Below are 72089 nucleotides of genomic sequence, written 5' to 3'. Positions count from 1 at the left end.
CCCAACTTAATGATACCAAAGAGAACACATATAATAATAAAAAAAGCACCTGTTGCAACAAATGAATAGTCGTTAAAAGCCTCACTTAAAAAAAAAAACAACAACACACATTTTTGGCGGAGCTTCTTCCACCCACCTAGGTGGGTGCTCACCTGGGGTCTTCAACGTTGCGTGCAATACACGCGCTGTTAGAATCTGTTAGGTCAAAAAACGTCTACGTCAGTAAAACTGATTTTTACTCCACTCACATGCCTTACACGCGATATCAGGAAGCTGTTTTTTCACTATTTCAAGTGGTTTCTTGGTGGCTGGAGTTTGAGAAATGAGGATGATGGCTTAAATGATTTGACTCATATGCATAATACAAGGGCGAGTATTTGAAGAAGATGGGCCAATGTTTAAGAGGTAAATATGATGGAATTGGTCTGTGATTCAATTGGTCTCTAAAAAGATGATGAGCGAATCAGAGATTTGGAGTAAGTTTTTGATGTGGGTTCTTCAGCAAATTGGGTTTTGGTTACTGGGTTTATTGTAGTTTATGGTTTTGTGTTATTTATGTTACTAAAGATGATGTCTTTAGTGTTTGCAGGGATTCTGGGAATCTGGTTTGGGTGAGGAGTAAGGAGGGAGATGGAACCTGGGTTTTGGTTCTGGGATTTTGTTGATTCTTCTTCGACTTCCTCAAGAAGTAGAACCTGGGTTTTCAATCTTAATTCAATCTGCCCGTCTACAACACAATTGCCAAACAAGGGAAAAACCCTGCCCTTTTTACCATCTGTTCACTTGTAAAATTTGATTGAACATGTAGCTCAATACAGAAATCCAACCGAACTCGACAACTCCAACTTCTCCGATCCTGGAGGAGATGACAATTGAGCTTTTGAGGACCTCTTCGTCTATTTCACTCAATCAACCTGATTTTTACCAGGTTGACTCGAGAGTTTTTTGGCCAATATTGTTCCAAGCGCTGACAGAAGCCGTCTTTCTTAACTAACGATCCATCGATGGCTCAGACTGTGTAGTCGCCTAAGGAAGGCAGATCTCTTGACAGCTCATCGGGGTGACCACCCACCTGGGTGGGTAGAAGAATTTTCGCATTTTTGGGCCCCAAAAGACATTTTTGTAAAAGTCTCCCATAAAAATGAAATAAAATGGACACACAAATGTCAATGAATTCTTTGTCACCAAAAGCCTCATAAAAAAAAAGTTTAAATCAACTCACTCTTGTCCAAAAATTTGACAGTGCACCTAATATACTTACTCTCTATATTAAAGGACATCATCTTAGCCATTTATGTCATTTAAGTTCTAATTTTTGAACCTATTATTTAGGCTCTAAATCTTTTTTTTTTTTTTTTGTGCCGAGCTTGGTCATGCGAGCTTATAACCTCAGTGGGGGTATCAAGGTGTTCCTTTGCAAAATATATATATATATATATATATTTTTTTTTTTGAAGAAGAGCGGTGCGGCTGCCCTTAAACCTTGATTAATGAAACAGAAAGATACATGGAGGGGGGGGGGGGGGGGGGGGGGACGTGGTGCCTTAACCCCAACTTACAATTAGCGTTAAGAGAATGTCCCGCAATAATAGCAGGAACCTCTACAAAAATAATGTATCCAAGGTGAGAAAGAAAAAAATTATAAATTATAAACTAATTACAATTTGTGTCCCAAACTTATGAAAATCTGGATTGGGCACCATAACTTCTAAAAAAACTACTTATTCAAGACCATGATTTTTACGCAAAACTGTAGGACATTTTGGCCAGAATTGCATTTTCTTATTTTCTCACCAAACATTTTTCACATTCAGATAATTATTTTTTAACACTTCTCAAACTAACAGACCTCAAAATATATGACGCATGATTTTTTAAAATTAGAAAACAATAAAATTTATAAAAAAAAAAAAATTCTTTTGAGGTTCTAGTGTTCTGTCAATTGGAATATGTTTTAAAAATCATGCTCTACGAATGGTGAACTTATGGTAGAGGAGAATTTCAAGAAAAAAAAAATGTTTAGCATGTTTCGACATGTCATTGAATTTTAAGGGTGTCCATGACACTGCTTCCTAGTGTGCCAAACCAGGCAAATTCTCAATTTTGTTCAATTCGTCATGTTTCTTAATTTTACCATTGATAAAACAGGATTCTTAAAGTGTGTTCCAACTGATGGATCTCTTAAGATTTGTTTTTCATAATTAAATTTCAAATTTCTTCATAAATAAATCTACTGTTATATGTATCTTATTATGAACGTGACTTTCTATATTGAATTTTGAACTTGGTTCTCAATTGCCCAAAAATAATTTTAATTGAAATACATTCGTCTACTGTGCTACACAATCTTTATTTTAAATTCATTTAGTAAATATTTTTTATATGATTAATAAAAAAAAAATTCAAACTTTAGATTCCGAATTATTAAAATATATTACAAAATCTCGTGCATCATAGATTAGCATCGCCTTCAATCTCCCATGGTTAATAAGTACATATATATACAATAACAAAGATTTTGAATCCAAGGGCTAATGGCTCCTAGTCATTTTAGGTTGCTCATTGACTTCTTGAACCATAAACAGTGGTAGCACGTAGCCAAAATTCCAGAGGTTTACCAAAGTTTTCTCCCAGGACTTTGAGTTGCACCCAAGACTTTCTCCACTGGAAAGCTGTAGTCTAGAGCAGAGAGACCTAGTTTGATTCCTTCCGGAATGACAAGACATTTCTGCTTTATTACCTAGTCTGGCCTGGAAAGCTGATTCTGCACCGAGAATCACTGAAACTATAATGTTCAAAATGAACTAGTCCCCTCAAATCTCAATGACTATGAAGTTCTCAACCCCTTTCTCAAGGGCTGTTTGAAATTTACAGCAACTGGAAGGCAATGTGAATGTGGAATGCCCTGCACTCCTAAAGTAAGTCGCACTTCAACATAAACACACTGCCACACTGCCACAGTAATTTGTATACATTTGCATGCTGTAAGGATATTGGGCTATTACCTTTCAACACATAACTTTCCCAAGATTGCTAAGAGAGCACAAGTCGCATAAAACTAGGAAAAAACTTCTCCAAGTTTCCCGGTGACTCAAGGAATCAAAGAGGTGTGCAAGACTTGAAGAAAAAATCCAGGAGAATCACTCTCACTGATCTTGAGTTTAAGGTGGTATTCATTCCATATCATTTTACATTTAGGATTGATTTGCATATCGTTTTTAATTGATTTGTTCTACGTATCTGCGTTAAAAGGTTTTTGAGATGTCTATCAAATAGAGATTGGATTTGTAAGAAATTAGGAAGTATTAATTGATTATCAAAATCAATTGTAAAAGCCTTCCTTGTTTATCTTATTTGATATGAAAAAGAGATTTGATTAAGGGGGAGTCTTGCTCCTCTATAAAAGGCTTTGAAACTGATTTCATGTGGTAGAGTTTTTGAATATCTAAACTTATCATAGTTGTGCTGCATATGTTTGCTTAAATCATTTTCTGAAAAACTCTCATTGCATGTTATATGTTTCTTTTCCTTGCATACTCTGTCACTCGTATACTTCATTCTCAAGATCAGTGAGACGTTGAGTGCAAGGAAGATTGGAAGATTGGCTTATTTGAATAGTGTGATGATTAGAACAGTTGAATAGGAGTTAGAACAGTTGTAAAACAAGTTAGCTGTTTGCTAAGTGAATGTGATTGTTGTGAACAACACTACTTGTATACTGTAAACTCATTTGATTTATAGTGGATTGATTTTCTCGTGTTGGCTACGTTACAAGCCACGCAATGAAGTTTCCTCAGTGGAGAGGTTTACACTGCGTTAGCAATCTTGGTGTTGACTTGAAAGTGCATATCACATTTTCAAAGCAGTTTTCTTAATCATTTTGTTTATCTGGTAATTACAATTGGCATCAGAGCGGGTTCTAGATTTGTCTAGTAGATCGCAGGGACGATGGAACAATCTCGAGATAGACCTGCTGGTGGATCTGTTAACAGTCCTCCATGGTTTGATGGAGGGTGTGAAAAGTAGACTCAATGGAAGATATATATGAAATCATATTTGTATGCCTAAGATGAACATGTATGGAATATTGTGGAAAATGGCTGGAAGACACCTATAGTTCCAGCTAAAGGTGAGGGTTCGTCTGCCTCCATTCCTAAACCTCAGAAGGATTGGACTGATGAGGAAGTACGTGATCTTCAAGCTGATTTCAAAGAAAAAAATAACATCTTTACTACTCTCTCTGAACGTGAAAAGCTGAGGATTAGTCATTGTGATACTGCAAAGCAAGCTTGGGATCTGCTATAGACTACATATGAAGGCAACAAATAGGTACGTGCACAAAAACTACAAGGTCTGATTTATGAATTTGAAACTATGACTATGGGAGATGATGAAACCGTGGATGATTTTCATGGTAGAATTTTAAAAATTACAGGTCAATGTCGTAGTCTAGGTGCCCCTTTTGATGAAGATAAGGTTGTTAAGAAAATTCTTAGGGCCTTGCTGACTTGGTTCATATACTCTCGCAAGCGTACGAATCGTTTTCAAGTAAGGGAAATATTAAAACCTTGATTATCGTACGTCGGGGATTAGGTGTTCACTATGCCAAAATCTTTATCAGACGACAGAAGAAAACTGCTGTCTGATTTGCAGTGCCACTGTTGTAGACCGAGCTGCTGTCTGTTGAAAATTCAGACAACGGTGGAATACAGTTGTCTGAGAAAAATACAGACAACGTGTATGTGTTAAATGTGTTGTGTGATACTCGGCAGATGGCTCAGTAGGTGGCTCGGCAATTGCTAGGCGCAGCTGCGCGGCAGTTGCGGCACTGCCTTCAGACAACAGTGCTAGTTTTGAAGCTGTTGTATGTTGAGCTTCTCAGACAACAGACTTTTATTTTGTGTGTTGTCTGACTGATATTCAAACTTTAGTTCTTGAACTATATCTGCTGTCTGATTAACTTTGGACCAACATAATTGAATTTCTTCTATTGTCTAATTAACTTTGCGACAACAATTGCTTCTGTTGTGTGAGTGTAGATTAGAAGACAATGATTTGTTAAAAACCGATTTGTGATATGAATGATTGTAGTGTAATTTGTCCTCATTTTTGGCCATCAAACAACGGGCAGTTATCATTGTATCTATTCTGTTGTCTGATTATTTGAACATATCCCATTCCTGAATTAAATTGTGCATTTGATCCATTTACATAGCAAATATAAACATTGCAAACCACTAATCATTGAACCCAACATTTTAAACAAGAAAAACATTCTAGTGCATGCCCATCCACTTAACACATCAAAAAGCTGATACATATATATCTATCGTTCCAAAACATGCAACACATGGTGCATGACAATGTACCAACAGAGAAGCACAAAAAGGGACCAGCAACAAGCCTATCTTTTGACAGTTCCATTCCCACAGTCCACAGCACCAATAAGTGAAGGGTCAACAAATGCAACCATGTCCACCATTTTATATGCCTTCAACTGATCATAGAGGTACCTAATAACAAAAATTTACAGCAAGTCATTGGGTTTCAGCAACTATACTTCTTATCGAAGCATTGGGGGGAGAGCACATATATATAAAGAACTGAATATATTTTCTATCTCTGGTACACGACAATGCAAGTTCCGGTGGTCAAAAACTCGCCCATATAATACCTGCAAATAAGAAAGAAAAAAACTATCAGATTGACAGGGCTTATACTCTTAAGGCATGGTAATGATCCTAATTAAAGAGACATGACCAAAACCGTCTGCGTTATATCTTTTAAAACACACATAACCTAGCTTTATTATATCATATTTAAAGTGTTATAAGAAGACATTCAACCCCATACTTAAAATTACAACCTAGCTCATACGTATAAGGAAACTGAAGAAACAATCATCATAGAAGCTTACTTGAGAAACACCATATGTGTACCAGTATGTGGTCAAACATGTTGGTGACCTGACCAAACAAAGGTGAGAAAGTTAAACAATGTCTAAATATCTATCATGACTTAAGAACATAGGAACACAAAAATGACAAACAAAAGAGAGCAATGAACAAATACTAGAAACAACATATAAATACATTAGTCTATAACGAAAATTATTATATTCATAGATTACCGTATATAGAACATGATCTCTTGCATCATATAACGGACTTGTGGTGCAGCTGTACATTCATACAAAAATAAGTATATGTGCTTTAAGCTTTTTGAGAAGTGGTATTACAATGGGAGAATTCAAAAACAGAGGTATGAAAAATGTACCATTAGGCTAGAAGATATATGCCACAACATTCTACCAAAACCAGAAACAAAAACAAACAGCGAATCATAAACAAAAACAAACAGCGAAAATAGTAAACATTGAATGTAAGAGGCAGATAAGAGCACAAGTATGCTAGTACTTTCATGAACGGAATGATACACACACTCAGAACCTTAACAAGATCTGTGTCAAGCCAAAGAAAAGTTAATTAGCAGGACATTCAAGATGCCCTACAACCCAAATATAGGCAACCAAACAAATATCGTGCTAATAAAAGAGAATTAAGTGGTAGGTTGGCTAATTAATAAGCACAAGTCTCCTACCATGAAACACTTTAGTGACTGACCAATAGCTTGAAATCCTTTATTGCCAAACAATCAAAATTAGCAAACTAGTACACAAATCATTGAAAGCATAACAAGACTAGTATGTTTAGGTCAGTAACAAGCTTCTATGTAAGGTACACACACACACACGTACTAATGGATGCAGTTCCTATATGATAGTAAAAGGCCAGCAAATATGCAGCACAAACTTTGCATATTTATCATCCACCGAAATTACACAAATCATTGAAAGCATAATAAGACTAGCATGTTTAGGTCAGTAAAAAGATTCTATGCAAGGTACACACACACACACGTATTAAAATGGATGCAGTTCCTATATGATAGAAAATAAGGCAAAAAACAAAGTCAAAACCAACCTTCAACTTATTTATCATCCCATTGTTTTGGTCTAGCTTCCATTCCTCCACTGGTACCTCCAGTCATTGTGCCAGATTTTCACAGCATAATTCCATCAATAGTTACAACTAATTTAAGAGGGGTAGACAAAAAAAGTTAGATATCCAGCTAAATATAAACATGTCCGACACATAATACTTATCAATAACAAAGTAGAACTCATTACCTTTGAACCTCTCACCACTCCAGCTTAGGCGCTTAGCCTCATCAAGTTCGTCACAAACAAGAGTATTGCCAACCGCAAAAAGAATACCCTTCTCTAAGGCATGATCAAATGTTTGGTTGTTAAGTAGACAAACTAATAGCACTATTTTGCATATTCTCATGAATAAACTTACAGTTTTCTTACAAATGAAAAACTTACAGAATATGCACTACACATGCAGACAAACACCAACAAGATTACACAAGATTGCGTATCTTCTCAACTACACACTTTGCGACAATAAAAGTTTGCACACTAAACCAATGTAGGCACTGGTAGAAGCAGAAAATAACACATCATACTTCAATCTCTACTGTACCATAAGATAAAAAAGGACAAGCGGTGGAATAAAGCAAGCAGACCAAGTGGTGGTGTTCCAAACTTGCAGCAACAAAGTCATCTCCTTGTGGTCATGTCTTTTGTTGACAAGTTTTGGCGGTGGAAAGTGATCAAGACACATGAAGACAAAACTTCATATATAATTAAGCCCTACTCTATAAACTACAGCATGTTGCAGCTTCATTTTGAAATGGGAATTAAATGGCAAAATGACAAGAGCCAATGTCCAGATCATTGGAAAAGAAACATAAAGCATACAATGGAGTTGGTGATGCAGTTAAATATGCTTAATTGAAGCGTGTTGTGTTTGGGCAATTTCAATTGGTGTCACAATAACAAATATAGAAAGGAAACATTATATTATATTAAGCTGTGTCTACCTTTTTGTGTTCTGTAAAGGGAAGAATTAACATCAAGAAGGGTTTTGTTAGAACTTAGATAGCAGAATTGCATACCCAGCTTCCCTTGGTGTTAAAGGTTTAATCTTTCCGTGACTAATTTATATCAAACAGCTAAAACTCCAAACTAACCACAATAATATCTCTAAATGCAACATAAAACATTATAATCTGTAAAGTAAAAGAGCAAGTCTCTCTCTTTCACTCTCAGTTCCATAGCAACATACCATTTTTTTTTTGCAGTAGCCATATCTCTCATTTGCTTCAACTCCAATTCTTCATTGTCAGCTTGCATTCTTGTAGCACTCCTACGATGAATTGGAAACAACCCAAGTTAGAAAATAGACAAGAAAACTTATATATATAAGAAGAGAAACCCAGTAACCAGAACATAAAAAAGGTTGAGAATTTACTTATAAAATGGTGGAATCTGTAAGAGGTCCTTTTGGTTTTGAAGAAGAGCTTGAAAAATGGTTTGTTTCATATGGTAATTTGGTGGGTTTTTGTTTTTGAAAACTAGAGCACGAAATGGTGTGAGTATTTAGAAACGGAAATCCCAAAGCTTCTATTGGAGTGAGAGAATGAGAGTAAGAGTGAGCAAATGCTGTAAGTATCAAGCATTTTTCATAAGATCAATCAAAGCAGCTGCAAGAAAAAGATGGTAACATGTAAAGATCAATCAAAATTACCTTCAGCGACTAAGCACCCAAATTTACCTCAACAACTCTTCAGATAATTCTCAGATTACTATACTGATACTGATAGTACACGAGTATAAATAACTAAGAACAATAGGTGAAAGTGTAATTCATCTAAACTACCACACACACAAAAGTTAACTGAGCCAACTACAACCATATATATACCTATGGACCGGGGCGTATTGTGAGAATTCCAACATATATGAGTTGGAATACCTGCATTGAAGAAGGTATGGCTCCAGTAGGCCTCTGAAATTTGCAACCATTGAAAATTTGAGTTTCTTCTTCATTCGTGTCGATCAGGAAAGTGAAATGAGTACTAAAATGTGCTACTGACCAACAAAGCATGTTATTTGTAATCTGCAGGTAATTAAAGACCAACAAAGAATCTATTCCTTTTGTCTTAATTGTATGTGAGCCTTGTAATAAACTACTAGAATGTTGTACATATCTGGAGAGATTCTGAGAATGTTTGATGACATGGAAAAGACCATCAAAATTAACTTACCATTCATGTAATTTTAAGGACCAAAGTAATCCAAGTCTCCTGTCAGAGTCTCCAATCCTAGCATTGAAGAAGGTATGGCTCCAATAGGCATATAAAATCTGCAACCACTTCAAAGAACAAACAAATAAGGACTCAAATGTCACTCTACTTTACGGAAAATAGTATTAATTGGCAGTACAATATCAAGGAATACAACTACAAAAAGTGGAATAATTACACCAGTACTTTACAAGAAAGTAATATACATACTCAACTTTTGTAACGAAAGATGCAAGCATTATAATATCTAGGCATAGAACTAAACCCATGGAACACTTTTTGTATTGCACAAAAACTCAATGAAATGTTTTCCAACTGTCCAACTAAAGACCATATATATAATAAAACTAATAGTTAAGCACACTGAATACATGAAAGCTCTTTCTCATATATATAAAACAAAGCATCTCAACTAATATGGAGTTGGTGGTTTCCTTGCGTAAAAGAAAGCAACCTCACATATTAAAGAAGTGATTTTCTGGGACTAGAAAATCACAATAAATTGATCTAGCCCATTTAAACCATATGCCATCAACCATTAATCACATAACTAGGTTTAATACACAACCGGGCTTAACAAAAAATACCCTAATGAATCAAAAAAAAAAACTAAATCGCCACAACAATCCAAAAGACTGGTCAAAATTTGTTTAAAAAAGAAAAAAGGACTCATACCATAAGCCAAGATTCTCCTTTCCATCTCCTCTTGCATCTTTTACGCCTGAAACCCAGCAAATAAACAAGCTTAAAATCCTAGAGAATCAACCACATATCTTCAATTTGAACAAACCCAAACACATAGAGAAAGAGAAGAGGAAACTAGTACCAATTGGTGAGCAAATTCGACTGGGTGAAAGCCAATGAGGTTGCTTTTGACGCTATTAAGACCATAACGGAGCGTATCATTCTGGGTCCCTTCAATTTGGTGCTCAATGTTCTTGGGTGCCTCCTCTGCTTTCAGTTTACCACTAGTCAAACCCCAAAATCTAATAACCCTAACTTTCAGTAGAACGAATGCTCTTCCAACCCAGACGGAGTAAAACCTAAGCACCAACAACAACAAGCAAGTGGTTATAAACTTGAGCCAATCGAATGCTCCTGAGCACCAAAAGAACAAAGACAATGAACTTCTCCTCAAAATTTAAAACCCGAAGTGGATTTGAGCACCAAAAGAACAAAGACAATGAATAAGTGCAGTGAAATCTCAAATTTAACTCACCAATCAAATGGATTTGAGCACCAATCCCTAAACCCGTGAAAACACCCTTTCCTCCTCCTTTAACTCAAACCTAACTCGATTGGTGATAACTCAATCCCTTTTCAGTAGAACAAAGAATCCCCAAATCAAACCCAACTCGAACCCTAATCGAGTTGAACCCAACTCGATTTGTGAGAACCCAACTCAATTTGAGAGAGCCCAATCCCCATTTTGAGCAGAACCCCCCCAAATCGAACTCTAATCGAGTAGAACCATAATCCAGACTTAAAAGATGGTGAGAAGATGGTGATTTGTGACCGCTAAATGTTTTGAGAAGATGGTGAGCAGAGCTCTAGGTTTTACTCGAAGTGAAGAAAAGCTTGGGGTTTTTCTCTCAGACATGAAAAACAACTAAGGCACTTGTCTAAGGCATTAACCAAGTTAGTAAGACAACGTATATATACATTTATGTTGTCTAAATTGCTACATATCTGAAGGAACAAAAGGTGAAAATTTCCCGCTTGTGCAATCAAAATGCCAGTTTTGGCGCTTAGGCTAGGTATTTCTCATTCACACAACAGAAATAGTTCATTATGTTGTAGGAACTTGCAAGCATAATAAACCATTGAAGCTAAATTTGCTCATTCGGGGGGGGGGGGGGGGGAATGAATGCCATTGGATGAGCCATTTCTCCCGCCTAGTGCAAATCACAAACTCATTTCTCCCACTTAGGTTTACCATTTCTCATTCAGACAACACAAATAATCATTCCATTGTAGGAGCTTAAATCGTGTACCAGCATTTCACTCAAATATTGGCCGTTTTGGGGCTACTCACTCACATTTTGGCGTACATGTGATTTTCTTCCAAACTTGCACAACGGAAACAAAAAAATGCGTTGTATGTTATTTTGCAACTTACTCTCATACAACATATACAACAATACTATTGTGCAAGGTGAGTCAAAATTTCGACCCAAATTTGAGCAAGGTGAGGGGGGATTTTTTTTTACATTCACACAACAGACAAATTCTTAAAACTGTTGTACAATAATCTTGGACCCAAAAAAATTGATGTACGACCTCCTTATACAATGCCAATCTCATTAAACCTGTTGTGTGAAGAAGTTTTAGTGATCACACAACGGAAATTTTTTTTTCGTTGTCTAAAAAGTGTAGTGTGATGCAGTTTTTGGCATGGTGGTTGGACTTAACCGAGATAACTGGCGCTAGAATAACTTAAAAGCATACAATAAAAAAAATAAAAAAATAAAGCAAAATAATATTCACAAGACACCAAGCCTCGGCAATGCTCGGCTTAGCTCACACTAAGACTAATCAAAGCCACTAACTTGTAGCCCAAATGAGTTATGCACAATGGAGGGTGAAATTTTGTTTGGGAGTTTTGAATTGAGAATTAACTAAATTAAATGCAAACTAAAATAAAAGCAAACAACTAATAATCAAACAAGAAATTAAATTCGGATTTCAAATTAATGGGAGCATGGGAGTGTCAGGTGATTCACACTAACTATCTTGTAAACATAGATGCCAATTTCACAAATGCATGCATTTCCTATATGTGTCGAGTCCCGTATCTAGTACCAGTTAAGGCTACTAAACCAATTATCCTTTCGGTGTATTGATTATGCCGGTTAAGGCCACAATCAACTCTCTAATTTGGGCATTATGCCGGTTAAGGCCGCAATATCCAAAATTAGAGGCTTAGAGAGCAAGATCATAGAGACTCAAGTAAGCTTAGCTATAATTAAGCTAGCTAATGGTTACCCCACTTAAATCCTAGATGCAACAAGACCAATAAGTTGTCAATTTATCAATCTACTCATCACAATTGCCCACAACATAATTTCAAAGGGGTCAAAAGCCTAGAAACATGCTTCTAAGGACCAATAAATTCATATTTAAAGCATACACAATGGAAATTGCATTTATTAAAATTAAAGCATAAATATTTATACAAGATGAGTTAGGGTTTCACAACCCTAACTCCCAAAATTGAACTACTCACTACCCATACTCAAATACATCATCAAATACATAAGAAATTAGGAGAAATGATAGAGGAGAGAGGGAATACAAGCTAGGCTCACAATTTGCTATAGGCAAACATGAACCCAACTTGAAATTAAGCCCCTACTCTTTACCAAAAGTAAAATCTCCTTGTGTTGATGAGCAATTGATGATGTGGGTAGTAAAAGCCCTTTGATTTTCTTTGGAAAATGATGGAGAATGATAAATTGGGTGAGGAGGTTCTTGGTGAGGTGATGGAATCTTGGTGAGGAAATCTTGGCGAGGTGATGAAATCTTGGTGAGGTGATGAAAATTGGTGTGGAAGAGGGAATAGGGTTTGCTGGTGTGTGTTGCGGCACTGTTGAGTGAGAAGAAAAAGAAAATGGATTTGGGGGTCTGCGGCTATAGAGAAGAAGGAAGAAGAGAGGATTAGATAAGATGTGGTAACGTGGCAGCATAAGAGAGGGAGAGAGGCAAAGGAAAGAATGGATTAAGTCGCGTGTGGCAGAAGAGAATGACTAAAAGATGGTGCGACTATGTAACTTAATTAAGCCACAAAGAAGTGATGCAGTTGGGCAACTTAATTAAGCCAAAAAGGAAAAGTAGAAAACAGTGCGCAACTCCCTTTTTGGTTAATTAAACCAAATTGGTTTAATTAATTGTTAAGCTGTCCCCATTCTCCAATTAAACTAAAATTAATTAGTTTAATTAATTCTGCTGTAACTCCTTTCAATGTACTTGACTCAAGCTTGACTTTCGTCCTTTTGTCGGAAACCCCATTTTGCTCAAATTTCGCACAACTTCTTCCGAAATTCACAACTCCGCTTATTTACTACAATATAAATAAAAGTGGATTAATTACAGAATAATTGATATGAGGATTAGCTTAATTATAGTGTTTCAGATATAATTACACGTATATAAATGTGTGTAATCACTTGCCCGAGAAGTTTCATTCTAAGGTCACTAGTATTGAGGATTCTTTTGATATTGATGACTATCCTTTGGATGAACTGATTGGACATGTCAAAACGTATGAACTAAGACTGAAATCTGAAAAGAAATCCAAAGGTGTAGCCTTCAAGGCTGTAAAAGGGACAGAAGAGGGAGATGAACCACTTGATCTTGCTCTTCTGACTAAAGAATTCAAAAAGTTCCTTAGAAATAAATCCTCTTATCAAAATTTCAATGCTCCCAGGAGAAACTTTGTCAGTAGTGGTAGCAGTGATAACAATGCTAAAAGTGGGAAAGGAAATTTTAAAGGAAATAATTTTGGAAAAATAAAATGCTATGAATGTGGTGGCTACGGCCATATTTCTACTGATTGTGGTAACATGAAGCATGGAATCAATAGCAATAACAAATCTCTTCTCTCGACATGGAGTGATGGGGAAACTCAAGAGGTTGAAAATCTAGCTTTCGTGTCATCTTTCTCACGTGAATCTGAGAGTGATGAAGGATTCTCAGATGACGAGACCACTGGCTGCTGTAAACAACTCTATAAAGCATCAAAAGCCACACTGCTCAAAAATGCAAGTTTGGAAGATAAGGTTGAGATATTGACGGCTGAGAAAGATAAGTTGGAGCTCATGTGGATAACTTCTCAAATCACATGGGAACAAGAAAAAATCAAGCTTGCAGATGAATTACGCAGCTCACAAAGCAACAACAATTCTCAGACTTGGAAGAATGAATGTGCAGAGCTCAAGAACAAAGTCAAGATACTTGAACTTGAGGTAAAAGGACAACATGCTTTAAACTTAAACCTATTAACTGAAAATGAATCATTGCAGGAAGAACTGAAGTCCACTCAAGAGAAGTTCACAAAGTTTGAGATAAGTTCTGACACTGCATCAAAGTTATTTAGTTCAGGAAAAGCCCATCATGATACATTTGGACTTGGATATTCTGGAGAAGGTTCCAAAAGTACACGCTTTGTGAGAGAAACGAATCCAGTAGTGGAGAAAGGTAATCCAATCACTATGGTCATCAAGGACACTACCACAAGACCCAGGACAAAAGTTGACAAGAAACCAAAATCTCTTCAGAATGTCACTCAGGTAAGGATGGACCAGGGAACTGTAACTGATCAGAACAGGTACTCAACTTTTAGGTCTTTTGTTCCTACATGTCACTACTGTGGTAAATTGGGACATATTAGACTTAGGTGTAATGAGAGACTTAGATTGCCCTCATCTGGAGAAGAAAAGCTATCAGTAGAGTCATTGCATTGTGAACTCAAAGAACAAAAAGTCCTTATTAATAAACTGACTGATTTGATTACCAAGGCAAACATGCACACTGTAAATAAACATGTCTGGATTAGAAAGGAATTGAATAATTGTTCTCCTAATCACATTGATTCATTTGACCCCATTAATGCTAACTGTCTTATGGCATGTGTAAGTACAAATATTTCTTCATCACATATTGAAGCAACTTGCCTGGTAGCACTTACTTCCTTGGCAGACAAGCAAAAGGATTTCTGGTATGTTGACAGTGGTTGTTCTAGACACATGATTGGGGATAAGGCTTGGTTTTCCTCATTTCAAGATGAATGCACTACTGGCTCAGTTACTTTCGGTGATGGGAGGAAAACTAAAATTCTTGCACGAGGAATTGTCAATACTCCTAGAATTCCTAATCTCAAAAATGTCCTGTATGTTGAAGGTCTAACTGTTAATCTAATAAGTGTCAGTCACTTGACTGATGATTATGAGGATGTTTGGTTCAACAAGCAAAGATGTGTGGTCCTCGATAAAAGGGGTGAAAATATTATGGGAGGTAAGAGATCATTAGATAATTGTTATCACATTCAAGCTAATGAATCTTTGAATGTACAGGCTTGCTTCTCTGTAAGATATGCTGAAGAGACCTGTGAAACATGGCACAGAAGATTGGGACATGTGAACTATTAGGATCTACTCAAACTATCCACCAAACAGTGTGTAAGGGGTCTACCAGCTCTAAGTGGTAAGACTGACAAGATATGCGGAGGATGCAATACTGGAAAGCAAACCAAGTCTCCCCATAAGGCAATAAACTCTGCAACTACCACAAGAGTGTTGGAGCTGCTTCATATGGATATTATGGGACCAGCTCAAACAGAGAGCATTGGAGGTAAGAAATACATGCTAGTTGTAGTCGATGATTTTTCCAGGTATACTTGGGTTAATTTCTTAAGAGACAAAGCTGAAACTTTTGAATCCTTCAAAGGGTTAAGTCAGAGAATGTTAATTGAAAAACAATCCACAAATATGTGCTTGATAAGAGTAAGGTTTGATAATGGCACTGAATTCAAAAATGCTGCTTTGCTAACTACTTCCATGAGTTAGGTGTTTCTCATGAGTTTTCAGCTCCTATCACTCCATAACAGAATGGAATAATTGAATGCAAGAATAGAGTGCTGCTGGACATGGCAAGAGTCACGATACATTCTGCAGGTCTAAGCACAAATTTCTGGGCTGAAGCAATTAGCACCGCATGTTACACTATCAACAAAGTCTTCTTGAGACCTGGTACTAAACAAACAGCATATGAGCTGTGGAAGGGTAAGAAACCGAAAATAGGGTACTGATAGGAGCATTTTAATGCAACGTTTTAATTGTTATTTCCTCATATTTACTTAGTTATTTCCTTAAATAAATCCTTCTTTTTTAGGAAGTTTCTATTTTTAGTAATTTTAGTAAAAGTTTCTATTTTTAGGTCCCAAAGAGCAAACAAGCAGAAATGAGCTGAAATGAAGAAATGGAGTTTTCCTGGTCCGACTAGGAATCCTAGTCAACTCAAGAACCCTGATGAGGGTAGGAAACCTGAAGGCATTAAGAGACCACATGGCTTGAAGATGACGTTGGAGATATTTTGGGAGATTAAATCTGATTTTTGCCATGGGAAATGATGGACATAATGTGAAAATCAAGGAGATTACGTTGAGAAAATCTTGGGAGAGTTTCAAGGGATTGTGCAACAAGAAAAGGCTAAAAACAAGTCCAGATTCGTTCCTCAATTCCCTCAAGATATGTTGGCTGAAATTAAGGAATTAAAATTCTGCAGTATTAATGTGAAAATCAAGAGAAAATCAAGGGGAGGACATTAAGGATAAAGCCATGGAGAGATTTAAGGGAGAAAAAGTCCAAAATGTGTCCAGATACATTGTCTAGGTTCATGCCTAGATATTTGGCCAAAATTTATGAATAAAATCAGAAATAATCCTTAAAAATTTGGCAACAATATATTAGGGATTGATTTTGGAGCTTTTTGATTGGTTGGATGACACAACAGAGCTGACGTGGCGCTATATGATTGGTCGAAGCTGTGTGGTATTGTCAGATTAATTCATTGGGAAATTAAAAGAAGGATCATGAAGCTTGGCCGTCCCCCTATATAAACCCCCCTATGCTAGATGTTTACACACACACTTTCAGAAAATCCTCCATAACGTTATAAGCTCTCCCTCCCTCTCCACTCTCTAGTTGCAAGTTCTGCGTCTTCAAGCAAGGAGAGGAAGAAGAAGAAGGAGCCATGAAGATCTACCTCCATCATCCACCTTGAAGACTTGTTTCCAAGATTCAAGATTCCAACGTTTCAAGCTCTTTATCTTCATCTCTAACTCACGGTGTAATTCATTCTTTTTCCTTGTAATCTTTTGATTTCCTTGTTTGATTTCGTATGAATTTGTTTCTAGTTAACAATAACGTTTAGAGCAAAATTTAAGCCCAATTTCTATGTTTAAATAAAGTTTTCGAATTCTATAATTGTGATTCTAAGTTGCTTATGTGAGTTTGTTCGATTGAATTTGCTTGACAGAAAACTTTTATATGTTTATCTTATTTGGGTCGACACTTATAGGATTTGCATGTAATTGGTGCTAGATTTAGGTAAACGATTCACCTAATAGTTTTGTGAACCTAAATCACAAGTAGTAAAGGCTTTGGACAAATGTCAAATTCAATTGAAGAGTATTGCAAATAGGTGAACTTATTCATACCAGGTTGTGCACTTAAGTTGATAACCTTTCTCTATGCTTCTTGCATTGAACATGTTTTGATTAGCTAGCTTTCTAGACTTTGATTGCATGTGGAATAGGATTGATCTAGGTGCTTTCACTTAGGTTAATTAGTAAAGGAAAGTAAAATATGGGAAATCGTTTGCGTCGAATGTTTCACATGATCAACTTCTTTCTCATGACTTAGATGATCAATTATAGGATTTGAATTGAGTTTAATCGTATGGAATTGGTTTTGATCTTTGTTTCTTACATTTCATTCTTGTACATGTGTTTTTGTATTTTCTTTCTTTTGTTATTTTAATTTTCAAACCCTAATTCTTAAACCCCCCTTTTATTTCGTGATTTGTATATATTCTTTTTGTAAATTTTTACTTTATACTTTTATTAATTCTTTATTTGTTTTTACAATTACAGGTGTACCCTCAATCCCCAGTTAGAACGATCCATATTTACCATATACTAATGATGATATTTTTCAGGGTTAAATTGTGCGCTAGTTTTTAGTGTATCAGACACTTCCGTGTTTTTGGAAGTCCATTCTATATCTTGCGAGATCGAGAGCAACTAGGTAAATTTGATGCAAGAAGTGATGATGGTATTTTCCTTAGGTATTTTGTCAGTAGTTGAGCATATAGAGTTTATAACAAACGAACTAGGATTGTTATGAAATTTATTAACGTGTCTATTGATGATTATTATATTAGACAGGAGGATGTCTATGCAGACACATCACTATCGTCAAGTTCAGGTTCATAAGACACATCATCTACTTATGAAAAAGAAGAAAATGTTGATAGCATCTTTGAGCCATATCCTCAAATGAAAAGGGGATTCAAACAAGTTCAGAAGGATCACTCTAGTCAAGATGTCATTGGAAAAATATCCGATGGCCTCAAAACTAGAAGCCAAACTACTCCACAGGTAAGTCTGAATGAGGTAAGTCGAGACAATGCATTGCTTTGTTTTATCACTGAAAATCTAATCACTATGAATATCATATCCCAGTGTGGTTTTGTTTCCCTAATTGAACCAAAGAATGTCAAAGAAGCCTTGTTGGATGATGACTGGATCAGTGCTATGCAGGAAGAGTTGAACCAATTTACTAGGAATGATATGTGGTACTTGGTACCAAGACCTGGAAATTGCAATGTCATAGGCACTAAGTGGGTTTTCGGAAACAAAAGTGATGAAAAAAGGAATGTCATTAGAAACAAAGCTAGGTTAGTGGCTCAGGGTTACTCATAGGTTGAAGGTCTTAATTTTGATGAAACTTTTGCTCTTGTTGCTAGATTAGAATCTGTGAGATTACTCTTGTCTGTAGCGTGTCATCTCAGGTTCAAACTGTTCCAAATGGATGTCAAAACTGCATTTCTAAATGGGATCTTGCAAGAAGAGGTTTATGTGGAACAACCTTCAGGTTTCAAAGATCCATATAACTTGGACCATATCTACCGACTTAAGAAAGCCTTGTATGGTCTGAAGCAAGCTCCTCGAGCCTGGGATGAGAAGCTTTCTACTCATCTTATGGGAAAAGGGTATACTAGAGGGTCAATTGATAAAATTTTATTTGTAAAACAAGTAAAAAATGACATTATCATTGCCCAAGTGTATGTTGATGACATTGTTTTTGGCTCTACATCTAAATCCCTTGTCAAAGAATTTCAATATGTTATGGAAAGTGAATTTGAAATGAGCATGTGTGGTGAACTAACATTTTTCCTTGGATTGCAAGTAAAGCAGCTTGATACAGGTCTATTTCTCTCTCAAACCAAATACACTGAGAATCTGATCAAGAAATTTGGTCTTGAATCAAAGAAGCTAGTGAACAATCCCATGAGCACCACTATCAAGTTGAGCGAAGACCAGGATGGAAAATCAGTGGATCCCACACTCTATCGAAGCATGATTGGAAGCTTACTCTATCTCACTGCTAGCAGACCTGACATCTCTTACAGTGTGGGAGTATGTGGTCGATTTCAAGCTAATCCCAAAGAATCACACCTGGAAGCTGTCAAAAGGATCATCCGATATGTTTCAGGTATGGTTAACTGTGGTATTTTTTAAATCTTCGACACTAACATGGAAGTTGCAAGATACTCAGATGCGGATTGAGGAGGAAATTTGAAGGACAGAAAAAGCACCTCTTGGGGCTGCTTCTTTGTTGGAAACAATCTTGTTGCTTGGCACAGCAAGAAACAAAACTGTATTTCCCTGTCTACTGCTCAAGCTGAATATGTTGCTGCTGGCAGCTGTTGTACTCAAATGCTTTGGATGAAGCAAATGCTCAAGGATTACAGAATTTCTCAAGGTAAGTTGGCTATCTTCTGTGATAATTCCAGTGCCATAAATATCATCAAGAATCATGTTCAACACTCTAGAACTAAGCACATTGATCTCAGATATCACTTCATTCGAGACTTAGTTGAACAAAAAATTCTTGAGTTAAGCTTTGACCCCACAGGAAGTCGACTTGCTGATCTATTCACAAAGCCACTTGACATAGCTAGGTTTGAGTTATTGAGGAATGCCATTGGCATATGTTCTAAGTATTAAGGTAGCCAAATATTTGTCTTCTATTAGTCAGGAAATCCTGAACTTAGAGTACTTTGCACACTTCTCTTCAAGGTTGCTTATATTTTTAGTGTTATGTCATTACCATGTCTTATTCTGGACATTGATTGTGTATTCACTCTTACTCTCTCAATCAATTACTCTCTGCACTCACTCATAGTTATAAGTGGTGGTATGTCATTTGTTTAGTGTGTTAAGGTTGTTGTTGACGTATGTGACCTGCTTCAAAATTCAGACAGGCTGCACAAAGTAAAGTATCCCTTCTCTCAAAGTAATTAGATCTTGATTGTGGTGAACTTTCCAAGGTTTGTAAGAAACGAGACTAGGGACTCAGTATATCACCTCTCAAAGTAATCAGGTCCTGGTTGTGGTGAACTTTCCAAGGTTTGCAAGAAACGAGATGGTCCGATCTTATACAGTGATATACACTGTCAATACAAGTAGTAACTCGAGGTTTGTCTTGTCAAGCATCCTTGTTATGCTCAGCACCCTGAGATCAACTGATCTGGGAGTTGTTGAGATGTACCTTGCTACATGAGTTCTACTTGCTCAAAATGAAATGTCAATGAATCAGTTCCTGTTATGCAAATCTTTAAGTGAAGCTCATTGTTCTCAGTTCATCTACGTCACTACACTTCTGCACTAAAGATATCTCCAGGCCCCATCTATTTTTATGTTCACATATTTCGCTAGTTACCTGCTTGAAAAGTCACCTTGAGTCTCACTCTTCTTTGTTAATGGAATACATCATGGGAGTGTTTTTTCGCTGAAATCTGAGTCTTTTGTTGAAGGTTATGTGTCTCTCTATACCTCATCTATGCTTGATTTTCTCATTCAAAGGTGTGACAATTATATGTTCCTTAATACTTAGCTACATGAATATACATGGTTTTTATAGTTCCTCCTTAAATAATCTTTGTCTTATGGTTATTTTCTTCTGACAAAGTAGGATTTTAGGGGGAGATTTCAATTTGCATGCGTATTTCTCGGAACTTTACAATGTCATAACTCTTCTCCTTCTTGGAGAAGCTATGTTTAACTGATTTGTCTCTTGGATTCTCTAACCCTAATATCTCTCTCTATAAAGCATCTGTTGTCTCTGTCAGTTTCTTTTAGGGTTGTTCTCTTAAAGTGTCGCTTCAAACCAACACTTTCCGCTTCTTTCATCCTCATCATGGTTTGAACCAAAGTCACCTGGGTGTTAATCAGCGCCGATCTCCTCTCTCTCTGGAGGAAGACAGCCGGCAGGCTGCTGCCCGCGCCAGCCTCACTTATACTGTGATCGGTGTCCAACTCATGAGCGTACCCGCAGTCCCCCTCCTCTGCCTTGTCGCTCTCCCAGGGTGTTTTCTGGCGACTCCTCTCCATCCCAGCCTGCTCGTGCCCCTCGACCTGTGGCCACCCTGGAAAGCCTCACCACCTCCATTGATGATCTGCGTTCCTCTCTTCGTGATGGCATTATGGTGACTGATTGGCGGGTCACCTGTATGATTGACTACATCTCTGATATGAACTTCTCCCTGATCCGCTACCACACTGCATTAAACAATCTTGCTATGGAGGTTCAGAACATTCAAAGTCATCCTCCTGGTTTTCCTAGGCGAGAGGCTGTGGCCCGTGCCGCATCTCCGGTTCCCAGTGCCTTTGCTGGCGGTGATCCTGGACCCTCTACCATGGCTGCACGTACGGTGGCTACTCTGTGTGACAGTGACGACAGCGATGACCTGCTTGCTGAGGAGACCTATGACCGGATCACCAAGCTTCGGGAGGACAAGTGAAGGGCCTTCCCATTCAAAGGGGGAGAGAAACAATTTTTTTTTCCTTCTTCTTCTTTATTTTATTTCTGCTTTTATTTTTCTTTGGACAATTTGTTTTTTTATTTTTATTTTGGTCTGTAAGTGCATAAGCACAAACTCTTTTGGATGCTTATTTTATTTTGGTGTACTTTAAATTTTACTTGGATCTGGAAAAGGATGGAAACTGATTCCTTGATCCAAGTAACACCTTTTGGTCTAACTCTTGGTTTCTAGTTATGTTCTAAGTTAATGTGTGAGCGTCGGTTGAAATCTTCCTGGCTAGTGTCTACCTGTGAAGTCTAATTTGCAGGATAAAAGATGAAACAGTTATGTGTTCACTACTAGAGAAAACCCATTTAGAGACAAAAAATTTTGGGACAGACCAATTTTTCGTCCCCCAAACACATAATTAGGGACAAATTTTTTGATTTTGTCCCTAAAAGTTTTGTTGTTCAGAATTGTCCATTCAACACTATTAGAGACAAATAAATTTCAATTAGGGATGGGATTTAATTTGGTCTCCTATGTTTTTCTAATTTGTTAATACTTGGTAAAAATTTGAGTGGGGAATTATGCTGAATTTCAAAATTTGGACGAAAAGAAATAGGGACGAAATTTTTTGCCTCTAAATATGTTGGTGATATTTTTGTTTTATTGAAGTTTATTTTTGGCGGGGTTTAGCAAAGTTAATAAATATTATGCTTTATTTACTTTTTTTTTTGGTGGGACGAAATGAATATAAGAAGGCACAATATGGTGGAGGTCGGTGGTCACAATCAAATAGTCGCCACAAAAATTTATTTTGCACATACTTGTGTGATGCATGAGCTACAAGACGCAGACCACATACATTAAGCAAATGAATAATGGATGAAAACCCAAAAACGTAGAGCGCCAGTGGGTGAGTATCAGGAAAGAAAAAAAAAATCCTTCAAAATGGTCAAGGGACGTTCTCAGAGCCATTTTCACAAACACCTTGCGTGCATTCAATTTTAGTTGAGAGCAGCCCGGTACGAGCCAATTAGCCTAGTGCAAAGGCTCGCTTCCCATCTGCCAATTTCTGTAGCGTAGGACCAAATCATGGTTTGGGGTTTCCTTATTACTTCTAATCTCCAATTTTACTTATTTACCCTTTTAAATTAATGTGGTTTTCATTGTGTATGTATAAGGGGTATTTAAATAAAAAAAAGGTTATGATCATCTGATGTATGGTTATATATTTATTATTTTTTCATAATTATATTTATCATATCTAATTTATCTTTAATTAAAATTTACTCGGACATTTAATTTAGCCAATGCGCAATGAAGATTTGAGTCTCTAGATTGTCCGACCTTAACAAGTGTGATCGAGTTCTTCAACTTTAGTGATATGAATGTCAACATATTAGATTTACATATAACAAAATATGAATGTTAACTTCATTTACGTCCAAAAAGATATTATAGGTGGTTCCATCAAGTTTTTAAATTACAATGAGTTACTTTTTGAGACATGACTTCATCAAGTTTATTTTTGTTTGCTAAAATTGCTTCATCATGAATTCTCCTCACCCAAATTCGTCTTGAGGGAATTTTTCCTCAACTGGATTCCACTCCTCACTCAGATTTCCCTTAAAAGGAATACTTCTCACCCAGATTCTCTTTTAGGATATTTCTCCTCACTTGGATTCCATTCCTCACTTGGATTTCCCTCAAAGGGAATACTCTTCACTCAGATTCTCTTTCAGAAGATTTCTCCTCACTTCGATTCCACTCTTTACTTGGATTTCCTTCAAAAGGAATACTTCTCACCTAGATTCTCTTTGAGGAGATGAGAGATTTCTCCTCACACAAATTTGTATTTGAAGAGTTACTTCTCACCAAATTTGAACTCTTTGACAAAATTTTTCCTCACATATACACTTAGAGGGGATTTCTTTTCAATTGGGAAAGCATTTTGTATTGAATATAATTTCAAATTTCTTATGAAACCAATTGAGGTGACTTGACTGGCCTAGATATTTGTTGCAATCTTTTCCATTCGATTTTCGACCACACGACTATGAGAGGGGCGTAAGGTTTAGAGGCCTAATGATGTTTGTGTTTTTCAATTCAGAAAGTATTTTATATTAAATATAATTTCTTATTGAAACCAATTACGTTGACTTGATTGACTTAGATATCTGTTGCAATCTATATCATTGGATTTTCAACCATACCACTATGAAAGGGACGTAAGGTACTTAATTTAATAATTCATTATATTTCTAAATTTTTTTAATTAAAAAATAAATAGTAAATAACTATATATGTTGTAAATTAATTGCCTCCAATTTGTTGAAATTTTTTTTTTAATACGAATCTATTTTTCTTTTCCTTTATTTTACACAGGTGTAGTCTTTTGCCGCAGTATAACTCTCCGCGACCCAACTCAAAAAAAAAAAAAAACTCTCCACGAGTCTAGTCTTCCTCTTTTGGTGGGTGTAGGGTGCGCAGCAGGTTGGCCTTCATCTCTGTTCGGGTTTTCTCCTCTCCCAACACAAAACAAAGTTGCAAACCCATTAATCCTCGCAAACCAGTCTCTCTTCCTCTCACTTTGAAGCTTCTTCTTCTCTGCTTCATGTTCGTTCTCTTCCTGAAAATTCTCCGATTCGTTTTTCGTTTCCGTCTTCAGGTTCGTTCTCTCTCTCTCTCTCTCTCTCTCTCTCTCTCTCTCTCTGCGCGATTCGTTTTTCATTGATTTAAAGCTTTGTTTCATTCAAGGTTTGATCTAATTTTCGATTAAAGCTCTGGGTCGTTGGTGTTCATGTTTCTGACCCAGTTTTGTTTTCCTATGTTTCTCCAATGTCTAGAAGTAGTTTATGGTTTTCTGAATTTGACAGTGAGTTCCCAGGTTAACCAATCACTAGAGGATCCACTATATAGTTGCATTTACATTATTAGTTTATGTAATCAATGACCATGATGCTACCAAGTCTGAGGCAGAAGGCCAGACCCATAAAATGCATTTACACTATCAGATTATATAATCATTCACTCTATTCTAGAGAATAAGGATTCTTCTTGAGAAATTTCTGATCAATCCATGTTCGTTTGCTTTTCCATTTTGGTGCAGTGTTGTTTCCGAAGTAAGTTCTGTATCAAGTTTTGTAATAGTAAGTAGTGCATGCCATTTTACATTTGGATTCATAAATCCTTCCGGAAGTTTTAGCGTATTAGATAAGTGGCTTGATTAATATGAACTAGTAGGAATTGTAGATAGTTTTTTTTCTAGCAATCGAATTGGGGATAGTTTAATCTTAAATTGCACTTAACTTTGTTTTGACATTTCATAGTTGGCTACTGAAAAAGCTATTGCAATTTTCAGGTGTCTGTCATTCAGTCATGCTCCCAAAGTACCAATAAGGTGTTACATGCTTTGCAACAGAACTTCCCAGCAGCGTCAAAAACTCAGTTAAGGAATAAAGTGCGAGAGATATTAGATTTTGTGGATACCCATTGGCAGGTTAGTAACTCATTTACAACTTTCATTCCCAAAAGTAGGCATTGGCATTCTTATCTGGTAATGATTCAAATCAAACAAGTACTAGGCCTATCATCTACATTAGACGTTGCAGCAAGGGCTTGTCCATGTCAAATTTTGAGTTTAAGTATTTAATTTACCCTATATTGAACACTTGTTGAAATAGTATAATAGACCTGGTTCTGAACCTAAGTGGTACTCTATTATCTCTTTATGCAAGATCTACTGGAGTAACGTGATAACAGAGCACAGCCAAGCCATTTTGAACTCTTTGTACTCATTTTACTGGAACTTGACTAGAAATTGGGAGCTGAGGTATGTGAATCTTTTTCACTACATATAAAATTCATATCAAATAATTATTGAACTTTGTTGATACCCTTGATGTTCTGCTTTAATAGTTGAGATGTTTGATTTACTTAATAAGACTACAACTAACCAAATATTACATGAATAAAACTAAAACAGACCAAGTCGTACTTTTCTTTGTTATTGTTATTTTTCAGTGCCCATTTATAGGGTAATGTTTGTTTGTAAATGTCAGGGGATCCAAAATGAATAGAGATGTGGATAGGGTAAATGTCAGGGGATCCAAAATGAATAGAGATGTCAAACCTGAAATTGTTGGTTTGAGTAGCAAAGATATTGAACAAAGCAACATAAGTGACGATGATTTTATCGATGATAATCCTCTAGATGAGGAATTACTATCAGGAGATGAAGATAACACTTGAGAAAGTGATGGATAGTTGGATACAGTGACTTGGATTAAGGTAAACGATTTTAAATGTACGTGGCTCGATAAGTGCATGCAAATCATCATTAGTTACTTTTCTCTATATGGTTATGCCTTCCTAATTCATAATTAAACATCTTTCAGTCGTTAGCATAATTACATATTACTGTTAACTTGGTGTTTTTGTCAGTATGGTTTGTTAGTTTCCATTTTTGTTTATTATTTACTTATGATGTTGACCATGTGTGCAGGGAGACTTTGCTTTCTTATCTTATCAAAATCACAACTGCTTATTGTCTCTGTTTCTTACTAAATATCCACTTTTATAGAACTGGATTAATCAATGTCGGATGCTCTGGGAATTCTCAACGTTGAATGAGAAGGCCCAAAGAGGGAGATTGTAAGGATATTGGGCTATTACCTTTCAACACATAACTTTCCCAAGATTACTAGGAGAGCACAAGTCGCATAAAACTAGGAAAAGACTTCTCCAAGTTTCCCAGTGACTCAAGGAATCAAAGAGGCGTGCAAGACTGGAAGAGAAATCCAGAAGAATCACTCTCACTGATATTGAGTTTAAGGTGGTATTCATTCCATATCATTTTACATTTAGGATTGATTTTGCATATCGGTTTTAATTGATTTGTTCTACGTATCTGCGTTAAAAGGTTTTTGAGATGTCTACCAAATAGAGATTGGATTTGTAAGAAATTAGGAAGTCGTAATTGATTATCGAAATCAGTTGTAAAAGCCTTCCTTGTTTATCTTATTTGATATGAAAAAGAGATTTGATTAAGGGGGAGTCTTGCTCCTTTATGAAAGGCTTTGAAACTGATTTCATGTGGTAGAGTTTTTGAATATCTAAACTTATCGTAGTTGAGCTGCATATGTTTACTTAAATCATTTTCTGAAAAACTCACGTTGCATGTTATATGTTTCTTTTCCATGCATAATTCATTCTCAAGATCAGTGAGACGTTGAGTGCAAGGAAGATTGGAAGATTGGCTTATTTGAATAGTGTGATGATTAGAACAGTTGAATAGGAGTTAGAACAGTTGTAAAACAAGTTAGCTGTTTGCTAAGTGAATGTGATTGTTGTGAACAACACTACTTGTATACTGTAAACTCATTTGATTTATAGTAGATTGATTTTCTCGTGTTGGCAACGTTACAAGCCATGCAGTGAAGTTTCCTCAGCGGAAAGGTCTACACTGCGTCAGCAATCTTGGAGCGGACTTCAAAGTGCATATCACATTTACAAAGCAGTTTTCTTAATCATTTTGTTCTATCTGGCAATTACACATGCTTACTAGTTACCACTTACTTTCTGTCAAAGAATATGATTTCTACCCCCTCAGGCCTTCTCTATGTTACTCTCGGCGTGTTAATCTGAACAAACGCATTGCAACGTACTTATTGTTTCAAAATTGATAGTTTTTCATCCAACATTTTCCTGATAGTATGTTTTGGCACCCATAACTTTTTCTTCTCAAATTCGTAGCAGCCCAAAACGAGGGCTCATGCGAGCCAAAGTAATAAAGTTAGTACACATGACTACAATGATATAAATACAGATTTTGTGTATTATGAAGTATGAATGTGTACCCCTTAGCAACCATTTACATATTCTCACTAGAATATTCTCAAAATTTGTTTCAACTTGAGATTGAAATGAATCCCCAAGTTTAACTCATTCACTAATATTTTGACCAAAAAAAACAAAGTTGCACTAATATGAATCATGGGGAGGACCAGAAGAGGTTAATAAAATTATATCTATTGTGCTGAAGAAAAGTGATGTAGAGAAATCATGAAGTTGTATTATTAGGACAAAGAGTATTATTTGGAAAACATAATTACAATGCAAACAAATCATGCTACATACTCTCAAGTTTGCTTGCCATTATATACATACATATATATATATATATATATATATATAGACACACACACATACGTGTACATACAAATCTAATCTAAAGCGAAGCTTCACTATGAAATTAAAGTGCGCATTTAGAGTTTAGGATCACTTTTCGGTCGCATATGCATATCTTGACCGTTAAGTTTTTAGGTACTAATGTATAGATCGTCTCTGTAAATTTTCAGTCAAATTGATGATCATTAAGACTTTGATAATTTGCTTAAACCAATGGACGGATTAATCTATCCAACTTGAACCGTACTACCTTTACGACCGTTACATACCCTTCCGCTGCAATATATGTTGAACACATATTGGTGAGGGATACAAAAATAAATCCTATAATAATTTATGATCGACCTGAACCTAAGTCTATCCATTTTATTTGCAAAAAAAAAAAAAAGAGTAGCAGTTAAACAATATAAATATTTTAATAATTAATCACGAGGTATAAAAAGTAGCGAAAATAAATAAACATTTGTTCAAGTAAATCCCTATTTGTGTGAATATTGAGGCAGTTAGCATTTCTCTTAGCTTCAGCTTGATAGCACCACTACTGTACACCAGCATCTTACCCATGAAGCCAGCTGGTAATCACCCAAAGAACAAGGCTTCTCAGTATTACGTGCACCTCCCCGTGCCCCTGAGTTATTGGCATTTTAATCTTCAGATCTACCAACCTTTAGATCAAGATCATCTGACGCTGGTGTTGCAATTTCAACATAAGTTGATTCCTCTGAACCATCCCCAAATTCTTGCTGGTTAAGAATTGCTGCACAATGTAGAACACTAAGTGCATTCATATGTAACAACGTAGAATATGAAAGATCATTTTCTTTTTCATATATAGGTTAGTTTTCAATTTTATACTACAACAGATTAGTTCCACGAACAATATATTGAGATCACAAACATCTTTGATAAAGTAATTGTGATATCTTGAACAATCATGCATGTAAAATAGTGAGGCATTCGCAAGTACTTAATTCCTCCCGAAGCTAGATAAAAGCAAATGCAAATTTTATTCCTTAGGCAATAAAACACACAAACAGAGGTGCGCGCGCACACGATAATCAAAGCAAAAAACTGGAAAAACAGAAAGCATAAATTCCACTTTCGCAGGATAGTCGATTGCATTGAGCATATGCAACAAGCCTTTCAACCCGTAGATATGTATGAGTCATTACAGGACGAGTCTGTCTCGTGAGGGTTTCTGGATGCTACCCCACAACCGTCACTCTTCTGCTAAATCAAGCTATGGTTTTGAACTTGTTTTGCACTCTGGTGGTTGATCCAGACGGCACGGGCTCAGGTATCATTTGTTCTATGGTGGGGTCGACCGATGGGTCCGGCAACATCTGCTCTGTGGTTGGGTCGGCCGACGGGTCCAGCAAATCAGCTATAGATACCGGCTCTTTCCGTGCTGTAGTCTCGTAGCGGAAATTGTATGAATTGACACCCGTGTACACCCCATCATCCTTCTTATAGATAACGGATTTACCGTTATAAAGCACGTCCTTCTGATAATACGAGTAAGGCACGTCACAACTTCCCTTGGTCGCCATCAGGCTCACAGTTATAGAAGTGTTTGCCGGCACTGTAGCCTTGTAGGTGGTCTCCAATGTGTTTTCAGATGTAATGGTCTCTCCCCACTCATAGGATCCGGAATACTCTGCTTGAGCAGTGACGTCAGTACCGCCGATGAATGGAATTTTGAAGCTGGCAGAGACACTCATGCCTATCATCCACGAGTGGCTGGCCTTCCACGTGCTGCTCTTACCATCCTTGTATGCAAACTTGAATTCCACAGTGTTTTCTGCTGAGGTATTGTTGCTCGCGTTTGCGGTGGCCATGGTGACCGGGGTCTCGCCGTAGATTATGGCATTCTTAAGGTCAAAGTCGGCATTATAGATTCTCCTAGAGAGAACAAGCTCTTCCAGCCCCCAGCGTGACAAGTTTGAAATGCTTGTACTAGTGTCAGGCGCGTTCAGACCGTCTGTATAATCATACTCATAGGTGTGTAGGGCGCAAAATTTGTCGTTGCCCAAGCATTTGAGAGCGGCCGCACTAGTGTCGACCTTGATTGGCAAAAACAAGGTGGGAGGTTTCGATGCGCTGCCTCCGTCAGCAAAAATCCAGTTGCTGTAGTCACTGCCGCCGAACCTCAGGTAGGAATTGTTCTTGTAGCATTTGATTTTCACCATTCCATCGCCATCTGTGGACACTTCGAACCACGAAGCAGGAATCCCCTTATCGGTGGACACGAACCTGAGCTGATTACTTTCCCCAAGCTGAAGGTAAAGGTTGTTGTTGGCTTTGAAGGCCACATGCTTTGGCAATATCACCAATGACTGCCAGTCAGTGATATCGAAGATACCCTGATCACTCTGACCGTCATCTAATTTGAAGAACCTTACTCCACCATCGTCCAATACCGTTGCATATCGCTTTGCTTGGACATGGAACAACCGGGCTTTGTCGGGGTTGCCATCTACAGCTGCTTGAGGCTCAAATAGTGTGCACGACCATTTGGATTGGTCCTCCTCTGGTTCATCAGCCTCCGGAGAAAGGTACACATCACCCTCAATTCTCGTTCGCAGGAACTTTCTATTCTGGGAGCACCTTATATGGACTAGTCCCATCCCAGTATTGGCCGTCACCACTTCGAACTTTGCTAACGAGCTGAAGACATTTGATCCGTTGACTTTGAGAAAGCCATGCGTTTCAGAATCAGAATCATTGCTGTAGTTCACGTACTGGTTGAAATAGGATGATTTCAGAGTAATAGTGGGTGGTAATAGGAACGACATTTTCTGAATGAAATATATAGATGATAGATCCCTCTAGTTCTGTGATCTTGTTTGTGTGGATAGACATCTTGCTCCATACATGCTATTTATAAGCATGGTAATTATGTGCAGTCCTATACGAAAGAAATTATTACTTACAAACTTAAAGCAGAAAAGTTCTCTTGTTATCGTAATTTACACTACACTAATAATCAAATTGTCTCCTATTTCTTCACCAAGAAGCTCCCTGGATGAAATAATAAGGCATGAATATGGCTATATTTTACAGATAGACAATGAAGAAACTTTTAGATCATGAAAATTTCAACTAAAAAATTGGTGTAAGACATGTCTTAGTCTACGTAATGATATATCCTAAAGCAAAGTTGCATGCCAAGAAAGAAAAATGTTGTGTTGTATAACTTTGATATAAACAATTACTAGATTATACATATATGTCAGGTCCGTCTGGATATAGAGAGAACATTCGTAAAAGAGAATACAAAAAGTTTTAATATTCAATTGACCAAAAAAAAAAAGGTTTTAATATTTAGTTTTGTCTTGAAGAATCATTACAACTCATTCTTGCAATAAATTTGTCTCATTTGATTTTAATTATTTTCATTCCAGTTTTATCCGAGAAGTTGCATTTATATCAATGACCAAGCTATTTTCATTTGGTTCACTCATAAAGTGATCATTGATAAAGTAATCTTGGGTTCGCATCCAAAACCAATTGGCATAGCCCCATTTTTCTCATGTGGGATTTATATTCTCAACACGTCCCCGCACGTGTGACGAATTTTCAAGTCATACACGTGAACACCTTATATTGGGTGACGTCAAGCACGTGTAGGCACAAGGCATGCACACGTGGGATAACCCGCTCTGGTACCATAATAAAGTAATCTGGGGTTCGCATCCAAAATCAATTGACAATGGATGGAGTGCCCCAAACTCTTAGAAACCTATAAGCAAGGTCCAATTTTTCCCATGTGGGATTTATACTCTCAACAATCATTTATGGTGAGGTATTGATCTATTATGTTTTTCGAACATTTTCGTAGAAGTTCGATGAGCCTACAGTATGGTAAAAATTTAATCAAAATGTTGTTGTATTTCAATAAACATGTTACACTCGACGTGTTAATCTTAACAAACGCATTGCAACGTACTTATTGTTTCAAAATTGATAGTTTTTCATCCAACATTTTGCTGCCAGTACGTTTTGGCACCCATAACTTTTTCTTCTCGAATTCGTAGCAGCCCAAAACGAGGGCTCATGCGAGCCAAAGTAATAAAGTTAGTACACATGACTACAATGATATAAATACAGATTTTTGTGTATTATGAAGTATGAATGTGTACCCCTTAGCAACCATTTACATATTCTCACTAGAATATTCTCAAAATTTGTTTCAACTTGAGATTGAAATGAATCCCCAAGTTTAACTGATTCACTAATATTTTGACCAAAAAAAACAAAGTTGCACTAATATGAATCATGGGGAGGACCAGAAGAGGTTAATAAAATTATATCTATTGTGCTGAAGAAAAGTGATGTAGAGAAATCATGAAGTTGTATTATTAGGACAAAGAGTATTATTTGGAAAACATAATTACAATGCAAACAAATCATGCTACATACTCTCAAGTTTGCGTGCCATTATATACATACATATATATATATATATATATATATATATATATAGACACACACACATACGTGTACATACAAATCTAATCTAAAGCGAAGCTTCACTATGAAATTAAAGTGCGCATTTAGAGTTTAGGATCACTTTTCGGTCGCATATGCATATCTTGACCGTTAAGTTTTTAGGTACTAATGTATAGATCGTCTCTGTAAATTTTCAGCCAAATTGATGATCATTAAGACTTTGATAATTTGCTTAAACCAATGGACGGACTAAATCTATCCAACTTGAACCGTACTACCTTTACGACCGTTACATACCCTTCCGCTGCAATATATGTTGAACGCATATTGGTGAGGGATACAAAAATAAATCCTATTATAATTTATGATCGACCTGAACCTAAGTCTATCCATTTTATTTGCAAAAAAAAAAAAAAAAGAGTAGCAGTTAAACAATATAAATATTTTAATAATTAATCACGAGGTATAAAAAGTAGCGAAAATAAATAAACATTTGTTCAAGTAAATCCCTATTTGTGTGAATATTGAGGCAGTTAGCATTTCTCTTAGCTTCAGCTTGATAGCACCACTACTGTACACCAGCATCTTACCCATGAAGCCAGCTGGTAATCACCCAAAGAACAAGGCTTCTCAGTATTACGTGCACCTCCCCGTGCCCCTGAGTTATTGGCATTTTAATCTTCAGATCTACCAACCTTTAGATCAAGATCATCTGACGCTGGTGTTGCAATTTCAACATAAGTTGATTCCTCTGAACCATCCCCAAATTCTTGCTGGTTAAGAATTGCTGCACAATGTAGAACACTAAGTGCATTCATATGTAACAACGTAGAATATGAAAGATCATTTTCTTTTTCATATATAGGTTAGTTTTCAATTTTATACTACAACAGATTAGTTCCACGAACAATATATTGAGATCACAAACATCTTTGATAAAGTAATTGTGATATCTTGAACAATCATGCATGTAAAATAGTGAGGCATTCGCAAGTACTTAATTCCTCCCGAAGCTAGATAAAAGCAAATGCAAATTTTATTCCTTAGGCAATAAAACACACAAACAGAGGTGCGCGCGCACACGATAATCAAAGCAAAAAACTGGAAAAACAGAAAGCATAAATTCCACTTTCGCAGGATAGTCGATTGCATTGAGCATATGCAACAAGCCTTTCAACCCGTAGATATGTATGAGTCATTACAGGACGAGTCTGTCTCGTGAGGGTTTCTGGATGCTACCCCACAACCGTCACTCTTCTGCTAAATCAAGCTATGGTTTTGAACTTGTTTTGCACTCTGGTGGTTGATCCAGACGGCACAGGCTCAGGTATCATTTGTTCTATGGTGGGGTCGACCGATGGGTCCGGCAACATCTGCTCTGTGGTTGGGTCGGCCGACGGGTCCAGCAAATCAGCTATAGATACCGGCTCTTTCCGTGCTGTAGTCTCGTAGCGGAAATTGTATGAATTGACACCCGTGTACACCCCATCATCCTTCTTATAGATAACGGATTTACCGTTATAAAGCACGTCCTTCTGATAATACGAGTAAGGCACGTCACAACTTCCCTTGGTCGCCATCAGGCTCACAGTTATAGAAGTGTTTGCCGGCACTGTAGCCTTGTAGGTGGTCTCCAATGTGTTTTCAGATGTAATGGTCTCTCCCCACTCATAGGATCCGGAATACTCTGCTTGAGCAGTGACGTCAGTACCGCCGATGAATGGAATTTTGAAGCTGGCAGAGACACTCATGCCTATCATCCACGAGTGGCTGGCCTTCCACGTGCTGCTCTTACCATCCTTGTATGCAAACTTGAATTCCACAGTGTTTTCTGCTGAGGTATTGTTGCTCGCGTTTGCGGTGGCCATGGTGACCGGGGTCTCGCCGTAGATTATGGCATTCTTAAGGTCAAAGTCGGCATTATAGATTCTCCTAGAGAGAACAAGCTCTTCCAGCCCCCAGCGTGACAAGTTTGAAATGCTTGTACTAGTGTCAGGCGCGTTCAGACCGTCTGTATAATCATACTCATAGGTGTGTAGGGCGCAAAATTTGTCGTTGCCCAAGCATTTGAGAGCGGCCGCACTAGTGTCGACCTTGATTGGCAAAAACAAGGTGGGAGGTTTCGATGCGCTGCCTCCGTCAGCAAAAATCCAGTTGCTGTAGTCACTGCCGCCGAACCTCAGGTAGGAATTGTTCTTGTAGCATTTGATTTTCACCATTCCATCGCCATCTGTGGACACTTCGAACCACGAAGCAGGAATCCCCTTATCGGTGGACACGAACCTGAGCTGATTACTTTCCCCAAGCTGAAGGTAAAGGTTGTTGTTGGCTTTGAAGGCCACATGCTTTGGCAATATCACCAATGACTGCCAGTCAGTGATATCGAAGATACCCTGATCACTCTGACCGTCATCTAATTTGAAGAACCTTACTCCACCATCGTCCAATACCGTTGCATATCGCTTTGCTTGGACATGGAACAACCGGGCTTTGTCGGGGTTGCCATCTACAGCTGCTTGAGGCTCAAATAGTGTGCACGACCATTTGGATTGGTCCTCCTCTGGTTCATCAGCCTCCGGAGAAAGGTACACATCACCCTCAATTCTCGTTCGCAGGAACTTTCTATTCTGGGAGCACCTTATATGGACTAGTCCCATCCCAGTATTGGCCGTCACCACTTCGAACTTTGCTAACGAGCTGAAGACATTTGATCCGTTGACTTTGAGAAAGCCATGCGTTTCAGAATCAGAATCATTGCTGTAGTTCACGTACTGGTTGAAATAGGATGATTTCAGAGTAATAGTGGGTGGTAATAGGAACGACATTTTCTGAATGAAATATATAGATGATAGATCCCTCTAGTTCTGTGATCTTGTTTGTGTGGATAGACATCTTGCTCCATACATGCTATTTATAAGCATGGTAATTATGTGCAGTCCTATACGAAAGAAATTATTACTTACAAACTTAAAGCAGAAAAGTTCTCTTGTTATCGTAATTTACACTACACTAATAATCAAATTGTCTCCTATTTCTTCACCAAGAAGCTCCCTGGATGAAATAATAAGGCATGAATATGGCTATATTTTACAGATAGACAATGAAGAAACTTTTAGATCATGAAAATTTCAACTAAAAAATTGGTGTAAGACATGTCTTAGTCTACGTAATGATATATCCTAAAGCAAAGTTGCATGCCAAGAAAGAAAAATGTTGTGTTGTATAACTTTGATATAAACAATTACTAGATTATACATATATGTCAGGTCCGTCTGGATATAGAGAGAACATTCGTAAAAGAGAATACAAAAAGTTTTAATATTCAATTGACCAAAAAAAAAAGGTTTTAATATTTAGTTTTGTCTTGAAGAATCATTACAACTCATTCTTGCAATAAATTTGTCTCATTTGATTTTAATTATTTTCATTCCAGTTTTATCCGAGAAGTTGCATTTATATCAATGACCAAGCTATTTTCATTTGGTTCACTCATAAAGTGATCATTGATAAAGTAATCTTGGGTTCGCATCCAAAACCAATTGGCATAGCCCCATTTTTCTCATGTGGGATTTATATTCTCAACACGTCCCCGCACGTGTGACGAATTTTCAAGTCATACACGTGAACACCTTATATTGGGTGACGTCAAGCACGTGTAGGCACAAGGCATGCACACGTGGGATAACCCGCTCTGGTACCATAATAAAGTAATCTGGGGTTCGCATCCAAAATCAATTGACAATGGATGGAGTGCCCCAAACTCTTAGAAACCTATAAGCAAGGTCCAATTTTTCCCATGTGGGATTTATACTCTCAACAATCATTTATGGTGAGGTATTGATCTATTATGTTTTTCGAACATTTTCGTAGAAGTTCGATGAGCCTACAGTATGGTAAAAATTTAATCAAAATGTTGTTGTATTTCAATAAACATGTTACACTCGACGTGTTAATCTTAACAAACGCATTGCAACGTACTTATTGTTTCAAAATTGATAGTTTTTCATCCAACATTTTGCTGCCAGTACGTTTTGGCACCCATAACTTTTTCTTCTCGAATTCGTAGCAGCCCAAAACGAGGGCTCATGCGAGCCAAAGTAATAAAGTTAGTACACATGACTACAATGATATAAATACAGATTTTTGTGTATTATGAAGTATGAATGTGTACCCCTTAGCAACCATTTACATATTCTCACTAGAATATTCTCAAAATTTGTTTCAACTTGAGATTGAAATGAATCCCCAAGTTTAACTGATTCACTAATATTTTGACCAAAAAAACAAAGTTGCACTAATATGAATCATGGGGAGGACCAGAAGAGGTTAATAAAATTATATCTATTGTGCTGAAGAAAAGTGATGTAGAGAAATCATGAAGTTGTATTATTAGGACAAAGAGTATTATTTGGAAAACATAATTACAATGCAAACAAATCATGCTACATACTCTCAAGTTTGCGTGCCATTATATACATACATATATATATATATATATATATATATAGACACACACACATACGTGTACATACAAATCTAATCTAAAGCGAAGCTTCACTATGAAATTAAAGTGCGCATTTAGAGTTTAGGATCACTTTTCGGTCGCATATGCATATCTTGACCGTTAAGTTTTTAGGTACTAATGTATAGATCGTCTCTGTAAATTTTCAGCCAAATTGATGATCATTAAGACTTTGATAATTTGCTTAAACCAATGGACGGACTAAATCTATCCAACTTGAACCGTACTACCTTTACGACCGTTACATACCCTTCCGCTGCAATATATGTTGAACGCATATTGGTGAGGGATACAAAAATAAATCCTATTATAATTTATGATCGACCTGAACCTAAGTCTATCCATTTTATTTGCAAAAAAAAAAAAAAAGAGTAGCAGTTAAACAATATAAATATTTTAATAATTAATCACGAGGTATAAAAAGTAGCGAAAATAAATAAACATTTGTTCAAGTAAATCCCTATTTGTGTGAATATTGAGGCAGTTAGCATTTCTCTTAGCTTCAGCTTGATAGCACCACTACTGTACACCAGCATCTTACCCATGAAGCCAGCTGGTAATCACCCAAAGAACAAGGCTTCTCAGTATTACGTGCACCTCCCCGTGCCCCTGAGTTATTGGCATTTTAATCTTCAGATCTACCAACCTTTAGATCAAGATCATCTGACGCTGGTGTTGCAATTTCAACATAAGTTGATTCCTCTGAACCATCCCCAAATTCTTGCTGGTTAAGAATTGCTGCACAATGTAGAACACTAAGTGCATTCATATGTAACAACGTAGAATATGAAAGATCATTTTCTTTTTCATATATAGGTTAGTTTTCAATTTTATACTACAACAGATTAGTTCCACGAACAATATATTGAGATCACAAACATCTTTGATAAAGTAATTGTGATATCTTGAACAATCATGCATGTAAAATAGTGAGGCATTCGCAAGTACTTAATTCCTCCCGAAGCTAGATAAAAGCAAATGCAAATTTTATTCCTTAGGCAATAAAACACACAAACAGAGGTGCGCGCGCACACGATAATCAAAGCAAAAAACTGGAAAAACAGAAAGCATAAATTCCACTTTCGCAGGATAGTCGATTGCATTGAGCATATGCAACAAGCCTTTCAACCCGTAGATATGTATGAGTCATTACAGGACGAGTCTGTCTCGTGAGGGTTTCTGGATGCTACCCCACAACCGTCACTCTTCTGCTAAATCAAGCTATGGTTTTGAACTTGTTTTGCACTCTGGTGGTTGATCCAGACGGCACAGGCTCAGGTATCATTTGTTCTATGGTGGGGTCGACCGATGGGTCCGGCAACATCTGCTCTGTGGTTGGGTCGGCCGACGGGTCCAGCAAATCAGCTATAGATACCGGCTCTTTCCGTGCTGTAGTCTCGTAGCGGAAATTGTATGAATTGACACCCGTGTACACCCCATCATCCTTCTTATAGATAACGGATTTACCGTTATAAAGCACGTCCTTCTGATAATACGAGTAAGGCACGTCACAACTTCCCTTGGTCGCCATCAGGCTCACAGTTATAGAAGTGTTTGCCGGCACTGTAGCCTTGTAGGTGGTCTCCAATGTGTTTTCAGATGTAATGGTCTCTCCCCACTCATAGGATCCGGAATACTCTGCTTGAGCAGTGACGTCAGTACCGCCGATGAATGGAATTTTGAAGCTGGCAGAGACACTCATGCCTATCATCCACGAGTGGCTGGCCTTCCACGTGCTGCTCTTACCATCCTTGTATGCAAACTTGAATTCCACAGTGTTTTCTGCTGAGGTATTGTTGCTCGCGTTTGCGGTGGCCATGGTGACCGGGGTCTCGCCGTAGATTATGGCATTCTTAAGGTCAAAGTCGGCATTATAGATTCTCCTAGAGAGAACAAGCTCTTCCAGCCCCCAGCGTGACAAGTTTGAAATGCTTGTACTAGTGTCAGGCGCGTTCAGACCGTCTGTATAATCATACTCATAGGTGTGTAGGGCGCAAAATTTGTCGTTGCCCAAGCATTTGAGAGCGGCCGCACTAGTGTCGACCTTGATTGGCAAAAACAAGGTGGGAGGTTTCGATGCGCTGCCTCCGTCAGCAAAAATCCAGTTGCTGTAGTCACTGCCGCCGAACCTCAGGTAGGAATTGTTCTTGTAGCATTTGATTTTCACCATTCCATCGCCATCTGTGGACACTTCGAACCACGAAGCAGGAATCCCCTTATCGGTGGACACGAACCTGAGCTGATTACTTTCCCCAAGCTGAAGGTAAAGGTTGTTGTTGGCTTTGAAGGCCACATGCTTTGGCAATATCACCAATGACTGCCAGTCAGTGATATCGAAGATACCCTGATCACTCTGACCGTCATCTAATTTGAAGAACCTTACTCCACCATCGTCCAATACCGTTGCATATCGCTTTGCTTGGACATGGAACAACCGGGCTTTGTCGGGGTTGCCATCTACAGCTGCTTGAGGCTCAAATAGTGTGCACGACCATTTGGATTGGTCCTCCTCTGGTTCATCAGCCTCCGGAGAAAGGTACACATCACCCTCAATTCTCGTTCGCAGGAACTTTCTATTCTGGGAGCACCTTATATGGACTAGTCCCATCCCAGTATTGGCCGTCACCACTTCGAACTTTGCTAACGAGCTGAAGACATTTGATCCGTTGACTTTGAGAAAGCCATGCGTTTCAGAATCAGAATCATTGCTGTAGTTCACGTACTGGTTGAAATAGGATGATTTCAGAGTAATAGTGGGTGGTAATAGGAACGACATTTTCTGAATGAAATATATAGATGATAGATCCCTCTAGTTCTGTGATCTTGTTTGTGTGGATAGACATCTTGCTCCATACATGCTATTTATAAGCATGGTAATTATGTGCAGTCCTATACGAAAGAAATTATTACTTACAAACTTAAAGCAGAAAAGTTCTCTTGTTATCGTAATTTACACTACACTAATAATCAAATTGTCTCCTATTTCTTCACCAAGAAGCTCCCTGGATGAAATAATAAGGCATGAATATGGCTATATTTTACAGATAGACAATGAAGAAACTTTTAGATCATGAAAATTTCAACTAAAAAATTGGTGTAAGACATGTCTTAGTCTACGTAATGATATATCCTAAAGCAAAGTTGCATGCCAAGAAAGAAAAATGTTGTGTTGTATAACTTTGATATAAACAATTACTAGATTATACATATATGTCAGGTCCGTCTGGATATAGAGAGAACATTCGTAAAAGAGAATACAAAAAGTTTTAATATTCAATTGACCAAAAAAAAAAAGGTTTTAATATTTAGTTTTGTCTTGAAGAATCATTACAACTCATTCTTGCAATAAATTTGTCTCATTTGATTTTAATTATTTTCATTCCAGTTTTATCCGAGAAGTTGCATTTATATCAATGACCAAGCTATTTTCATTTGGTTCACTCATAAAGTGATCATTGATAAAGTAATCTTGGGTTCGCATCCAAAACCAATTGGCATAGCCCCATTTTTCTCATGTGGGATTTATATTCTCAACACGTCCCCGCACGTGTGACGAATTTTCAAGTCATACACGTGAACACCTTATATTGGGTGACGTCAAGCACGTGTAGGCACAAGGCATGCACACGTGGGATAACCCGCTCTGGTACCATAATAAAGTAATCTGGGGTTCGCATCCAAAATCAATTGACAATGGATGGAGTGCCCCAAACTCTTAGAAACCTATAAGCAAGGTCCAATTTTTCCCATGTGGGATTTATACTCTCAACAATCATTTATGGTGAGGTATTGATCTATTATGTTTTTCGAACATTTTCGTAGAAGTTCGATGAGCCTACAGTATGGTAAAAATTTAATCAAAATGTTGTTGTATTTCAATAAACATGTTACACTCGACGTGTTAATCTTAACAAACGCATTGCAACGTACTTATTGTTTCAAAATTGATAGTTTTTCATCCAACATTTTGCTGCCAGTACGTTTTGGCACCCATAACTTTTTCTTCTCGAATTCGTAGCAGCCCAAAACGAGGGCTCATGCGAGCCAAAGTAATAAAGTTAGTACACATGACTACAATGATATAAATACAGATTTTTGTGTATTATGAATTTTGAACGTGTACCCCCCAGGAACCATTTACATATTCTCACTAGAATATTCTCAAAATTTGTTTCAACTTGAGATTGAAATGAATCCCCAAGTTTAACTGATTCACTAATATTTTGACCAAAAAAAACAAAGTTGCACTAATATGAATCATGGGGAGGACCAGAAGAGGTTAATAAAATTATATCTATTGTGCTGAAGAAAAGTGATGTAGAGAAATCATGAAGTTGTATTATTAGGACAAAGAGTATTATTTGGAAAACATAATTACAATGCAAACAAATCATGCTATATACTCTCAAGTTTGCTTGCCATTATCATCTAATCTAAAGCGAAGCTTCACTATGAAATTAAAATGCGCATTTAGAGTTTAGGATCACTTTACGATCGCATATGCACATCTTGACCGTTCAGTTTTTAGGTACTAATGTATAGATCATCTCTGTAAATTTTCAGCCAAATTGATGGATCATTAAGACATTGATAATTCGCTTAAACCAATGGACGAACTAAATCTATCCAACTTGAACCGTACTACCTTTACGACCGTTACATACCCTTCCGCTGCAATATATGTTGAACGCATATTGGTGAGGGAATACAAAATAAATTCTATTATAATTTATGATCGACCTGAATCTGAGTCTATCCATTATATTTGCAAAAAAAAAAAAAAAAGAGTAGCAGTGAAACAATATATATATTTTTTAATAATTAATCATGAGGTATAAAAAGTAGCGAAAATAAATAAACATTTGTTCAAGTAAATCCCTATTTGTGTGAATACTGAGGCAGTTAGGATTTCTCTTAGCTTCAGCTTGATAGCACCACTACTGTACACCAGCATCTTACCCATGAAGCCAGCTGGTAATCTCCCAAAGAACAAGGCTTCTCAGTATCACGTGCACCTCCCGGTGCCCTTGAGTTATTGGCATTTTAATCTTCAGATCTACCAACCTTTAGATCAAGATCATCTAACGCTAGTGTTGCAATTTCAGCATATGTTGATTCCTTTGAACCATCCCCAAATTCTTGCTGGTTAAGAATTACTGCACAATGTAGAACACTAAGTGCATTCATAAGTAACAATGTAGAATATGAAAGATCATTTTCTTTTTCATATATAGGTTAGGTTTCAATTTTATACTACAACAGATTAGTTCCAAGAACAATATATTGAGATCACAAACATCTTTGATAAACTAATTGTGATATCTTGAATAATCATGCATGTAAAATAGTGGGGCATTCGCAAGTACTTAATTCCTCCCGAAGTAAGATAAAAGCAAGTGCAAATTTTATTCCTTAGACAATAAAACACACAAACTGAGGTGCGCGCGCGCACGACAATCAAAGCAAAAAACTGGAAAAACAGAAAGCATAAATTCCACTTTCGCAGGATAGTCGATTGCATTGAGCATATGCAACAAGCCTTTCAACCCGTAGATATGTATGAGTCATTACAGGACGAGTCTGTCTCGTGAGGGTTTCTGGATACTACCCCACAACCCTCACTCTTCTGCTAAATCAAGCTATGCTTTTGAACTTGTGTTGCACTCTGGTGGTTGATCCAGACGGCACGGGCTCAAGTATCATTTGTTCTATGGTGGGGTCGACTGATGGGTCCGGCAACATCTGCTCTGTGGTGGGGTCAGCCGACGGGTCCTGCAAATCAGCTATAGATACCGGCTCTTTCCGTGCTGTAGTCTCGTAGCGGAAATTGTATGAATTGACACTCGTGTACACCCCATCATCCTTCGTATAGATAACGGATTTACCGTTATAAAGCACGTCCTTCTGATAATACGAGTAAGGCACGTCACAACTTCCCTTGGTCGCCATCAGGCTCACATATATAGAAGTGTTTGCCGGCACTGTAGCCTTGTAGGTGGTCTCCAATATGTTTTCAGATGTAATGGTCTCTCCCCACTCATAGTATCCAGAATACTCCGCTTTAGCAGTGACGTCAGTACCGCCGATGAATGGAATTTTGAGGCTGGTAGAGACACTCATGCCTATCATCCACGAGTGGCTGGCCTTCCACGTGCTGCTCTTACCATCCTTGTATGCAAACTTGAATTCTACAGTGTTTTCTGCTGAGGCATTGTTGCTCGCGTTTGCGGTGGCCATGGTGACTGGGGTCTCGCCGTAGATTATGGCATTCTTAAGGTCAAAGTCGGCATTATAGATTCTCCTAGAGAGAACAAGCTCTTCCAGCCCCCAGCGTGACAAGTTTGAAATGCTGGCACTAGTGTCAGGCGCGTTCAAACCGTCTGTATAATCATACTCATAGGTGTGTATGGCACAAAACTTGTCATTGCCCAAGCATTTGAGAGCGGCCGCACTAGTGTCGACCTTGATTGGCAAAAACAAGGTGGGAGGTTTCGAGGCGCTGCCTCCATCAGCAAAAAATCCATTTGCTGTAGTCATTGCCGCCGAACCTCAGGTAGGAATTGTTCTTGTACCACTTGATTTTCACCATTCCATCGCCATCTGTGGACACTTCGAACCACGAAGCAGGAATCCCCTTTATCGGTGGACACGAACCTGAGCTGATTACTTTCCCCAAGCTGAAGGTAAAGGTTGTTGGTGGCTTTGAAGGCCAGATGCTTTGGCAATATCACCAATGACTGCCAGTCAGTGATATCGAAGATACCCTGATCGCTCTGACCGTCATCTAATTTGAAGAACCTTACTCCACCATCGTCCAATACCGTTGCATATCGCTTTGCTTGGACATGGAACAACGGGGCTTTGTCGGGGTTGCCATCTACAGCTGCTTGAGGCTCAAATAGTGTGCACGACCATTTGGATTAGTCCTCCTCTGGTTCATCAGCCTCCGGAGAAAGGTGCACATCACCCTCAATTCTCGTTCGCATGAACTTTCTATTCTGGGAGCACCTTATATGGACTAGTCCCGTCCCTGTATTGGCCGTCACCACTTCGAACTTTGCTAACGAGCTGAAGACATTTGATCCGTTGACTTTGAGAAAGCCATGCGTTTTGGAATCAGAATCATTGCTGTAGTTCACGTACTGGTTGAAATAGGATGATTTCAGAGTAATAGTGGGTGGTAATAGGAACGACATTTTCTGAATGAAATATATAGATGATAGATCCCTCTAGTTCTGTGATCTTGTTTGTGCGGATAGACATCTTGCTCCATACATGCTATTTATAAGCATGGAAATTATGTGCAGTCCTATACGAAAGAAATTATTACTTACAAACTTAAAGCAGAAAAGTTCTCTTGTTATCGTAATTTACACTACACTAATAATCAAATTGTTTCCTATTTCTTCACCAAGAAGTTGCCTGGATGAAATAATAAGGCATGAATATGGCTATATTTTACAGATAGACAATGAAGAAACTTTTAGATCATGAAAATTTCAACTAAAAAATTGGTGTAAGACATGTCTTAGTCTACGTAATGATATATCCTAAAGCAAAGTTGCATGCCAAGAAAGAAAAATGTTGTGTTGTATAATTTTGATATAAACAATTACTAGATTATACATATATGTCCGGTCCATCCGGATATAGAGAGAACATTCGTAAAAGAGAATACAAAAAGTTTTAATATTCAATTGACCAAAAAAAAAAAGGTTTTAATATTTAGTTTTGTCTTGAAGAATCATTACAACTCATTCTTGCAATAAATTTGTCTCATTTGATTTTTATTATTTTCATTCCTGTTTTATCCGAGAAATTGCATTTATATCAATGACCAAGCTATTTTCATTTGGTTCACTCTTAAAGTGATCAATGATAAAGTAATCTTGGGTTCGCATTCAAAACCAATTGGCAAAACCCCATTTTCTCATGTGGGATTTATATTCTCAACACGTCCCCGCACGTGTGACGAATTTTCAAGTCATACACGTGAACACCTTATATTGGGTGACGTCAAGCACGTGTAGGCACAAGGCATGCACACGTGGGATAACCCGCTCTGGTACCATAATAAAGTAATCTGGGGTTCGCATCCAAAATCAATTGACAATGGATGGAGTGCCCCAAACTCTTAGAAACCTATAAGCAAGGTCCAATTTTTCCCATGTGGGATTTATACTCTCAACAATCATTTATGGTGAGGTATTGATCTATTATGTTTTTCGAACATTTTCGTAGAAGTTCGATGAGCCTACAGTATGGTAAAAATTTAATCAAAATGTTGTATTTCAATAAACATGTTACACTCGACGTGTTAATCTTAACAAACGCATTGCAACGTACTTATTGTTTCAAAATTGATAGTTTTTCATCCAACATTTTGCTGCCAGTACGTTTTGGCACCCATAACTTTTTCTTCTCGAATTCGTAGCAGCCCAAAACGAGGGCTCATGCGAGCCTAAGTAATAAAGTAAGTACACATGACTACAATGATATAAATACAGATTTTTGTGTATTATGAAGTATGAACGTGTACCCCCTAGCAACCATTTACATATTCTCACTAGAATATTCTCAAAATTTGTTTCAACTTGAGACTGAAATGCATCCCCAAGTTTAACTGATTCACTAATATTTTGACAAAAAAAAAAAACAAAGTTGCACTAATATGAATCATGGGGAGGACCGGCGGAGGTTAATAAAATTATATCTATCATGCTGAAAAAAAGTGATGTAGAGAAATCATGAAGTTGTATTATTAGGACAAAGAGTATTATTTGGAAAACATAATTATAATGCAAACAAATCATTCTACATACTCTCAAGTTTGCTTGCCATTATATATATAATCAAATTGTCTTCTATTTCTTCACCAAGAAGCTCCTTGGATGAAATAATTCAGCATGAATATGGCTATATATTATAGATAGACAACGAAGAAACTTTTAGATCATGAAAATTTCAACTAAAAAATTGGTGTAAGACATGTCTTAGTCTACATAATGATATATCCTAAAGCAAAGTTGCATGCCAAGAAAGAAAAATGTTGTGTTGTATAATTTTGATATAACCAATTACTAGATTATACATATATGTCCGGATATAGAGAGAACATTCGTAAAAGAGAATACAAAAAGTTTTAATATTCAATTGACCAAAAAAAAAAAAGGTTTTAATATTTAGTTTTGTCTTGAAGAATCATTACAAATCATTCTTGCAATAAATTTGTCTCATTTGATTTTTATTATTTTCATTCCAGTTTTATCCGAGAAATTGCATTTATATCAATGACCAAGCTATTTTCATTTGGTTCACTCTTAAAGTGATCATTGATAGAGTAATCTAGGGTTCGCATCCAAAACATTGGCAAAGCCCCATTTTTCTCGTGTGGGATTTATATTCTCAACACGTCCCCACACATGTGACGAATTTTCAAGTCATACACGTGGACAATTTATATTGTGTGACGTAGAGCACGTGTAGGCACAAGGCATGCACACGTGGAATAACCCGCTCTGGTACCATAATAAAGTAATCTGGGGTTCGCATCCAAAATCAATTGACAATGGATGGAGTGCCCCAAACCCTTAGAAACCTATAAGCAAGGTCCAATTTTTCCATGTGAGATTTATACTCTCAACAATCATTTATGGTGAGGTATTGATCTATTTTGTTTTTTGAACATTTTCTTAGAAGTTCGATGAGCCTACAGTATGGTAAAAATTTAATCAAAATGTTGTTGTATTTCAATAAACATGAAATGCAAAGCAAACTTAAATGAGAATGATAATGATGGAACTAATTGCATGCGTTGGAAACTTGGAGTAGATATGTTTCTGGTCCCATGATTGAGCCTAATTAAACTTACAAGCGAGTGTCGAACAAAAGTACATGGTCTATACAAACCATCCTTAATGAAGGCTAATTATGGACATGCACAATCTCATTGATCCCTTCTTTTTCAAAGCCTGCAAGTTCATCTCAAGTTCTCAACAAGCATATGTCATGAGTGTTAATATAAAACAGTAGCAAAAAAGGTTATTTTCTCTGTTTTTCTATCATAAACGAATACAAATCCCGTAGTTTTATATCCTAGAATCAAAGTGCAGGGAGTTTTCTATGACCAAGGCACTGAGCAGTCTAAGCTATATACTTTTTGGGCAGGGATGGGAGTGATTTCATTATATTAACGTTTGATTGCCCTACTTGTCTATAATAATGTCGAACGCGCACTAATTTGAATTTTGAAACATATACCAAAGTTATCAACTGTCCACTATCTCTATCATAGCTATCTATCTTTTTATAATTACTAGCTCCATTTCTTGAATATTATCGTTAATTATCCTTGTGGGACTGGGGCAATGCATGTTCAAGGTATAAAAGCAAAGAATGAAACATATAAGTTGAATGGGGACTATGTGGTTCAAAGGTTGAAACTAGATTGGTCCATCATCAACATATAATAGTCACATTAGTTTGCTCACATTAGACTTCTCAACATCACAATAAAGAAAAATGTCTGAATTAGTAGCAAACTTAAATTTCTATTTTCCAAAATAAAAAAATTTAATTTAAAATTTAAAATTTTACGTAATTAGAATACAAGTAACACGATGAATTTAACTAAAATACGGTGATAAGCATCACTAGAATTAAGTAACTTCGAACACCATTCAATTATAAATGGTTAATCTGATAAGACCTATTGATGCTGGCGATCTTACTCGCTTGAAAATACCTAATAATTATGGTGCCCACATCAATCAGATTACTGTTGATATCGTCACATTCTGCTTTCGGCTCTGTGTCTTTTGAAATGCAACTCCTAGCTCTCATCCATCAGGTCCCATACTGCATTGCAGAGATTCAATCAATTCAGAACCAATGAACCATATCTGTGCCTGCCCAAAAGCAGGAAAACCGTTGGATCTGTTCAAAAGAATAATGCAACAACCAACACAATCTGCATATTTAACTGGTAAAAACTCATTAGAGATAATTAACTATTTGTTATAACAGTGTCGCTAGCATATAGTTTTCCCCAAAACCTGTCTTTGTCTTGCTTCTGTTTATTCTTAACAAATTATAGAACCTCTTTTATTCAAGAACATGATGAATCCCTTTCCTTGTTTATGTTGTGCAGATTGCATATTCTAGCTAAACTTCTCAGAACCACATTACTTGCTGATGAAAGTTTGTTATATATACTTGTCAAAACTAAATGTTATATACCATCACTTTCATATTTAAGAGAAGAAAATGAAATCAACTAAACCCCTTTTTCTTCTTCTCTTTCTTGTACAATCGTTCCGATTATAGTAAACACATTAGCATCAAAGCTAGTACGGTTCAGGTTGGATAAATTCTGTTTATCAATTAATTTAAGCGAGTTAGATACTTTAACGATCATCAATTTGGTTGAAAATTTGCAGAGATGATCTATACATTAGTGACTAAAAACTGGACGGTCGAGATGTAGATATGCGACTGAAAAGTGACCATAAACTTTAAATGCGCATTTTAATTTCAAAGCGAAACTTCGCTCTGGATAATATATATATATATATATATATATAGTATACACAGAGAGAATCAAAAGAAGCGGACATTTGCAGTGCCACAAAAGTGCTGATGTCCATGCTTTCTCAGCGATCTCGCGCCAACGGCTGCGCAGCTCTTGCCAGACTGAGGCCAGGCCTCAATCTTGAGCGTCTTCTTACCGGTGGACTCGCCGGCTACCAGTTTGTAGTCCACCTTCATTGGGCTTGAAGTTTCAGGTGAGGTCGCTGCCCAGAAACTTCGACCTCGATCTCCTTGGCCTTCATCTTCATGGTGAAGCCGTTCGGGATGCCCCTGGCCTTTGTTCGAGAGCGGACGTACGCAACCTAGAAAAAGTGCGGATGTTGCTGCTCCGGCCTCGATCTAGAGGTGACGGCGCGGCGCGGCTAGGCTTGCCGGAGGGAGGCCAGGGGTCTTGCGGTCGGGTGGAGTCGTCGGCGACTGGTTTTGCGGTGCTGCATAGAACCTGCAGTTGCAGGTGTACATACATGTACATTTGCAAACATAATTAGCTATAATCGGCCACGCTCATTGTACCGCCAAAGGTACTAATTCCAACTAAAGGAATGACACGCAGACACACCGCTAGGCAGGCTACAGCCTCAGCGTCGGACCACCTCCAGATCACCGTCGACGCGCCGCCACGCGCTACGCCAAGATGGCATCAGAAGCTTCTGAAACTGGGAACTGAAGCATATCAGTCCCACATCGAAAACAAAGAGAAGATCAACCTCTTCCTCACCTATAAAAGGTTCTCTCCTCTCTCCTCATTGAGGACGCATTCAATACTTATCTACTGTTACTTTGTCAACACAAATACATTGACTAACTTAGGCATCGGAGAGCAGAAGACCGCCCGGCGCGGTCTCCCTCTGACGTCCGTTGTATTTCACTTGACAGGTAACGGGAGCTTCGAGAACAACACAAGTACTGATCCGCCCACCGGATCAGCGTTAGCTAGGTCCAGCTACCGCTGGACTTTTAGATATCAACAGCAGGTGAGGTGGCTGCCCAGAAACCGGCAAGCCCGACCTCCTCCGACCTCGAACAGTGCCCAGAACGGTCCGGGAAGCCTCCAGCCTCCCTCCTGCAAGCCCCGCGCAGTCGTCAACGCCTGCTGCGTCGACGTCCACACTTTAGCGACAGTGCGGACGTCTGCCCTTCGGGCCTGTATATATATAAATATATGGTTTCTTGGGTGCGGATGTCCGTGTACCTAAGCAAAAGGTACGGATTTCCTATTTTTCCCTACTTTCCGATCACACATTTACATCTTAACCATCCAGTTTTTAGGTCCTAATGTATAGATCATCTCTACAAAATTTCAGCCAAATTGATGATCATTAAGGCATTCAAAACTATAATTTACAACAATGAATACGAACGGTTCCGGTTCAACAGATTCGGAACCGTTCGTATTCATTGTTGTAAATTGCAGTTTTGAATACCTTAATGATCATCAATTTGGCTGAAATTTTACAGAGATGATCTATACATTAAGACCTCAAAACTGGATGGTTAAGATGTAAATGTGTGATCGAAAAGTGGGGAAAAATAAGAAATCCGTACCTTTTACTTAGGTACGGACGTCCGCACTAGGGGTGGGCAGAAACCAAATCGGGAGCAGAAAACCGGCCGAACCGGCCCGGAAAATGGGTTCCGGTTACCGAACTGGAAGAAATAGTTAAGGAAAATGCATCAAACCATACCAAACCGGATAGAACCGGGCCTGAACTGGGTTCTTACTCTGAACCGACCGAAATAAACCGAACTGGCCGAATTTATATAAAATATTAATTTTTATTATTTTTAATACGTGTCAACTTCTGATTGGGTTTCATGTGAACTCGACCTTACCTGATCATAAAGAAAACCCTAACCTATTCCCGTTCTCTCTCTCTCTCTCTCTCTCTCTCTCTCTCTCTCTCTCTCTCTCTCTCTCTCTCTCTCTCTCTCTCTCTCTCTCGGCCTCTCATCAGTCATCTCTCTCGACCAACACTCTCTGTCTCTCACAGCCACCGACCAATAACCACCACGCCGCGAGCTTGATCCTCAGCCTGCCGATGCCTTCGATCTGCACAACGCCGAGCTCGATCCTCAGCCTACCGACGCCTTCGATCTGCACAACGCCAAGCCCGACTCTTCAACCTTCGATCTGCAACGATGATCCCAACTTTCCAACGACGATGAGCGACGATGCCGACGGCCCGAAACCGAACCGGGTCGACTTGAAAGTTCGGGTCACCTGAATTTTTCGGTCCACTCCATTAACATTCAGTTTCCGGTCCTAATATTTAGCCCACCGAAGAATACGGGTCGGATGCGGTTTTAGCCCAAAACCGATCCGACCCGACCCGCGCCCACCCCTAGTCCGCACCCAACTCAACTACAGTAAGGTTCCTAGCTCCCACTCAACTACTGTAAGGTTCCTACGAGCGCTCTTTTTTGGATTTGAAGATTCCTAGCGCCCACTCAACTACTCCAAGGTTGTTAATCATTTGACCAATGTTGGTGACAACAGTCTTACAGTACTGACCTCTGAGTCTTCTTCCTGGCTCTCCCATGGATCCCATGGATGATGATAGAGTCTTAACCTAGTAGGGTCCATGATAAGACGTTACCAATCAATTACTCACAATCAATCCCTCTGTATACCACCATTTATAACTCATCACCCCAAAACCCTAAAATAACATATACACACTCGACTTTTTCTATCAGTTCTGATCCCCCAAGTATCTATATCTCTCCCTCCTTTTCCTTTTTCCCGCGCTTTATAACCCCCCCGGCCTTTTTTTTCTCACCTCCATATCTCCGGATTATCTTCTTCAACCTCATTAGTCAAGATTTGCGCCTCTGCTTTCTCATTAACTTCAATCCCTTTCAAACACATTTATTCCCTCCCACCCAACAAGTTTTTGTCTTAAAGTCTAGCTCTTTTGGTCTCCATCTTCTTCTCAGTTTTGTTTTTTTACTGTTTCCAGATGGATACTATCAGACCCAAATCGGCTCCGATCAAGCGGACCAAGCTGGTCAGGACTTTCCACAAGATCATCAGCCTCCGAGCCGCCACCAAAATCGCTTCCAACAATGGCATTTGCAAGCTCAAACCGAATACCAAAGCCACCAAAGAGGAGTACGATTTCGAAAAGATGCAGGATCTCAAAGCCAAGAACAGAGCAGTCATGGAGGCTTTACTGGCCAAGCTCTTCGCCGGAATCACTTCCATTAAAGCAGCCTATGCCGAGCTCCAAATGGCACAAGACCCTTACAACAACGAAGCCATTCAGGTGGCTGACCAGGCCGTCGTGGACGAGCTGAAAGCCATTTCAGAACTCAAACGCAGCTTCTTGAAGAAAGAGCTCGATCTCTCGCCGCAAGTGACTCTAATGCTGGCTGAGATTCAAGAGCAACAGGGCCTAATGAAGACATACGAGATCACCATCAAGAAACTAGAGTCCGAAGCTCACCGCAAAGGTTTAGGCATTTCCACACTCAAATCCGAACTCGAAGAATTAGTCTCAACCAACAACTCCTTCGAATACAAGCTCAAATCCAGCGGACCTCTCTCAATCTTCGACAATCTTCTCCTCTCGAAGCTAACCGCAACCCATTTCGCTCAGTTTCAGCAGCAGACGGTAAGATCCATACGAAGCTTTGTCAGATTGATGATCAAAGACATGGAATCCGCAAGCTGGGACCTCGACACAGCCATCAAGTTCATCGAGCCAGAAGCAGAGTTCTCGAAACAGAGCCATCGCTGCTTCGCATTCGAGTCCTTCGTCAGCAAAACCATGCTCGAAGGCTTCAACAACCCCAACTTCGGACTCCCCAGCGACTCATTCCCTCCCAATCACAAAACCCACCACCACTTTTTCGACCAGTTCAACAAGCTCAACCCCGCAAACCCAAAATCGTTCCTCGCCCAAAACCACAGCGCGTCGTTTTGCAAGTTCACCAGAGCCAAGTACCTCCAACTAGTCCACGCCAAAATGGAGTGCTCCCTCTTCGGAAACTTAAACCAGAGAAAGCTCATAAACTCCGGCGAGGTTCCCGACACTCCGTTTTTCGAAGCCTTTGCAGAAATGTCGATGCGGGTTTGGCTTCTACACTGCTTGGCATTCTCGTTCGGTCAACAAGTCTCGATCTTTCAGGTCAACAAAAACCGCAGATTTTCAGAGGTGTTCATGGAGTCCGTCACCGTCAACAACGACTCCGACACCGAGTTTTCCGTCAGCTTCACCGTCGTGCCGGGGTTCAGAATCGGGAAGACGGTGTTTCAGAGCCTGGTTTACTTGTCTCCGGTGAGTAATCTCCGGCGAATTTACGACTAAACTTAGCTCGCTCCGGTGGGTTTAGGCAGTTTATGTAAATGATGAAATCAGAGCCGTTGGATTTGTTGCGGTCCCATAGCGGTAAGTGTAGGCTAGCTGTAGTAGAAAGGTAATAGGGTTGTCTTCCCCAAAATGGTTCTCTAACTTGTCCTGCTCTTTTCACCGGTTCTTTCACAGTTCCACCTACCTGAGGTGAGCTAAGCAATTTTTAGCATACCCATATTTTCTGAAATTGGGTCATTTGGGGGTTTCTGTCCTAAGTAGCTAAGGTAAAAATTCTCGGTGAAATGTCTTTGTGCAGTTGTTGTAATGCAATCTGCTAGTGTAATATTATAGGATCAAGAAAATTCTACTATGTTGTTCAATGTCAATCGAGAAAAGCCATATTAGGGTTCAGACGACCCACTCGGTACACATTCAACATGAATGTGATGATTTATGTGAGGTCATTGAAATAAGTGTATGTAATGCAATTAGTGAAAATTTTAAAGTGATTCAGAATTTTTAAACTTTAGAGTATGGAGTTTTTAGATTAGTAAATGTTTGTGATATTCTTTAGATAATGAGTTAATCCAACAACTTTCAGCACTGAAATATTAACGAAATATTATAAAATATGATATCAACTGGGATATGCTGTGTTTCACTTTTTGAATATATACCTGTGTATCAGGGGTTTGGCAAGGACTAGGATATTTGGATTTTGGTGGGTTTGTGTGTGTACATGTATAGCTGGTTAGGACTCTAGAGGTAGGTGATTGGGAAGTGACAAGTCTGAGCATAATTCACGGGCTTCTGTGCCTTGTAAAAGACACCATAGTTTCTGACGCACTTCTGGCTTTTGCTTCTGTGTCTCTTAAGTTTCTAGTGCTAATACATGTAGCAATTGCCAGCATTCCTTCACCACATACTCAATTTTTTGGCTCCATTATATACTCACAGGAACAATACTGTTTGCATGGGTGGCATTTAGAAGTTTTTTTTGGTCAAAATGGCATTTAGAAGCTTGTGCTTCCTTTTTTTAGTTATACATTACATTATTCTTTCTGTTCAATCCTCAATTCCAAGTGAACTTGGATAGGTTTGTTTTCTTGGTTATACTCAAGAGGATCCAAGTTTTGATTTAACTTGGTTCTAACTCGATTTCTTATGCTACTTCGTCATTTGGGCTAATCTGAAGAGCTTATAGATTTGGATCTCTCGCTCGCTCACTCCATTGTCTTGGATTATCCAACATTTGACGGTAAATAAGCAAAACCTTGGAATTATTTGTCTGTTGGAAAATAATATATATAGGGTGATCACCCGTCAGAGATAATGTTGGTACTCGGGGTCTGATTCTGTTAAAGTTCTGAGATGCTTGGGCACTTGAAATGTGATTCTCGATGCAAATTGCAGTCCTTGTTTGTTTGTTTATACTTTGTCTAGGTCCCTTCTCCAACTTCTGATCAATTACTAGATCACCGCAGAAGGTAAGATTTCTCAGGAAAGATACCACCTCAATCATTAGACACGATGAATAGGACACCACTTCCACTTGGGAGCAAACCAAAAATAAAAAACTAGCGGAACGAAGTTACTAACTTGCAGTTTCAGGAACCTGAAAGATGCGTTATTTGGGACATCTTCGAAAGCGTGATCATTTCTTGCAAATATTGCTATATAATGTACAGATTCAATAAGCAAAGGAATTGATCCCAGAAACAAATGGCAAAGCAAATTCACTCCAAAAAGAAAAAACCAGTATATTGTTTCAATGGGCATTCTGACTGTGACCAGCTCAGACCCTCTATACTTTCCCACCATTAGCATAATCTACATCCTTCCTCAGACATGTCAACCTTCAAATGAATATGATCCAACAACTGATTTGGCACTTCCTTTCTAAGCCAAGCCCCCCATCAAATATTTCAAAAGTATGCGCTGATCTAGAAGTTCTGTTGTTTTTTACCAAGTAAATCCACTATACTATAATCCACACTCAGCATTGATCGTCTATGCACAGAAGATATCAAATCTAGTGATGGTTGGGAATTGGCTGCAAATATTCATTCAGAAGGTCGCAGAGGATGTTTTCTCCCATAGGTCGCTTCCAGAAAGCAGAAAAGGATCATCACTTTCTTCAATCAAAGCCCAGCATGCAGTTAACCATCATTGCCTTACTGAAGAAGACACTGGAGTCTAACAAAGTCATGCAGGAAGGTTTCAGGGGCTTCCTGCTTCGCCGTCCGAGGAAGGCGGAGAATCTGAAGCGTCTGCAAGAGCTTCAAGCATCATTATGACATCAGTAGGGTCATCCAAATAGTATTTGGCTTTACTAGGTTTCTGTCCAACGGTGCATGCAAAAACACTCGTATTTGAGGAGATGACACCATTATTGAGCGCATTGTCGATAATCTCAAACATGTCCTCATCAGATCTATCATCACCAATGCACAAAACAAAATCTGCCTGCTTCCCACTCTCGTGCATCGATGTGAATACCTTTTCAGCAACCAGGCCTTTACTGACACCCTGAAAGCCACAATAAAAGTAAGATTCAACCATCTTGTATATTTTTACACAATCAATTGGATTGCACTAACCCCATATAGTTAATAATATCTACTGCGATACTTATTTTCTCATCAGCAAACAAACAATTTGACTAAAAAGTTCTCAAATGATTGTAGCGAGACTATTTCAAGAAGAAACCTTCATTACCTAAAAAAAACACACTTCAGTACTTTGGGGTTACTAGATTACATTATCTGAAGCCAGAATCACTAAGTTCCATATCAAAGAAAGTGAGTGACCTACCCACCTTTAGCATTGATTATGCACACATTCTCAGAGTTTAAAAACCTCTTACTGTTATCATGCACTTGCCAAACTAATCGAGGTGGCTTCCTCAGAAAGACATACAAGGTCAAAGTACTACTTTAAATTTATGATTGCATAGAGAATTTATCGACTTGAATCCAACTCAAAGGAGAAGAAAATAAAAAGAACACTCACACTAGCAAAGATAACTTAAAACATTTCTAAAGATATAAGAGGGTAGTGGTATCGTGTATCTTCCATTGGTTCCAACAATAAACTTAGGAGATTTTGCAGTAGTGAAAATGGGAACAGACAGTAATTGTGGTGACGGTCCTAGTTTATATTAGAATCCAACAAGAGGGTGAAAAATTGAATTCATATAGAGGTTGAAAAATTTGGAAGGAGGTGAAGAAAATCACCTGTGGCTTTACTTCTACAATATATTGACCACTCTTGGCAGCTACTGGTTCGTTTGCCAACACACTTTCTAGATGGTCCAACAATTCTTTAGCCTGGCTGGATCCAAAACCCGGGTCGGCATCTCGATGGTGCCAAACCAATGCACTCTCCTTGGTTTCAATAGAAGATCCATCAGTGGCTTCTGTATACAATTTCATAACTGGCTCAGCTATCTGTATCCACCCAAAATCACTACTCTGTCCACAAATTTCCCAATCCTTGTCGGCAGACCACCTAACATAACACAATTTATATGAGTACAAATTTCAAGGATAACTTTGTTATAAATAAAAACAGATGTATATACCTTACAAAATCAAGGATAACTTTGTTATAAAAAAAAAAAACACACACACACACACATATATATATACCTTACAAAATAACCGTGTTCAGCAGCAATTCCAAGTTTCTTGCAAGGAGAAAACCACTTGCTCAAACTATCCCTTCCTCTTCCACTGACCACAAAAACAGTGTTTTTAACATCACCACAAAGTGTATTGATTAGGGAGATGACCTCTCGACTTGGGGTCTTATTTATAGATGTTTGAGGCATCACAGTGCCATCATAATCTAACAATATAGCCCTCCTCTTAGATTTCACATAGGCATTCACAATGGCATCAATAGACAGTTTTCTGAAGTTAGGATCCAGTGCTATAACCCTGAAGCCAAAACCCAGACCAATTCCCCAGCAACGTCTTCTGAAATGGTCTTTGCACGTCCTCTCCATGTCCTGGAAAACACTTCGTGACCAGTACGCCACATCATGTGTACTAACATACCTATAATGCTTCTCATGTCTCAACTGTTTCTCCGGTTCAGCCATTGAAATTGCCTCATTCATGGCCTCAGCTGTTGATTCAACATTCCATGGGTTAACCCGAATTGCACCACTAAGTGAAGGTGAACATCCAATGAACTCTGATACAACCAGCATGCTCTTCTTGGGACCACTGGATTCTGATTCAGTTTCTGATGCAGAGTTCCCTTGCCTGCATACAATGTACTCATATGGAATAAGATTCATCCCATCCCTCACAGCAGTGACCACCACACACTCGGCTAATGTGTAATACGCAACTCTTTCACTAAGAGAGACTGGTTTATCAATGAAGACAATGGGTTCATATCCATTCTGACCATATTTTTCATTTATCCTCTTGACGCTTGCATAGATTTCAGCCTGTGTTTCCTCAAGATCTTTCCCTCTTCCCCTAGCTGGATTTGCTATCTGTACCAAAACTGCTCTCCCCTGCCACTTAGGGTGCTGCTTCAGCATCTGTTCCATTGCCAAGAGCTTCAAATTGACACCTTTAAAGATATCCATATCATCAACACCAAGCAACACAGTCTTTCCTTCAAACTTTTGTTTTAGTTCTTCTACCCTCCACTCCTTATCTGCAAGTTTTAACACTGAGTGAATCTGTCCCATGTGAATCCCAACAGGCATGATCTTTATCCCGACTGTCCTTCCATAATAATCCAACCCAATATAACCTCTTTTTGACTGATACTCCAAACCCAACATTCGACTGCAACAAGACAAGAAATGCCGAGCATAATCAAAAGTGTGGAAACCAATAAGGTCCGAATTTAAAAGAGCCTTAAGAATCTCTTCCCTGACAGGTAGAGTCCTGTAAATTTCTGATGACGGGAAGGGGCTGTGAAGAAAAAACCCCATTCTCAATCTATTAAACCTCCTCCTCAAGAAGGTCGGTAGCACCATTAAATGGTAATCATGAATCCATACATAATCATCCTCAGGATTTATGACTTCAATCACCCTTTGTGAGAAGATCTTATTTGCAGCCACATACGCCTCCCACAAAGTCCGGTCGAACCTTCCACCGTGATTTGCTGAAAACGGAAGCATGTAATGAAACAAAGGCCACAACTGCTGCTTACAAAACCCATGATAGAACTTGGTCAAAATGTCAGCCGGCAGGAAGGCTGGAACACACTTAAACCTATCCAACAGAAGCTGTGACACATCATCTTGTTCATTCGAATCCACCTCTACATTCAAAGAACCTACATACAAAACCTCCATTTCTTCGGGCAAACCATCCTTTAACTGCAATAGCAATGAGTCCTCATCCCAACTAAAACTCCATCCTTTGTTATCAGGTCTACGCTTAGCTTTTACCGGCAGCTGATTAGCCACAATAATAATCCGGTCCTGCACAATCGACGACGGAACATCCGAAGACACACTGTTGGCGTTATCATCGTCAAGCTCCGATATAACCCCGGCAACGGTCATTACTCGTGGAAGCCTCTTCCTTTCCCGACCCATTATCGGAAAGTTGCCGGAAGCTAGATCCAAAAGGTTGGTATACGATTTGGACATCATCTTGAATAACTTTTATTCAAGGGTTTCCCCTCCACTCAAGAATCTTTAACCAAAGATCTCAGGGATACAAAACCAGAGCCAAGATTCCTTGCGTCTTCAAAATACTAAAATTTCAGTACGATCTGTAATAAAACGAAATAACCAGGCATCATTACAAGTGCCAACAATCAAAATTTAATAGCAAACTAAAGCAGGCCCCCCTATATTCAAAGTATCTAAATTCGATTTCAATCATAACAAACCACCATTTACTAACACAATCCCACATATCAAAACCCTCAACACAACACTAAATGTTGCAGGTTTCTTATAACCAAACAAAAAGAAAGGAATAAACTTGAGGGTTAAAAATGAAATTATTGAAGGCAATGATTGAAATACAAAGTACCTGGGTTGCAAGAACAAATTTTGAATCGTACCCAGGAACAATTTGGATCTGAAAAATTCAGAAAAAGAATGAAAGTTTGATGATTTGAGCAAGGAAATGAAATCTAGGGTTTCATGGTGTGGGTTCTTCTGGTCCTCTCCTTCTCCCCAAGAGTCACTTCTTCTTCCTTCTCTCTCTCTCCCCCCCTCTCTACAATATACCAATGCTTCCCTCTTTTTGGAGGAACCAAAAAAAAAAAAAAAAGTAATAATTTTTTTTTTTTTCTGGAAATAAAACAAAAGAAATTAAAGAATTGAAGAGGATAAGGTTGCCCAGTAGGCTACCAAGTACTACTGCCAACTGGCTCTTTGCTGGCGCGTCGGCTCCACGTGCTTCCCGTGGTATCAATTACTACACCCTAATGCAAAGGCACTTGGGGACGTGGCGGAAATCCAGCAGGGCCTGCGGTGGCGTACGACACACCGTGTGAAAAAGGGGTGGGGACACGTCGGCCTTTGTGGTGGGGCCGACGCGTCGTTTTTGGGATGGATATATCCGCACACTGATGTGAAAATTATCTCATGTTTTGCAGGTTGAGGTTAAATATCTGCCGTCCGCCGGTGGTATCGTGACACGTGGCGACAAGGAGTTGACGTTGTTTTCGGCACGTGCCTGCTACGGCTCTTTGTTTCTGTAGGTGTACTGGGAACAGTAGAGTTCGTTACCACTTACCAGGATAACTATGCCCAGAAAAAAGTCTTGTTTACCGCGTATAGATGAATGTGACAGAAAATCCTTTTTTTTTTTTTTTTTTTTTTTTTTAACGATGTCTTTGTGATCGAAAGCTGTGTTGGTTAATTGCTGAATTATAAATATGATCAGGGGAGGGGTTATAATGTTATATTGGTCGTTCGAGCATCTAGCGGATTACCTAATAAGCTTTTAGAATACAACAATCAATTCGAGAAAACATAAACTAAGAATCTCATTCATACAGTTTCACCCTTTATTTTTATTTTTTTTGAGATTTCCCACATGATTGAGAATTGAGATTTGACCTACATACTCCTATTTTCATTTTTTTTTTAGATATCTCATGCAATTAATTGATTTAAATTTAGTATAACAATAAAATCATAATTATCATTATTTCAAGCTCAGAATCTTTCTAATTAGATAAATTAAGAAGTTTTAAGCTATAAATCATACCACTATCATGTCATTATCCACATCCAAATGCCACAAAAGCATTAGACATAGAAAACTTGGTCCCAAAGCATTACTGTTCACCTTTAGGATAGAGTATAGCCCTAGAGCACCGTGGAAGCAACCCTTAGCCTGCCCAAGTTGCCACATGATCGACGCTACAATAATACCAAAAGAAAAATCTGGATAAGGTGAAAATGGGACATGACGTCACCCATGACTTCATGCACCGACGTGGCAAGCACGTGGTTGTAAATTGGGTAGAAAAATTAATGGTTTGGCATGAGGTTTGGTAGTGGTCCGGAATTATTGTACGGTTAGGGTTGAAGGACCGCAGAAGTGAAATGTCGCTTTCGTCCCCGCTGGATTTGGTCCAGGGTTTCGATTGTACATGGCTTCTTGTTTAATAAACCAATGAAACGAGGGGTACAAGATCTGATACGTTACTGGGTCATTAAGAAAAATGTGTATATATATGTTTAGACAATGAGTCATCGAGTTTGACCAAATGGTGGGTGTTTTCTTTTGACGGAAGATTTTGTTCACCTAATCTTCCATGCACGAGAATGGTGAAGAAGAAGAAGAAGCGTGAGGTGTGTTTCAAAAGCAATGTGTATTTTATAAAGCATGCACGAAGAAAGTGCTTAGGGCATCCACCCGAATATGCTTTGGAGACTCCACGTTTTATTATGGATCTTGCTTGAGTTGAGATGCTTTCAAAGCAAAACAGTCTCTCAGATTTGAAAGAGTTGTTGGTGTGATGGAGCTTTCGAAGGGTATAGTTGATTAGCTCTATGAGTGAGTTGTGTGTAGTGGGCAAAAATGTGGGTTGAAATATATTACGTAGATAAAACGAGTCTAATCGTTTGTTGATATTGATGTTTATTTTGTTCATATATTGCTAAACACGTTATTTTGGTATTTGTAGTACTTAAATAATGTTGTTTTAGATATAACAACAAAATCAACACTATGAACTTAATGTAAGTTTCTCGTACAATAAGATTTTCATACGTTAGAGCAAATCCACCCGTAGTCAAGAAATGTCAAGGTCGAAAAGTTAAGAATTCGACCAGTCAAGTTACTGTTCACTGCCACTGGACATGAGTTTCCACCCGTTTTTTTGCTTGACCGGTCAAGACTGTTCATCGCGGCACTGTTCATCCATTACTGTTCACCAATTTCACTATTCATTGAGTTTTTAGTCTGAATTATGCACTGTTCATTGTTCATTTTTTTGAGTTTTTTTATTTTATTTTATTTTTATAAAATATATTTGATGCTACTAAGAGAGATTTATGGATAATTAATGTCATAATTATGCACTTTTATAAGAGGAATGTGCTTTAATAAGAGGAATTTTAAAATACAACTTTTATTTCATTAAATAGTAGCTTACATAAATGAAAAACTATGAATAAGTACAATACAATTAACAACATGCATAATCAACTAATTATTCAAATCATAATCATAATCCTCATTTTCTCTAGACATCCAATTTGCGTTTGAATGGTCATCATGAGGGTTAGGGTTGGTGGAATCATCCGTAGAGAAAGGTGAAAATTGTGGTTGTGTAGGATATCCCCCGGGGTAAGGTGATTGCGGATAGTATCCACCTATAGAAGCAGAGGGTTGTGGGAATCCACCCATAGAAGCAGAGGGTTGTGGGAATCCACCGGTGAAGGGAGGTGGTGGGAATCCACCGGTTAAGGGAGATTGTGGGAATCCATCGGGGCAAGGTGGTTGTGGGTATGCACCGGGGTAAGGTGGTTGTGGGTATGCGCCGGGGTAAAGTGCTTGTGGGTATGCACCAGGGTAAGGAGGTTGTGGGTATGCACCACCAAAATTTGGTTGCGGATAGTATCCACTCATAAAAGGTGGCGGCTGCTCGTCAAGATCTTCTTTCTCCGCTATCTTCTTTTGTTTTCTTGACCAATAACGCTTTTTATTTGGCGTCATTTTACTTGTATCAATCTCCATAATACGCTCTTCCCTCTCTTTATTTCGCTCTTCTCTCTCTATAATTCGATCTTGCCTTTCTTGAAATAGGAGTTGCTCTTTTCGTATTTCGATTTGCAAGAGGATACATGCTCTTTTCTCTTCCTCTTGGAGACTTCGAGCGAATTCGTCATTGAGTTTTTTCTTGCCCTTGGTTGCCTCTATTTGGTTGTTCGCTATACTCTCGAGACTGTTTGACAAAGGACTTTGATCTTTCGTTGCCTTCTTTCCTTTCCGTATTGCTTCTTTGGCAGCCTTCCTTCCTTGAGGCCTCATACTGGGATTTGCAGTTTCACCTGCAATTACCTCATCTACATCCATGTCCAAGTTGATGGGAGAATTTCCAGGAATTGGTTGTGTAGGCGTATGTTGATTTCCTTCATTTGATGTTCCTCCAGATGTATGACTAGGAATATCTTTAAATTGTTGAAAACCCTCCACAACAGCGTAACTAGCAAAACTCTGAAAATTGTGTTTTTTTGGCTTCTTTTTTCTCTTCATCCCGGCATGCCACAATTTATGTGCTTCATCTCGCTACGAAATAAATAAAAACAATTACTACAATTAAAACGATATTATAATTACTACATTATTTATCAAGACATATTTTACTAAAATGTATCAATAAGATTTATCAACAAATATAAAGGTCATAATTTTAATGAAGACATATTTTAATTATAACGAAAAATAATTACTACAATTAAAACGATATTATAATTACTATATTATTTATCAAGACATATTTTACTATAATGTATCAATAAGATTTATCAACAAATATAAAGGTCATAATTTTAATGAAGACATATTTTAATTATAACGAAAAACAATTACTACAATTAAAACGATATTATAATTACTATATTATTTATCAAGACATATTTTACTATAATGTATCAATAAGATTTATCAACAAATATAAAGGTCATAATTTTAATAAAAAAGTATCTATCCCGTTTTACAATAAAAATCAATTAGTACAAATATAAACATCGTTGTAATTACATCATTATTTATCAACTACATTATTTATCATGTAATATTTTAATTTAATGTATCAACAAATTAAATGATTTATAAAAAAATACATACCTCATCAACCGCATTCGAACCGCTCTTGTACCAATTTTTCGCTTGCCTTAATGCACAATGTCACTCAAAGAGTTCAACCTTCAAAATTTTCCACCTTCCTTGCAAAGAGGAAGCTGATCGGCTCTGGGGCCAATTTGCGACAAAGTGTCGCCTCACACGCATCCATAAGTCGTTGTTTTTCTGATTTGTGCCCACAGCCAGATCTTGCCCAATAATTTTCCAAGACTTGCACAATTGAACATCTTCCTCATCCGTCCATCTCCTTTTGTCTTGGATATTATCATCTTCAGTTTGATATCCCTCCATTGGACCTGTGTTTCCCATTTCTTCAGCCGTATTGGATATAAATAAATTTGGAAGATGAGAGCTATATGAAGAGGAGGAAGCACAAAATTGGGTTACTATGAAAGATAAATTTTTTGGTGTGAGTTGTAAAATAAATGGTAGGTATTTATAGAGAAATGTTTAGAATTTTTTTAAATTTTTTTAGTTACCGTTTATTAACGTTACAAACATATATATACATGTTTAATTGTAAGCCGTAGGATTGCCCATTTAATTGAAATGAAGGGCTGAGATTTCATGACCGTTGGATCAGAATTCAAAGCATATATATACATGTTAATTGTAAGCCGTAGGATTGCATCTTTAATTGAAATGGAGGGCTGAGATTTCATGACCGTTGGGATCAGAATTCAAAGCCTCCAACAGGTCTCTTCCACGTGCTCTGCAGCTGCCGACCCATGCATGTCGCTACGCGACAAGCGCGTTTCTTCAGTCTTTCAACAATTGCGGCGCCACGCGTCAAGCAGTTGTCCCTCAGTTCCCAAGCTGGCGCGTCTCCTTCTCCCCTGTTTTGCTGACGTCGCCCACGTTCCCTTGCAGACTTCCTTCTCCAAACCGCTGGCCTGTTTGTTGCCTGGTCATGAAAATAGTCATGGGAATGACTAATTTCTTGGCTGTAGTCAAGAAAGAGTTGGTTTTGCCCGGGCAAAAAACCACCGGTGCAAGTATGAAAATTGCTCTCAAGGTCACCACATAGGATTTTTCTTGACTATGACTAGTCAAGAGCAAACCGCTGCACTTGCTCTTAAGTTTTATTCTCTTGCTCAAATAGATTATTCTATTAGAAAGTAATGAACCATACTTGGATGTTAAATATATCCAAACAGCTAGATTGAAACAAGTAGGAAATGTCCGACCATACACCCTCATACTCAAGTAGGCTCTCTCTCTCCCTCTGCGAACCGTACAATATAAATTGACTACTAAAGAGGAGAGAGATTGCTGGCTAGAGAGGACAATTTTCATAGAAGTTACATTAGCATCATTGGGATCTTTCAATGCAGTCCTTGAAAGTGGGGCATTTTGAAAATGGTGATATTTTTAACACATCCACACTTACTAGTGATCAAGAAATACACAAAAGAGAATCTTGCCAGTGAAGAACAGCACACACACAGGTACACTTGTCAGTTTCAAATTAAGCACAAGTAAAATGAGAGAATTAAGATACAGCAGAACGTTAGAAAAAACAAGAAATTCCCCACCACGTGGCTTTAAGGCCACCCAATCAGAAAAAAGGAAATTTTTTATCCTTTTCAAAACTGCCCCTGCTCCCTCAAGTGCAATACCCAAAACACCCTCCCTGTTAGGCAGTGATTGGTCCTCCCCACCACGTGTTCGTGCGACTGCCCCACGCAAGACTCTCTCTGTAGCACAATTAACCTATATGCAGTTTAATGGCAAAAAAAAAAAAAAAACCCTATATGCAGTTTGGAAAATTAATCCAGTGTCAATAACAGTAATTAAACACTAACCTTATGCTATTACCATCCTCCTAAGCTTGGTCATAATTCTGACAAACTGAGACTATCAGATATATAGTCAAAATGCCATTAAAGAATGATCGACCAAGCTCCACTCATGAATGAATACAACTGCTGGTCGATCTGGTGCTAATTTCAAACTTCTAGCTCCGGTTAGTGGCTTCGTAAGCGAAGGTTAGATAATCTATAGACAGGCCTAATGATCATGTTTCATGGAGATTTGGAATAGCTTTTGCTGATGAAATGTTCGGCGACACAATATTTAGCGGAACAGTAATTGCTGATGAATATTTTGTAAGTTGAGAATAGCTAGTTCCAACAAATAATTCATCGCCACAGTATTAACAAGTATTGCCGACGAATTTTCGTTCGTAAAATATTTAGTGAAATAGCTTTTGCCGACCAATAAATGCAGACTTAAAACAAATTCCTTCAGTGCTTGGTGCATATCTACCCTTCCTCTACCAGGGTTATACGTTTTTATTGGCATTCGGTCGAAGAGATAATATTTCAGGAAAAAAAAAGGTGTTTTAGTAAGGATTTTGATGAAGCCGATAATTGATATGCTCTGAATCCCATTCTGGACTTCCAACGCGGCTGGGGAAGTTGATTTCAAAAGTTGTACAACAAAAATTCGTCTGCAAAAGTTGTACACTTAATTTTTTCTAACTAGACACAAAATCAATAGCTCGATCGCATTGGATATCTCCAAGTTGCTCTACTAGGGATCATAACACACGCATCTAATCTGTGTTTTTGTCACTTCACCATTGATCAAGCGAAACAAAAGACAAATATAATCTCACAGTTCCAAATTACTTTTGAGTGCCCGTGAATGTAGTTCTAGTGCATATAGTTCTTAGTATTGCACATTTAACACTAGTTACAGGAGTGGGCCAAGATCTCTCACATACCAGACATCAAAGAGACGGTGTTTGGATCCAGCAACAAGATCATGAAGATGCATGAACCCTACGATCACAACCCAACACCCACCCAACTCAGCGTAGTAAGTTGTCTAATTTTGTATGTGATTGAAGTTTGAAGCATTTAGAATCGCCTCTGCGAAACTAATGGGATGCTTTTGGTAAAGCTAACACACCTCTATATCACAACTGGCGCCTTGCGGCAGGGATGTAGTAAAACGATTGTTACTTATAGTGAATTTTTTTTGTTTTTGTTTCTCTTGTTTGTTATCTGGCGATATAGTAATATATATTTTTCATTATTCCTTTAGATTGTTATCTGGACATGACTGTTTTAGCTCAAGACCTTCTTTAATGTCATGACTATGATTTGTGTGATTCCTTTTTTTCTTGCAGTGGTGCATCATGCTATAGAATTTCTAAATTTGCAAGTTGTAGTATTCCTATGATAATCAGTCATGGAAAAGAAATAAGCAAGTGAAAATAGTGCAGAAAAATGCATTGAATGATAACCACCTTACAAACATTATACATTTAGCATGATGCATCAGATGTTTTTTTTTTTTCTTTTTCTTTGAAAAAAGAGGATCAAAGGGTTTCACTCCTGCCCCCATGGTGACTCGAACTCATGACTTCGTACATAGGTAGTGGGTACATAGGTAATGCATCAGATGTTAATTAGTTGAAGGGCTAGTTGAAAGATTTCTTTCCGTAGGAGCCGAAGCTTGGTCATTCTTGGATAGGCTCGGTTAATTGTGAGCTTCCCAATGATGTTAATTAGTTTGCTTTAGCTTGGATAGGTTTTACCGGATTTTCTTGCCGGAATTCTTATGTAAATTTTGTAAGCTATGGCCTATTGGCTGTTGATTATTGAATAACAATCAACTTCTATTAAAAAAATTATATAGAAAAATGATGCATCAGATGTGCTAGTTAGAAGAAAAAAGATCAAGGTAACCACCTCACAAACATTCATGGGAGGATAACCATGAATAGTGTAAAATTGATGGAATGATAACCAACCTTAAAAACCATTACACGTATAGCTAGTAGAAGGAAGTCTTTATGTTGTGTAGCATTGATTTTCTTTTTTATTCAGGTTATAGTCAAGTCCTCTTAACTCTGTTTTCATTGAAGAAGAAAGTCACACCAGGGTACATACAGCTCACATTGAAGCTCATAGCATTTAGATTGGCATTGGCGTTATAAAGCTTATGGGATGCTACCCTGGTAAGCTCTGTATATCATAACTTGAAGTTCTTAGTTTGTGGGTGTCTGTGGCACATATACCTCTGTCAGACTGTGACTAGTTTTGAGTGAAGCGTGGCAGATTGCTTTATTTTTTTGGTTGTTTGGGTGCATCTAGGTCATTAGAGCTCAGTCAAGCAGCTAAGGCTTCACAATTTGCACCTAGGTTATTAGAACATAACACAAAACATAGATAACATGCACAAGCCCCCCAACTTCAACAAAACATATATAACATTTTTTTTTATAGAAAATAAACCATCTATTAATAACCAAACAGGTTACATATCATCGGATCCAACGAGAGGGACAAACATGAGCTTAAAAAGCTCAACCCCAACCCAATTTAACCTATAACAAGACATATGTATAACGATACAACCCCGCCACCAGCATTAAGATGAACTGTTTCCACTCGTTAGGACACCGAGTCCCAAAACAACCAGACCACGTATAAGGGTGATTCATCATCACGCTGATAACCAGAAAGCACCGACAAACGCCCAGAAACACCAAAACAACCAAGACACCAAACAAAGACAACGACACTACCTAGAAACACCCAAACCCTCGCTCACAAGAGGAGGGACTTATTTAAACAGTACAACAAAAAATCAAACAAGGAAAAACTAAGCAAATCGAAAGCAAAAGATCACCAGAGAGACCTAAGAACAAAAGCCCAAAAGGGTCACCAAAGAGATCACTCAGGCCCATCTTCTTGATCTGGACCAGTCTACCACTCCTCCCAGACCCGTCGTGCACCACAATCCGGCCACGTTCCGGCCAACCACATCACCGCGTCACCACGATCTGCACCGCTGCACCATCTCCGCTATCCAAACCGTCGAGCTACGCTGGCGCAACCTGCATCACCACTGAAACGCCATCCCCGAGCCAGGCCTCGCAAGCCCCATCGCTGTCGTGCAAGACCCATGGTGCCGTCGATCGAAGAAGCCATCTGCGAGGATCAGTAAATCAACCTATGCGGCACGATCATCGCCCTCGCCACCATCCCAACCAAACCATCTGACGAACTGGAGAGAATCCCTTAGACGAAATCCTTGGTCAGTAGATCTCCCATCCGACAGCAACCCCAAGACGACGGCGAGGCCGGAGGCTAGGCAGGACATCCGGGCACCGCCGGATGAGAACAAATTGCAAGCGGAGAGACCGGCCTAGGGTTTCTCAAAGAGAGAGAAAACGTGGGGTTCCAATTGGGGCCCCTGATAAACCTAGTGTTAACAAAACACATATAACATGAGGAAGAGACATGTTGAGAATATATACATCCCACATGGAAAAATGGGACATTGCCTATGGGTTTATAAGGGTTTGGTTCACTCCATCCATTACCAATTGGTTTTGGATGTGAACCCCAGATTACTTTATCATGGTATCAGAGTGGGTTACCCATGTGTGCATGCCTAACGACCACACGGGCTCCACGTCACCCAAAGTTGTCCACGTGTATGGCTTGAAAATTCGCCACACGTGCGGGGGCATGTTGAGAATATATACATCCCACATGGGAAAAATGGGACCTTGCCTATGAGTTTATAAGGGTTTGGGTCACTCTATCCATTGATTTTGGATGTGAACCTCAGATTACTTTATCAGGATTCAGTTCAGATTAAAGAAGGATAAGGAACCTTCATTGCTCTTGTTTCCCTCGTTCATTAGGAGATTCCCTTTTGCAGAGGATGGGGAAAATGAGCATCCAATTAATATGATTGAGATCACTTCTATATGTCTCTTCGCCTTAACAGAATAATGGGAGATATGATTGAGATCACTTCTATATGTCTCCTGGCCTCAATGGAATAATGAGAGAGTGGCAACTTCATAGTACTTTTACAGGGGAGGAGCTCACAACTTGAAGAGGCCCCTAAACAAGCTGCACAGCTGGGAAATTTCTTTACGTTTCTGAATCTTCAATGCACATTTGATTCCTTTAAGAAACCGATACATGCAGATATAAGGGAACCTTAATGTAGAAATTTCAAGACAATTTTATTTGAAAGAGCATCTGTTATTGCTCTCTTTGTTCCCTCACCGTCTTTTTTGTTTTCATGTAGTTCCTCATTTATTTTCTGGAACATTACAGATGAAAAAATCAAATGTCATGACAACTCTGGAAACCCAAGATGAGCTGATGAAAGAAGTTAAATCACCCCAGAAAGAAAACCAGAAGCTCTGGCGATAGCCAAGAATTTCTCAAGGGTTTTGGAGCTCAAGCAGATCTTGTTAAATAGAGGCTATCATGTGCTATAATTTGTTTTATGTTTAAGTAAAATAGATTTGAGAGAGATTGATGAGAGAATTGTCAATCTATTGTTGAGAATAGGAGCCCTATATATAGGGATTACAAAGTACATGTTCTAAAGTTACAAGGAATACTAATCCGATAAGGATTAGGAATTCTAGAACCTTTTCTCCTATTACTACTCCTAGTTTGATTAGGCACACTAATAGCTGATTTCCTTCAACACTCACCCTTGTGCCGCGCTCAAACTTAGTGGTGATGCTTCATCCGTTGCCTCATTAAAAACCTTGCTCGAGTGAAAAACCCTGTGGGACAAAAACACGCTCGAGGAGGAGAAAAAGAGTACAACACGTCCTCTATTCTTTGAGATCGAACATGTAGGCATCATAATTCCCCCTGATGTCGATATCTCCCCCTGATTGCTACAATCGTGGGAGTTCGGATAACTTTCTCAATCCGAAGCTCCTCACATGTTTCTCGAAGGTAGATTTAGGTAACGACTTAGTAAATAAGTCTGCTACATTATCCTCTTATCAGATTTGATTCACTTCAATCTTTAGAAGTGATTGTTGTTGCTGATTATAGGAGAACTTAGGCGATATATGCTTGGTGTTGTCGCCCTTGATGAAACCTAACTTCATTTGCTCAATACAAGCTGCATTATCCTCATAAATGCATGTAGGTTCATCCGTGGTAGACTTCAAACCACAACTTCCTTGAATATGTCTAATTACAGACCTTAGCCATATACATTCACTCACAGCTTCATGTAGAGCAATAATCTCTGCATGATTTGAGGAAGTACCAACAAGGGTCTGCTTTGTAGACCTCCAAGATATCGCAGTGCTTCCCATGGTAAAGACATAAACCGTTTGGGAACGACCTTTGTGAGGGTCAAAGAGGTGCCCTACATCAGCAAAACTCATCAAAACATTATTGTCTTTTTTATGGAGGGGAATAGGGTGAGGCCGGTCACCCTTGGTGGTGGTGGCGGCGTTGGCAGCAATATGGCCAGTCACTTTGTCATGGTGGACGGTGGCTCCATGCCTAATGGGGTTCGATCCCATTCTTCCGTCATTCCTCTTCTCTCTATGGGGATAAAATAGGCCCATATCAATCGTACCTCTTAGGTATCGAAAGATTGTTTTTACACCAATCCAATGGTGGCGTGTTGGCGCAGAGCTATGTCTAGCTAACAAGTTCATTGCGAATGAGATGTCCGATCTTGTGCATTGAGCTAAGTACAATAATGCGCCGATTACACTTAAATAGGGCACTTCGGCCTCTAATGATTCTTCGTCCTCATCTTTTGGACAAAACCGATTTTTTCCGGGCTCAAGACTACGACCGATCATGGGAGTACTCATAGACTTTGCTTTATCTTCATTAAAGCGCCTTAAGATTTTCTGAGTATATGCAGACTGATGGATCAAAATCCCATCACTATGGTGCTCGAGTTCTAAACCGAGACAAAACCGTGTTTTCCCAAGATCTTTCATCTCAAATTCAGATTTCAAGTATTTAGCAATTTCCTTCAACTCATCTAGAGTTCCAATTAGGTTCATGTCATCGACATTAACTGCTACGATTGCAAATCCAGAACTTGTTCTTTTAATGAACACGCATGGGCATATTTCGTTATTAATATATTCCTTCCCAATCAAGTAGTCACTTAGACGATTATACCACATCCGTCCGGATTGTTTTAATCCATATAGTGAGCTTTTTAATCTTATTGAAAACGATCTCCGTGGTTTAGAGCCACTTGATTTGGGTAATTGAAGTCCATCTAGAACCTTCATATATATCTCTGAATCTAGATCCCCATAGAGATATGCTATAACCACATCCATAAGCTGCATGTCAAGTTTTTCAGAAACTACCAAATTGATAAGGTAGCGAAACGTTATAACGTCCATTACGGGAGATTATGTCTCCTCGTAGTCGATTCCAGGGCGTTGTGAGAAACCTTGCGCCACGAGCCGGACTTTATATCTAACCACCTCATTTTTCTCATTACGCTTTCTAACAAAGACCCATTTATGGCCAACAGGTTTTACATCTGGGGGTGTCTGCGTTATAGGCCCAAATACCTGTCTCTTTGCTAGTGAATCTAATTCAGCCTGGATCGCATCTTTGCATTTAGGCCAATTCATTCTTCGTTGACATTCTTCGACAGAGCGAGGTTCGATATCTTCATATTCTATGATTCCTTTTGCAACATGATATGCAAATGCATCATCCATTGCCATAGAATTTTTTTTCCATCATCTCATGTACACTAGTGTAATTCATGGAGATCTCTCTATTTTCTGGAATTGGTTCTGACATTGGAGCGTCCTCCAATGATGTCTCTTGGATATAACCATAATCCAGAATATTCTCATGAGATGGATTATTTACATCGATGATTAATGGATTATTTTGTGTCAAACTCGCTTTCTTTCTTGGGTGAGAATCCATTGAACCTATGGGCCTCCCGCACTTCCTGGCAGGAGCTGTAGGCCTAGCCACAACGTCACCAAGGGTGGGGACGTTGGCGCCATACTGATGTACTCTTGAGGTGGCATCATGTCCTCTAATTTTAGGGACATCAATCCTTGTAGACACGTTTGCAGCAGGTATGTGTGATCTTGTCACTTTAGCGATATCAGAAAATGCATCAGGCATT

The 72089-nt window shown here is 38.4% G+C and overlaps 7 protein-coding genes and 2 long non-coding RNA genes across 15 annotated transcripts; 2 read left to right on the top strand and 7 right to left on the bottom strand.

The window, feature by feature from the left end:
• Positions 1-5551: 5551 nt before the first annotated feature.
• LOC121049326 lies at positions 5552-6178 on the bottom strand. The gene is made up of 3 exons (XR_005799595.1): positions 6131-6178; positions 5918-5966; positions 5552-5674 (listed from the first exon to the last, which is right to left on the bottom strand). It is a non-coding gene; the product is annotated as an uncharacterized LOC121049326 (long non-coding RNA).
• Positions 6179-9210: 3032 nt separating this feature from the next.
• Positions 9211-10574, bottom strand: LOC121049216. The gene is made up of 4 exons (XR_005799495.1): positions 10433-10574; positions 10040-10256; positions 9889-9934; positions 9211-9272 (listed from the first exon to the last, which is right to left on the bottom strand). It is a non-coding gene; the product is annotated as an uncharacterized LOC121049216 (long non-coding RNA).
• A 13655-nt stretch (positions 10575-24229) lies between these two features.
• LOC112202311 lies at positions 24230-27231 on the top strand. 7 transcript variants are annotated; one of them, XR_005810884.1, is made up of 5 exons: positions 24230-24472; positions 25166-25303; positions 25542-25636; positions 25866-26638; positions 27028-27231. XR_005810884.1 is itself a non-coding variant. In XM_024343256.2 (5 exons), the coding sequence occupies exons 1-4, from the start codon at positions 24419-24421 to the stop codon at positions 26053-26055; spliced, it is 477 nt and encodes a 158-aa protein (XP_024199024.1). In that variant the 5' UTR covers positions 24230-24418; the 3' UTR covers positions 26056-26094; positions 26387-27231. The 7 variants fall into 7 exon arrangements, 5 of the variants coding, with proteins under 5 accessions (XP_024199024.1, XP_024199023.1, XP_024199026.1 ...); XR_002937271.2 differs by having other exon boundaries at positions 27023-27231; XM_024343256.2 differs by having other exon boundaries at positions 25866-26094; positions 26387-27231.
• A 1997-nt stretch (positions 27232-29228) lies between these two features.
• Positions 29229-30788, bottom strand: LOC112203044. Its single transcript, XM_024344072.1, has one exon. The coding sequence runs from the start codon at positions 30786-30788 to the stop codon at positions 29229-29231; it is 1560 nt and encodes a 519-aa protein (XP_024199840.1).
• Positions 30789-33710: 2922 nt separating this feature from the next.
• On the bottom strand, positions 33711-35270 carry LOC112203043. The gene has a single exon (XM_024344071.1). The coding sequence runs from the start codon at positions 35268-35270 to the stop codon at positions 33711-33713; it is 1560 nt and encodes a 519-aa protein (XP_024199839.1).
• Positions 35271-38183: 2913 nt separating this feature from the next.
• On the bottom strand, positions 38184-39743 carry LOC112203042. Its single transcript, XM_024344070.1, has one exon. It carries the CDS (start codon positions 39741-39743, stop codon positions 38184-38186), a length of 1560 nt encoding a protein of 519 aa, XP_024199838.1.
• Positions 39744-42601: 2858 nt separating this feature from the next.
• Positions 42602-43504, bottom strand: LOC112203041. Its single transcript, XM_024344069.1, has one exon. It carries the CDS (start codon positions 43502-43504, stop codon positions 42602-42604), a length of 903 nt encoding a protein of 300 aa, XP_024199837.1.
• A 7731-nt stretch (positions 43505-51235) lies between these two features.
• LOC112166755 (IRK-interacting protein) lies at positions 51236-53361 on the top strand. Its single transcript, XM_024303658.2, has one exon. The coding sequence runs from the start codon at positions 51517-51519 to the stop codon at positions 52864-52866; it is 1350 nt and encodes a 449-aa protein (XP_024159426.1). The 5' UTR covers positions 51236-51516; the 3' UTR covers positions 52867-53361.
• Positions 53362-54478: 1117 nt separating this feature from the next.
• Positions 54479-59079, bottom strand: LOC112166754 (probable alpha,alpha-trehalose-phosphate synthase [UDP-forming] 7). Its single transcript, XM_024303657.2, has 4 exons — positions 58872-59079; positions 56502-58605; positions 56088-56361; positions 54479-55380 (listed from the first exon to the last, which is right to left on the bottom strand). Exons 2-4 carry the CDS (start codon positions 58481-58483, stop codon positions 55072-55074), a joined length of 2565 nt encoding a protein of 854 aa, XP_024159425.1. The 5' UTR covers positions 58484-58605; positions 58872-59079; the 3' UTR covers positions 54479-55071.
• Between the last annotated feature and the right edge of the window lie 13010 nt (positions 59080-72089).

This window comes from Rosa chinensis, chromosome 5, assembly GCF_002994745.2.
Source record: "Rosa chinensis cultivar Old Blush chromosome 5, RchiOBHm-V2, whole genome shotgun sequence".
NCBI lineage: Eukaryota > Viridiplantae > Streptophyta > Magnoliopsida > Rosales > Rosaceae > Rosa > Rosa chinensis.
The sequence above is the reverse complement of the archived record's forward strand: the minus strand, read 5'-3'. Positions and strand labels throughout refer to the sequence as shown.

Coding starts and splice junctions, on each gene's coding strand:
- LOC112202311 (XM_024343256.2), top strand. CDS start 24,419: ATGTTCGTTCTCTTCCTGAAAATTCTCCGATTCGTTTTTCGTTTCCGT. Junction 24,473..25,165: donor TTTTTCGTTTCCGTCTTCAG/GTTCGTTCTCTC, acceptor TGCAATTTTCAG/GTGTCTGTCATTCAGTCATG. Junction 25,304..25,541: donor TTGTGGATACCCATTGGCAG/GTTAGTAACTCA, acceptor TCTTTATGCAAG/ATCTACTGGAGTAACGTGAT.
- LOC112203042 (XM_024344070.1), bottom strand. CDS start 39,743: ATGTCGTTCCTATTACCACCCACTATTACTCTGAAATCATCCTATTTC.
- LOC112166754 (XM_024303657.2), bottom strand. CDS start 58,483: ATGATGTCCAAATCGTATACCAACCTTTTGGATCTAGCTTCCGGCAAC. Junction 56,362..56,501: donor GAACACGGTTATTTTGTAAG/GTATATATATAT, acceptor GTGTTATGTTAG/GTGGTCTGCCGACAAGGATT. Junction 55,381..56,087: donor TTGTAGAAGTAAAGCCACAG/GTGATTTTCTTC, acceptor TGTGGCTTTCAG/GGTGTCAGTAAAGGCCTGGT.
- LOC112203041 (XM_024344069.1), bottom strand. CDS start 43,504: ATGACTACAGCAAATGGATTTTTTGCTGATGGAGGCAGCGCCTCGAAA.
- LOC112203044 (XM_024344072.1), bottom strand. CDS start 30,788: ATGTCGTTCCTATTACCACCCACTATTACTCTGAAATCATCCTATTTC.
- LOC112166755 (XM_024303658.2), top strand. CDS start 51,517: ATGGATACTATCAGACCCAAATCGGCTCCGATCAAGCGGACCAAGCTG.
- LOC112203043 (XM_024344071.1), bottom strand. CDS start 35,270: ATGTCGTTCCTATTACCACCCACTATTACTCTGAAATCATCCTATTTC.